Source organism: Lytechinus pictus, chromosome 1, assembly GCF_037042905.1.
Source record: "Lytechinus pictus isolate F3 Inbred chromosome 1, Lp3.0, whole genome shotgun sequence".
Classification (NCBI taxonomy): Eukaryota; Metazoa; Echinodermata; class Echinoidea; order Temnopleuroida; family Toxopneustidae; genus Lytechinus; species Lytechinus pictus.
In genome coordinates this window covers 24,754,826-24,826,914 of record NC_087245.1, presented here as the reverse complement: position 1 = coordinate 24,826,914, position 72,089 = coordinate 24,754,826, and the positions used below count along the sequence as shown (strand labels likewise).

Here is a 72,089-nt window from a genome sequence, read left to right as displayed (position 1 = left end):
TACATTCTAGATCTAGTGCATAACTTATGTTTTGAATTAATAGAAACCGTTATCAGAGCCTATCAATTTCTGACATGGAGTTTTGTGTCGATGGTGATAATTATGATTATAACCGTGATAATATTGAGGATTATTGTAAAAAAAATTATTTTGTATATCTAATGCATAATTCATGTACATGTACAGGTGTATTCGAATTTATAGAAATAAGTAGAACCAAGCTATTTCTTTAATGGAAGTTTGTACCAAGCTATTTCATTTTTATGGGATTGTGTTTTATATCCTAGGGCTATTATAATTGTGTATTCATGTATTTGATTTTATAGAAATCATTATCAGAACCAAGCTATTTAACCAACATGGAATTTAGTTTTATATTCTAGCTCTTGTGCATAATTTAAGTATTCTATATTATAGAAATTATAAGAACCAAGCTTCTTAGTAACATGTAAGTTTGTATCAAGTTATTTCAACATGGAGTGTTACTAGATCTAGTGTATTATTTTTCATGTATTCGAATTTATAGAAATTATTTTCAGAAACATTGTTTCATTAACATGGAATTTTGTTACTCTAGATCTAGCGAATAATTTAAGTATTCAAATTTAGAGAGACCATCAGAGCCAAGATATTTCATTAACATGAATTTTGTGTTTATGTTACAGGTACATGGAATGCCCCAAATATCTACACAGTAATATATAGCTAGGAGGCAAGTCTAGTTTGATGAATAGTCATCACTAAAAAAGATGGTTACCACAGTTACTGGACTTATTAAGGATTTATTATGGAGACTTGAGCAAACCTTATCAGCATGAATAAATTTCTGCACGAGTAATTACCTTGTAGAACAATAGAGTAACTACTTCTTGATCTTAATGAAACTATGAATTTTATCGAGCTGGTTTGTTGAGGTCAAGTTTAGTGTCAGGATTTCTAGGCAAAATTTATACATTAGGTCCCCAGTAGGCGCCTGATAGTTTAAGCTTGTTCTTAAACTAGCTCGTTAAGATTTATTATTTCATGTCAAGAGGATTGCTGCTTTGTCACTTGAAGGTTACGTAATTTTTAGACTCAGTATATTTTGAAAAAAAAAGTTGAGGTCGCGCGTTAAACGTACAATAAATTGTTCAGCGTTAGCCTTCCGATGTTGGGTTTTCGGCGAAAAAAAACCCTGTAAATATAATTTTAAATTATTCGTCCATCCACACGGCTATTCGCTGAATCTTTCATACGGCCATTTCTTTCTTGCCTTTAGTCATCATGCTCAATATGCACATAATCATCGACCGTCTCGCTCCTTTGAAGGTACGTCTATACTATTCACATTCTTTTGACAATTCTTTTTCCATGTTTTATACACATCAATCATTAATATAAGTATAATTGTTATTGAAATTGCGGTTTGAAGTTTTAACAATAGTTACACGCACGTAATATAATAATAATAATAGTTCTAGACAAATGTAAACGGTTGGTATTGGGACTAAAGTTATTGTGGATTTTAGATAGGAAAGGGGAAATGATAACAATCATACATGTAGACATCTGGCAAAACAAAGGCTTGACTTTCTGTTATTAGATCTAGCTGAAACAGAAGTAGAAGTAACAAAAAAAGGGTTTAAGGTGATAATTATGAAAGTGATAAGGAATACAATGCCGAAATAGCAAAAAAAGGTTTATTCGAACCGATGGTAGTTATAATGATAAAATGAATTAGAAAATAAAGTTTGTTTCATATTGTAGATCTAGCTCATAATTTGTGTGTTCAAACTTATAGAAACCGCTTTCAGAACAAATCTATTAAATTAACACGGAAGTTTGTATTTTATTTTAGATCTAGTGCTTGGTTGATGATTTAGATTCATGGAAAACATCAGAACCAAGCTTACTTGAAGTAACAAAAAAACGTATATGATGATGATTGTGTTAGCAATAATGATAGAAAGTAGAAATAAAATGAGGTTCATCGTACCGATGATTATGATATTGATAATGATTATTGTCAAATAAAACAAAGACAGTGAATATCGTTTTATAACATTGGTAAAGAACTAACATTATAAAGAAACCATTATCGAACCCGAGCTATTTCACTGACTTGGATTTTTTGTGTTTACGTTTCAGGTATGGATTGCTCCCGAATATCTAACATAGCACTAAAACTAGGAGGCAAGTCTAGTTAGTTCACATCCCGTGTTCACAATAGATGATTTCTAGACTTACAAGGTTTTATGAATATAGGTCCGCGAGAGTAAAATCTTTCGTGGGTTTTGTCGGTGTCTCAACCGGGGAAACCTAACTGCGCGAGTATTTTATAACTTGTATAACAATACAGCAGTCACTCCATGATCTTAATGAAACTATGAATTCTATTGAGCTGGTTTGTGAGGCCAAGTTTAGTGTCAGGATTTCTAGGCAAAATTTGTACAGTAGGTCCCCAATAGGCGCCTGACACTTTTAAGCTTATTCTTAAACCAGCTCGTTAAGATTTATTAATTCATGTCAAGAAGATTGCTGCATTGTCAACTAAAAGTTATATTTTTTCGAAAGTGACTAGGGTTGCTCGACTATTCTGAAAAAACAATTGAGGTCGCGCCTTTTGACACTGTTTGACGAAAACTTTTCTTCAGCGTTTCGCCTTCCGGAGTTACTTTTTCGGCGAGCAAGAAAACAAACAGAAAACCTGTTAATTTTCAAATATTCGTTCATCTATCGGTTTTTCGTTAAATCTTTCGTACGACCATTTTTTTCTCGCTTTAGTCATTGCTCAATATGCATACAACCATCGACCGTCTCGTTCGTTTGAAGGTACGTTTAATATCATTAACATTCTTTTTGCTGAATTATTTTTACATGTCTTGTAAACATCAATCATTGATATAAGTACGATTTTATCATTTGTTATTGAAATTGCTGTATGAACTTTTGCAAATACTTGCATGTACGTAATATATTAGTAGATGTAGACAAGTTTCCACGGTTGGTACTAGAAGTACTGTGGATTTTAGATAAACGTTATTATCAACGAATCAACTTATAAAGGAAAACGGGAACAGACATAAACTCCTGGCAAAACAAGGGCCTAACTGTCTGTTCTTAAACCTAGCTGAAACAGAATTAGAAGTAACAAAACATATATAAGGTGATACTGATGATACGATGCAGAAATAGCCAATAAGTTTGAGCTGATGGTGGTTAAATAATTATTAAAATAATAAAAAAAGTTTGTTTCACATTGTAGATCTAACTCGTAATTTGTGTATTCAAATTTATAGAAACGCGCTTTCAAAGCCAAGCTATTAAGATCAACATGGAAGTTTGTATTTTATTCGAGATCTATATAGTGCTTCATCTCTACTTCAAATTCATGAAAACCATTACCAGAACCAATAGGTCCATGCCAGAACCAAGCTATTTCATGCTTGAAGTAAAAAAAGGTTTACGATGATTGTGTTAGTAATAGGATAGGAAGTAGAGATAAAATGAGGTTCATCGTACCAATGATTATATTGATGAATGTCAATTGAAATACAGTGAATATAGCTTTTGTCTCACCTGCATAGCAGAGTGAGAATATAGGCGCCGCTTTTCCGACGACGGCGGCGGCGGCGTCAACACGAAATCTTAACCGAAGGTTATTTTTTTTGAAATGACAGCATAACTTAGAAAGTATATGGACCTAGTTCATGAAACTTGGCCGTATAGTTAATCAAGTATTACTTAACATCCTGTTTGAGTTTCATGTCACATGACCAAGGTCAAAGGTCATTTAGGGTCAATGAACTTAGACCACGTTGGGGATTCAACATCAAAATCTTAACCTAAGGTTAAGTTTTTGAAATGTCATAACTTTGAAAGTATATTGGTCTAGTTCATAAAACTTGGACATAAGAGTAATCAAGTATCACTGAACATCCTGTGTGCATTTCAGGTCACATGACCAAGGTCAAAGGTCAATGAACTTTGGCCATAATGGGATTATCTGTTGAATTACCATCATAACTTTGAAAGTTAATGGAACTGACTAATGAAACTTGGACATAAGAGTAATCAAGTATCACTGAACATCCTGTGCGAGTTTTAGGTCACATGTTCAAGGTCAAAGGTCTTGTAAGATCAATGAACTTTGCAATGTTGGGGGTATTTGTTGAATTACCATCATATCTCTGTAAGTGTGTTGGTCTAGTTCATAAAACGTATACATAAAAGTAACCAAGTATCACTGAACATCACTGCTGCTCTATTGAATCGCGTGATGCAGATGAGACCGCCAGAGGCATTCCACTTGTTCTCTCTATCCCTCTCTCTTTATTACCTAGATCAGTTACAGATACTGAGAAAAGCTTTGCTAACCCAAAGGTTCAGGAAAGAATTAAGTACATGGAGATGATTTTCTTTTGTGAAATTTGAACATATATTTTTGGTCTGAGAGTGAAGTGGGTTTAACTCATAAAATTATGTATTTCATATTTGTGAAGTATCTTTAACTGAGGTAAAAGACTGACTTTGAAGTCAGCAATAGCTCCTATGCAATATGACTTTGATTGGAGTAGCCATTCTCGTCCTTTCTTTCTCTCTTTTTATCTCTGTTTCTCTTTCTTTAATTACCTCGATCGGTTACAGATACTGAGAAAAGCTTTGCTAACTCAAAGGTTCAGGAAAGAAGTACATGGAATCGAAATATTGTTGTGTGAATTCTGAACGCATATTTTTAGTCTGAGAGTGAATTTGATTTTAACTCATGTGAAGTATCTTTAACTGAGGTAAAAGACTGACTTGAAGACAGCAATAGCTCCTATGCAATGTGACTTATTGGAGTGGCCAGTCTCTTCCCTTCTTTCTCCTTCCCTCTCTTTTTCTCTTTATTTTTCTTCTCTTTATTACCTACATCGGTTACAGATACTGAGAAAAGCTTGGCTAACTCAAAGGTTCATGAAATAAGTACATGGAATCGGAATATTGTTGTGTGAATTCTGAACGCATACTTTTAGTCTGAGAGTGAAGTGGGCTTTAACTCATAAAATTATGTATTTCATATTTGTGAAGTATCTTTACCTGAGGTAAAAGACTGACTTTGAAGTCAGCAATAGCTCCTATGCAATATGACTTTAATTGGAGTAGCCATTCTCGTCCTTTCTTTCTCTCTTTTTCTCTCTATTCCTCTCTCTTTTTACCTAGATCAGTTACAGATACTGAGAAAAGCTTTGCTTACTCAAAGGTTGAGGAAAGAATTAAGTACATGGAAATGATTTTGTTTTGTGAATTCTGAACATATATTTTTGGTCTGAGAGTGAAGTGGGTTTAACTCATAAAATTATGTATTTCATATTTGTGAAGTATCTTTAACTGAGGTAAAAGACTGACTTGAAGTCAGCAATAGCTCCTATGCAATGTGACTTATTGGAGTGGCCAGTCTCTTCCCTTCTTTCTCTTTCCCTCTCCTTTTCTCTCTATTTCTTTCTATCTTATTACCTCGTTCAGTTACAGATACTGAGAAAAGCTTTGCTAACTCAAAGGTTCAGGAAAGAAATAAACATGGAAATGATTTTGTTTTGTGAATTCGGAACATATTTTTGGTCTGAGAGTGAAGTGGGTTTTAACTCATAAAATTATGTATTTCATATTTGTGAAGTATCTTTAACTGAGGTAAAAGACTGACTTGAAGTCAGCAATAGCTCCTATGCAATGTGACTTATTGGAGTTGCCAGTCTCTTCCCTTCTTTCTCTTTCCCTCTCCTTTTCTCTCTATTTCTTTCTATCTTATTACCTCGTTCAGTTACAGATACTGAGAAAAGCTTTGCTAACTCAAAGGTTCAGGAAAGAAATAAACATGGAAATGATTTTGTTTTGTGAATTCGGAACATATTTTTGGTCTGAGAGTGAAGTGGGTTTTAACTCATAAAATTATGTATTTCATATTTGTGAAGTATCTTTAACTGAGGTAAAAGACTGACTTTGAAGTCAGCAATAGCTCCTATGCAATGTGACTTATTGGAGTAGCCAGTCTCTTCCCTTCTTTCACTCTTTCTCTCTATTTCTCTCTCTTTATTACCTCGATCAGTTACGGATATTACTGAGAAGGTTCAGGAAAGAAATAAGTTTGTGGAAACGGAATGTTGTTTGAATTGCAAATTATTCATATTTTTAGTCGAAGAATGAAGTGGATCTTAAATCGTAGAATTATGTTTTCATGTGAAGTATATTTAACTGAGGTAAAAGACTGACTTTGAAGTCAGCAATAGCTCCTATGCAATATGACATTAATTGGAGTAGCCATTCTCGTCCTTTCTTTCTCTATTTTTCTCTCTTTTCCTCTCTCTTTATTACCTAGATCAGTTACAGATACTGAGAAAAGCTTTGCTAACTCAAAGGTTCAGGAAAGAATTAAGTACATGGAAATTATTTTTGTTTTGTGAATTCTGAACATATATATTTTTGGTCTGAGAGTGAAGTTGATCTTAACTTATAAAATTGTGTTTTTTGTGAAGTATCTTTAACCGAGGTAAGAGACTGACTTTGAAATCAGCAATACCTCAAAGGTATAACAAGACATATAGCCAGTTTCTTCCTTTCTTTTATCTCCCTTTATTACCTTGATCGGTTACAGATATTGAAGTCTGCTTTGCTTACTTAAAGGTTCGGGAAAGAAATAGGTTTGTGGAAACGGAATGTTGTTTGAATTGCAAATTATTTATATTTTTAGTCTAAGAAAGAAGTGGATCTTAAATCGTAAAATTATGTTTTCATGTGAAGTATCTTTAACGGAGGTAAAAGACTGACTTTGAAGTCAGCAATAGCTCCTATGCAATATGACTTTAATTGGAGTAGCCATTCTCTTCCTTTCTTTCTCTCCTTTTATCTCTATTTCTCTGTCTTTATTACCTCAATCAGTTACAGATGCTGAAAAAGCTTTGATAACATAAAGGTTCAGGAAAGAAATAAGTACATGGAAACGGAATGTTTTGTGAATTGCAAATGTATATTTTTAGTCTAATAGTGAAGTTGATCTTATAAAATTGTGTTTTTTGTGAAGTATCTTTTACCGAGGTAAGAGACTGACTTTGAAATCAGCAATAGCTCCTATGCAATGTGACTTATTGGAGTGGCCAGTCTCTTCCCTTCTTTCTCTTTCCCTCTCATTTTCTCTCTATTTCCTATTACCTCGTTCAGTTACAGATACATATAGCCAGTTTCTTCCTTTCTTTTATCTCCCTTTATTACCTTGATCGGTTACAGATATTGAAGTCTGCTTTGCGAACTTAAAGGTTCAGGAAAAAAATAGGTTAAGGAAATTTGAATGTTGTAACAAGACTGTATACGCCTGTTTTCCAGCGGCGGCGACAAGTGAGGTGGAGTCATCGACATTGAAATCTTAACCAAGATTAAGTACTTGAAATATCATAACTTAGAAAGAACATGGAGTTATTTAGGCCGAATGAAACTTGAACATAAGGTTATTTGAGTATCACTGACCATCCTGCCTGAGTTTTAGGCCAATGACCAAGGCCATAGGTCATTTAGGGTCAATGAATTTAATAGTACCATGTTGGGGGAATCAAAATTGAAATCTTACCCAAGGTTAAGTATTTGAAATGTCATCATATTATATGGGTTTAGTTCATGAACTTTGACATAAAAGTAATTATCAGTGAATATCCTGCATGAGTTTCAGGTTACATGAGCAAGGTCACTTGGGACAATCATGACAATCATTTAAGGTCAATGAACTTTGGCCAAGTTGGGGGTATTTGTTGCATAACCGTCATAACTTTGAAAGTTTATGGATCTGATATATGAAACTTGGACATAAGAGTAATCAAGTATCACTGAACATCCTGTGTGAGTTTGAGGTCAATGAACTTTGGCTATGTTGGGGGTATTTGTTGAATAACCATCATAATTCTGAAAGTGTATAGATCTAGTTCATAAAACCTGGACATAAAAGTAGTAATCAAGTATAACTGAACATCTCATGTGAGTTTAAGGTCACATGACTAAAGTCAAAGGTCATTTAAGGTCATTGAACTTTGGTCATGTTGGAGGTAATTATTAGATTGCTGTCATAACTTTCAAAGTTTATAGATATAGTTTATAAAATGTGGATAAATGGGTAATCAAGTATCACTGACAAGTCTTGGTCGCATGATCAAGGTCGAATGTCATTTATTGTCAATGAACGTAGTATGGTATCATTATATCATGGACCTATTACGAATAGGTCCATGATTATATGAATGTTTTTTTTTGTAAATAATTATAGTAGTTTTCAAAGTTATCACTGCTGCTATATTGAATCGCGCGATGCAGGTGAGACTGTCACAGGCGCTCCACTTGTATATTCTAGAACTAGCATTTATATATTTGAATTCATGGAAACCATTATTACCACCAAAGTGTCATTAACGTGGATTTTTTGTGTTTCTGTTTCAGGACTGGTGTGGAATGGCCCAACAGTATCTACACATGTATAACTAAGAGGCAAATTCAGTTCGTTCACAATCTTATTACGGTAAAGTTTTACGAATATGGGCTTAGGGCGCTATTAATCATTCATGGCTTTTGTCTGCGTTTTTCCTGAGGAAACGTCATGAAAGTGAAGAAAATTACTGCACGAGTAATTTACTTGTCGAACAATACAGTGATCACTCTTCATGACCTTAATGAAACTATGAATTTTATCGAGCTGGTTTCTTGAGGCCAAGTTTAGTGTCAGGATTTCTAGGCAAAATTGATACATTAGGTCCCCAGTAGGCGCCTGACAGTTTAAGCTTATTCTCAAACTAGCTCGTTTCATGTCAAGAGGATTGCTGCATTGTCACCTTTAGATTTTTTTTTCTATCGTGACTTGTATAGTTCGAATGTTTCGAAAAAAAAACAGTTGTGGTTGCGCCATACTTTCAATCGTTTGGCATTTAGCCTTTCGACTTTCGGCTAGCAAAAAAAAAAAGTTTATATAATTAGTGCGTTTATTCGTTGAGTCGCTGATCACTGTGCTTATGCTTTCTGTGTCGGACATATTACATCGTTCGTTTGAATTAGTGCGGTAAGTTTAAAATCATTAATCATTAACAATTTCTTTATACCAATCAGTCATTTATATAAGCCTCATTATTCGTTATTAAGATAGCTGTAAATCTAAATTTCGTAATTTAGGTTTGATTTTTGACTGAGAACTAGCTCATAAATGCTCAGTGATGGAGACATACCTTAATAACCGGCTTTCGACAAATTAGGCTAAAATCGATCATCATAAAACTAGCAGCAACTTGGTTTGATACTTATTTTTTTTGAGAGACTACTACGACTACTACTGTTGATAATAATGATAGCTGGATTTATATAGAGCTTTTTGCCTGAGGATACAAATCGCTGCTATTATCTCGGCTTTAGATCTAGATAAGTAGAAATAAACTCTGCAAACAGGATGACTGTTATTAACAGCAATTTGCAAAGTTAGTTTTTAATTCTAGATCTTTTATGATAAATGAGTTATGTAATTGAAATGAAATAAAGTTAAGATGCCAATCAGTCGAGACAAAAATGTTATTAATAGTTTCTTTTTAATGCCATGCAGGTCTGGGGTGGGATCGTCATTATGTTCACGCAGTTTTGTAGAAAAGCTCCTGTTCGAACCATGTCGACCAGGAAAAGCCTCATGAAACTTTATGCCGCACAGGACAGGAATATGAATATACCTTCACGTTGTTTTTAAGAGGAGCTGCAACATTGTCGATGGAAAACCTCATGAAAAATGAATCAAGCTCTTCGCAAGTCACTTGGCCTGTAGGTCTACATCAATGCAGCGTTCTTACAGCAAAGCTCACATGGATACAACTGAACAGTTTATCAAATTATTAAAGAGGAATGGAGTAAAGGGAATACGAGTAAAATAATTATTAGGTATTTTTTGTAGGATATTATTTTCGTAAGATGTGATTGTAGGTGATCTATAATCTTTATTGTCTTCTACCTTACGGTATAAATTACATAAATGCAATGGTTTGAGTAATAATGTCAGGTCCTCTGAGGGTCGAAGTTTATTTTACAGGTTCCCTGCCACAAATTGGCCTTTTTTCTTTCAAATATGAACTTAGTCACTTTCGCAAATTACTTTTCTACTTCTAAAGTGAATACAACATGAGGCCCTTTCATCTTTATGCAGCAGCATGTCACCCTGTTATCATCCCGCAACTAGTCGCATATCTTACAACATATGACCCTTTCGTCATGCAGCAACAAGTCGCCTTTCATAAAACATGTCGCCCTCCCATCATGCAGCAACAAGCCCTTTATGTCACCCTTTCGTCATACAGCAACTTGTCATCCTTTCAACATACTACAACAAGTCGCGTTCCAAGCAAAATATCACCCTTTCATTCAACATGTCGCCCTTTCATACTACAAGTCACCTTCGTACAACATGAGACCCTTTCATCATTATGCAGCAACACGTCTCCCTTTCATCATACTGCAATAATCATGTCGCCCTTCATCTTACAACATCAAGACGCCTTTCATCATACAGCAACAAGCCACCTTTCGTAACAACATGAGGCCCTTTCATCTTTATGCAGCAGCATGTCACCCTTTCATCATACTGCAACGTGTCGCCCTTTCATCATACAACAACAAGACGCCAGAATGCAACAAGTCGCCTTCGTATTATATGAGACCCTTTCATCATTATGCCGCAACATGTCGCCCTTTCATCTTACTGCAATATGTCGCCCTTTCATCTGAAACAAAACGCCTTTTATCATACAAGTCGCCTATCATCCAAAATGTCGCCCTTTCATCATACAGGAAAAAGTCGCCTTTTATCCAAAATAGCTTCCTTTCATCATACTGCAACAAGTCACATTTCGTGCAACATGAAAACTTTTCATCATTATGCAGTAGCACGTCACCCTTTCATCTTACTGCAATATGTCGCCCTTTCATCTGAAACAAAACGCCTTTTATCATACAAGTCGCCTATCATCCAAAATGTCGCCCTTTCATCATACAGGAAAAAGTCGCCTTTTATCCAAAATAGCTTCCTTTCATCATACTGCAACATGAAGACTTTTCATCATTATGCAGCAGCACGTCACCCTTTCATCTTACTGCAATATGTCGCCCTTTCATCTGAAACAAAACGCCTTTTATCATACAAGTCGCCTATCATCCAAAATGTCGCCCTTTCATCATACAGGAAAAAGTCGCCTTTTATCCAAAATAGCTTCCTTTCATCATACTGCAACAAGTCCCCTTTCGTGCAACAAAACGCAATTCATCAAACAGCAAAAAGCCACCTTTCGTACAATATGTCACCCTTTCATCATACTACAAGTAGTTTTACACCCAAAATGTCGCCCTTTCATCATACTGCAACTAGTCGTCTTTAATCCAAAATGTTGTCCTTTCATCATACAGAAACAAGTCGCCTTTCATCCAACATGTCACCCTTTCATCACACAGCAACAAATCGCCTTTCATACAATATGCCGCCCTTTCATAATAGAGCAACATGTTGCCTCAATCATAATGCAGTAAGTCGCCTTTCATTTAACATGCCGCCCTTTCATCATACATTAACAAGTCGCCTTTCATCCAACATGTCGCCCTTTTATCATACAGCAAGATGTCGTCCTTTTATCATACAGCAACAATTCACCTTTCATCTAAATTGTCGCCCTTTCATCATACAGAAACAAGTTGCCCTTTCATTCAACATGTCGCCCTTTCGTACCACAACAAGTCGCCTTTATCTAACATGTCACCCTATCATCATACAACAACATATCGTCTTTCATCTAAAATGTCGCCTTTTCATCATACAGCTGCACCAAGTGACCTTTCATCCAAAACTTTGATGTCTCCCTTTCATCATACAAGAATAAGCCGCCTTTCATCAAAAATAACATGCTTTCATCATACTACAACAAGTCATCTTCGTACAACAGACCCTTTCATCATTATGCAGAACCCGTCGCCCTTTCATCATACTGCAATAATCATGTCGCCCTTTCATCTTACAACAAGACGCCTTTCATCATACAGCAACAAGCCACCTTTCCTACAACACGAGTCCCTTTCATCTTAATGCAGCAGCATGTCACCCTTTCATCATACTGCAACATGTCGCCCTTTCATCATACAACAACAAGACGCCAGAATGCAACAAGTCGCCTTCCTACTATATGAGACCCTTTCATCATTATGCAGCAACATGTCGCCCTTTCATCATACTGCAACGTATCGCCCCTTCATCTGAAATAAGACGCCTTTCATCATAGAGCAACAAGACGCCTTCCATCTAACAAGTCGCCCTTTCAACCATAATATCACCCTTTTATCATACTACAACAAGTCGCCCTTCATCCAAAATGTCGCCCTTTCTTCCACAATGTCTCCCTTTCATCCAAAATGTCACCCTTTCCTCCAAAATGTCGCCAATCCATCCAAAATGTCGCCAATTCATCCAAATTATCGCCCTTTCATCATACAGTGTGCTCAACATGTCGCTTTCATCGTACTGCAACATGACGTCCTTTCATCATACAGGAAAAAGTCACCTTTCATCCAAAAATAGCGCCCTTTCATCATACTGCAACAAGTCACCTTTCGTACAACATGAGACCTTTTCATCTTACAGTAACACGTCACCCTGTCATATTTCAGCAAGTCGCCCTTTCATCATACAACAAAAAGACGCATTTCATCATACAGCAACAAGCCACATTTCGTAGAATATCACACACAAGTCGTTTTTCATCCAAAATGTCGCCCTTTCATCATACTGAAAAATGCTGTCCTTTCATCATATTACAATAAGTCACCTTTCATCATACAGGATCAAGCCGCCTTATTATGCAATAAGTCGCCTTTCATACATGTCGCCCTTTCATCGTACAGCAACAAGTCTCATTTCATCCAAAATGTCGCCCTTTGATCACTCAGCAACAAGCCGCCTTTCATAAAAAATATCGCCCTTTCATACCACAACAAGTCGCCTTTCATCCAACATGTCACCCTTTCATCAGACAGCAACAAGACGCCTTATAATGCAACAAGTCGCCCTATAATGCAACAAGTCGCCCTTTCACCATACTGCAACATGTTGCCCTTTCATCTGAAACAAGACGTCTTTCATCATACAGCAACAAGACGCCTTCCATCCAACAAGTCGCTCTTTTAATCATAATGTTACCCTTTCATAATACAACAAGCCGCCTTTCATCCAACATGTCACCCTTTCATCATACAGCAACACGACGCCTTATAATGCAACAAGTCGCCCTTTCATCCACAATGCCACCCTTTCTTCCAAAATCTCACCCTTTCATCCAAAATGTCACCATTTCATCCAACAAGTCGCCCTTTCAACCAAAATGTCGCCCTTTCATCATACAGCAACAAGCCACTTTTTGTACAATATATACAGAAAAAAGTCGCCTTCCATCCAACATGTCGCCCTTTCATCGCATAGGAACAAGCCACCTTTTGTACAATATATAACCGTTTCATCATGCTACAAACAGTCGTCTTTCATCCTTTCATCATACAGAAGCAAGCCGCCTTATCATGCAACAAGTCAACTGTCATGAGACTCTTTCATCATTATGCAACGACACGTCGCCCTTTCATCATACTGCAACATGTCGCCCTTTCATCTGAAACAAGACGCATTTCATCATACAGGAATAGTCGCCTTTCATCCAAAATGTCGCCCTTTCATCATACAGGAAAAAGTCGCCTTTCGTACGACATGGACCTTTTCATCATTATACAGTAACACGTCACCCTTTCATCATATTTCAGCATGTCGCCCTTCCATCATACAACAACAAGACGCATTTCATCATACAGCAACAAGCCACGTTTCGTACAATATGTCACCTTTTCATCATACAAGTCGTTTTTCATCCAAAATGTCGCCCTTTCATCATACTGCAACTAGTAGCATTTCATCCAAAATGTTGTCCTTTCATCATACAGAAACAAGTCGCCTTTCATCCAAAGTGTCGCGCTTTCATCGCATAGGAACAAGCCACCTTTTGTACAATATATAACCGTTTCATCATGCTACAAACAGTTGTCTTTCATCCTTTCATCATACAGAAGGAAGCCGCCTTATCATGCAACAAGTCAACTGTCATGAGACTCTTTCATCATTATGCAACGACACTTCGCCCTTTCATCATACTGCAACATGTCGCCCTTTCATCTGAAACAAGACGCATTTCATCATACAGGATTAGTCGCGTTTCATCCAAAATGTCGCCCTTTCATCATACAGGATTAGTCGCGTTTCATCCAAAATGTCGCCCTTTCATCTTACAGGAAAAAGTCACCTTTCAGCCAAAATAGCGCCCTTTCATCATAGTACAACGAGTCACCTTTCATCATACAGCAACAAGCCGCCTTATTATGCAATAAGTCGCCTTTCATACAACATGTCGCCCTTTCATCGTACAGCAACAACCCGCCGTTCATCCAAAATGTCGCCCTTTCATCAGACAGCAACAAGCCGCCGTATTATAGTGAAATAAGTCGCCTTTCAGACAGCATGTCGCCCTTTCATCGTACAGCAACAAGCCGCCTTTTATCAAAAATATCGCCCTTTCATACCGCAAGAAGTCGCCTTTCATCCAACATGTCACCCTTTCACCATACAACAAGACGCCTTATAATACAACAAGTCGCCCTTTCATCATACGGCAACATGTTTCCCTTTTATCTGAAACAAGACGTCTTTCATCATACAGCAACAAGTCGCCTTTCATCCAACATGTCACCCTTTCATCATGATACAGCAACAAGACGCCTTATATAATGCAACAAGTCGCCCTTTTATCATACTGCAACATGTTGCCCTCTCATCTGAAAGAAGACGTCTTTCATCATACAGCAACAAGATGCCTTTCATCGAAGATGTCGCCCTTTTAACCCTAATGTTACCCTTTCATCATACAACAAGTCGCCTTTCATCGAAGATGTCGCCCTTTCATCCGCAATGCCACTCTTTCATCCAAAATATCACCATTTCATCCAACAAGTCGCCCTTTCAACCAACATGTCGCCCTTTCATCAAACAGCAACAAGCCACCTTTTGTACAATATGTCAGCCTTTCATCATTCTACACCAACTCGCCTTTCATCCAAAATGTCGCCCTTTCGCCATACAGAAAAAAAAGTTGCCTTCCATCCAACATGTCGCCCTTTCACCCTTTCATCATACAGAAGCAAGCCGCCTTATCATGCAACAAGTCACCTTTCATGAAACCCTTTCATCGTTATGCAACAACACGTCGCCCTTTCATCTGAAACAAGACGCCTTTCATCATACAGCAACTAGTCGCCTTTCATCCAGAATGTCGTCATTTCACCATACAGAAGCAAGTCGCCTTCTATCCAACGTGTTTCCCTTTCATCATACAGCAGCTAGTCGCCTTTCATCCAAAATTTCGCCCTCCATCGTACAGAAACAGATCGCCTTCTATCCAAGAAGTCGTCTTTCATCCAAATGTCGCCCTTTTATCATACAGAGATAAGCCACCTTCCGTATACAATATGTCACCCTTTCATCATGTAGCAATAAGTCGCCTTTCATCCAAAATGTCGCCCTTCCAACAAGTCACCTTCCATCCAACATGTCGCCCTTTCATCCAACATTTCTGCCGATTATGTTTACCCTCTGTAATGCATACAAAGGTAAGAAACAAGGTAGGTAATTTTCAAATGATCTGCCATCTTGCTCCGACATTAATCACAAGCCATAAACCTATAATTTTATAAAATACATAATTCTATTATTCACTTCAATTATCTCCTTTGTACTATGAGAAGGAAAGAAAGAAGGAATTACATAGAAAGTACAATCTTCAAAGATTCCGCAAAATGGAATGAGTTCTAAGAGATATCGAATTTTAACGAGAACGTACATTTACAGTTGTATACTTGTTATTAAATGTGTATCCCATATGTGCTGTTAAATAAAAGGAAAGTCAACTTAATCTTTGATCAGGCCAATTGGAATTTAAATGCCTAAAATTTGATATTTCTAAATTATTTATATTATGTAATCTTAACAGTATCATAACTATCATTTATATTCAGGAAAGCTCTGGTGAAAACAAAGTTACGATGGCGTCCAAGACCAAGGGAGACATTGATGCACAGGATACATTTCCTGGATCATTTCAATTTCATTTTCTCTCCGAATCCCCTCACTTCTTGTTTTCACGCTGGATAATTATGAATCATGCTCATAACATTGATAATAAATTTTGTCTGCACAGGGTAACATCAGCATTTATTGGCAGTGTTGAATGTTGAAATCTTGATTTTCCCGTTTGCTAGCGACTTTAATTAACCCTACCCACGGCCGGACTTACTGGACATCAATTAAAATGTATGCTATTAATGTCATGTCTTGTTTACCCAGGGTGCCATTTTGGTTTTATTTGTGTTCTTCCTGCAGCTCTGTTAAAGTGTGTTTAATACCCATAAATATGATTCTTATTTTTTAGGGTAGCCACTTCAGCTTTTATTGGCGGTATTCGGCAGCCCTTACTAACATATCTGCATTTATTCCTTTCTTCCATTCTCAAATCTAGAGTAGCTGTTACAAAAAACAATAGTCACATTTTTTAAATATATGCCTACAGGACATGCAATATTATTTATTGAAATACATAAGCTTTTGTTAACTATGCAATTCTAGTACATGTCTGTTTCTTCATACAAATGTATTTTTATTTCTCTTTTCAGGCTGTTTTTTTATGAGGAGGTTTTTTTTTAATCTGGGGGAGCAACTCTGGCTTCTATTGGCGCTCCTCCGGGCCCAGCTTACATGTTTATTCCTTTTCTAATCACTGATCGACTTTTCTTCCCTTTTTTTTTGCTGGTGTTCTTTCAGCGAACCTGCTAACATATTTGTTTTACTTCTCATCTTTCATTTAGAATAATAAAATCAGCGTAGATGATACAGAAAAGAAAGTCACTTTCAAATTTTCTTTTTAATATTTACCTGAATTGAAATTGTAATTACTTTGTAAGTATGTGTATTCTCGTTTCCCATAACTTATGATGTATTTTTCTCTTTTCCGACAGGATGCGCTCTAATGACTCTTCATTTTTCCCCTCCAATTTTCAAATGTTTTTATGATGTACTGTTTCATGTCAATGTACCTGACCATACTGGCAGTGATTATTTTGGTAGGAAGTTTAATTCAATTCAATTTTTTAACAAGGCAAACTAATTCAGTTGATATAGGCGGCCTCTCATTGACCCTGGTAATATAAAGACTCTGAATGTGGCCATCTCCTTAGGGTAATCTTCCAGCTTTATTGCTGCATGAGAGTAATATATGTTTTCATGTGCTTTTTAGTGCCTTTAATCTTACTTCGTATATTATTGGTGATATTCAAGCCGTGTTTATAATAGAATGAAATGTTTTCATTGCCTTAATGAGGATTCTTAAGGTAGCCAGTTCGGATTTTATTTGTAATATTCAAGCTGTATTGCTAACATAATGGAATATGTTTTCATATGCTTTTATTCCTTTTAATAATTATTCTTCTAAGGTAGCCACTTCGGATTTTTATTGGTATTCTTCAAGCCATGATGCTTACAGAATAAAATATTTTTATGTGTTATTCTTTTTACTGATTGTTATTCATCAAAGGTAGCCAATTCAGATTTTTTATATTGTCACTCTTCCAGCTGTATTCTTAACATGCTTAAAGAGATTTATCTGATTGGTAGGAATCAGTTAAAAATTGCTGTATTTCAAACAGAATGAAATACGTTTTCACATGTTTTTTGTTCATCTAAATAATGATTACTAGTATTCTTTACCTAAGGTATAGCTATAGATGGAATTTTGTTGGCATGCTTCCTGCATGCGATGCTAACAGAATAAAACATTTTCATGTGTTTTTATTACGCCTAATAATGATTCTTATTTATCTAACGGAGCCAATTGAAATTTTGTTTGGTGACCTTGCAGCCGTCTTGCTAACAGAAATGACATAAATTATGTTTTCATGTTTTTATCCACCTAAGGAGCCACATCAGAAATTATCCGTATTCTTTCAGTTGTGTTAACAGAATGAAATATGATTACATATGTTTTGATCTTATTTACCCAAGGTAGCCATTTCGGATTTATTCGTAATCTTCCCAGCTGGTACTGCTAAAAGAATTGATATTTTTCTATGTGTTTTGATTCCTCTTAATGTTGATTCTTGTGTACCTAAGGTAGCCGCTTGGAGTTTTGTTGGCATTCTTCGTGCGGGTGATGTTAACAGAATAAAATGTTATCGTTTTTTTTTTACTCTCCTTAATAATGATTCTTATTTATCTAAGGTAGCCACTTCAGATATTTATTGGCGATCTGTACTGCTAAAAGATTATTTCCTTTTATAATAATAATTTTTTACCTTAGGTAGCCACTTCAGATTTGTTTCCATCTTCCAAGTGAATTGCTAACAGAATGAAATATGTTTTCATATATTTATATTCCCCTTTAATGCTTCTTGTTTACCTAAGGTAACCACTTTGTATTTTATAATTTTCTAGTTGTATTGTCAACAAAATGAAATATGTTTTCATATGTTTTATTCCCCTTATTAATGATTCTTACTGGTAATCTTCCAGCTGTATTGATAACAGAATAAAATATGTTTTCATATATCTTTTTATCCCCCTTAATTATACTTATTATCTAAGGTAACCAATACTGATGTATTGCTAAAAGAACAGGATTATGCATTTTCATCTTCAGCCGTATTGCTAACATAATGAAATATGTTTTTGTTTTTATCCCCTTAATGATTCTTATTACCTAAGGTTACCAATGACTGATGTATTGCTAACAGAATGAAATATGTTTTTCATGTTTTATCATTAATAGTTATTATTTGTTTCTTAGGTTAGCAACTTCAAATTTTATTGGTTATCCTGAAAATTGGTAACATAATTCAATATCTTTTAATTATGTTTCATTCCCGTTAATAATGATTCTTATTTACCTAAGGTAGCCAATTCGGATTTCGTTGGCATTCTTCCAGCTGCATTGCTAACAGAATGAAAAAATGTTTTTATTCCCCGTTATCCTTTTTATGCTTTAATTCCCCTAAATGGTTCTTATGTACCTAAGGCAATCACTTTGTAGTTTATGTAATGTTCCATGCAGTACTGTTGTATTGCCAACAGAATGGAATATGAAATTATGTTTTATTCCCCTTATTAATGACTCTTACTGGTAATCTTTCAGCTGTATTGATAACAGAATAACATTTGTTTTCATATATGTTTTTATCACCCTTAATGTTTCTAATTACTAAAGGTAACCAATACTGATGTACTGCTAACATAATTGAAATATGTATTTTTATATTCCAGCCGTATTGCTAACAGAATGAAATATGTTTTCATATTTTATCATTGATAGTGATTATTTGTTTCCTGAGGTAGCCACTTCAAATTTTATTCGTTATCCCATGCTGAAAACTGGTCACAGAATTAAACATGTATTCATTATGTTTCATTCCCGTTAATGATCCTTATTTACTTAAGGTAGCCAAGTCGGATTTCGTTGGCATTCTTCACGCTGCATTGCTAACATAATGAAAAATGTTTTCATATGTTTTTATTCCCCGTTATCCTTTTTATGCTGAATGCTAAACTAAATGGTTCTTATATACCCAAGGCAACCACTTTGTAAGGTTCCATGCTGTTGTATTGCCAACAGAATTGAATATGTTATCGTATGTTTTATTCCCCTAAATAATGATTCTTGTGATCTTACTGTTAATCTTCCAGCTGTATTGATAACAGAATAAAATATGTTTTCATATGTTTTTATCCCCCTTAATGTTTCTAATTACTTAAGGTAACCAATACTGATGTACTGCTAACAGAATTGAATTATGTATTTTCATCTTTCAGCCGTACTGCTAACAGAATGAATTTGTTTTCATATGTTTTTATCCCCCTTAATGTTTCTAATTACCTAAGGTAACCAATACTGATGTACTGCTAACAGAATTGAATTATGTATTTTCATCTTCCTCCTGTATTGCTAACAAAATGAAATATGTTTTCATATTTTATCATTGAAAGTGATTATTTGTTTCCTGAGGTAGCCACTTCAAATTTTATTGGTTATCCCATGCTGAAAACTGGTCACATAATTAAACATGTATTCATTATGTTTCATTCCCGTTAATGATCCTTATAAGGTAGCCAATTCGGATTTCGTTGGCATTCTTCCAGCTGTAGTGCATTGCGAACAGAAAGAAAAATGTTTTCATATGTTTTTATTCCCCGTTATCCTTTTTATGCTTTAATTCCCGTAAATGGTTTTTATTTACCTAAGGCAATCACTTTGTATTTTATGTAAGGTTCCATGCAGATGTATTGCCAACAGAATGCTGGAATATGTTTTTATATGTTTTTTCCCCTTAGTATAATGATTCTTGTGATTTTACTGGTTATCTTCCAGCAGTATTGATATAAGAATAAAATAAGTTTTCATATATTTTTATTGTTTTATCCCCCTTAATGATTTTTATTACCTCAGGTAACCAATACTGATGTATTGCCAACAGAATTAAATAAATTGTAATTTCATATGTTTCACTCCCCTTAATAATTCTTATTTACCTAAGGAGCAACTTGCTGTATTCTTCACTAAATGAAATATGTATTCATCTTTCATTACTATGCTTAAATATCCAGGAAAATTATTTCACAATTTATTGGTATTTTTAACAGAATAAAATATCTATTCATATGTTTTTATCACCCTTATTGCTTCTTATTACCAAAGTAAAGCAATACGTATTGCTAACAGAATAAAATATGTTTTCATGTTTTATCCCCTTATAATGATTGTTTTCCTAAGGTATAGCCACTTCGGATTTTATAGGAAGTCTTCTAGCTGAAAATCTCTAACAAAATGAAATATGTTTTCATATGATTATATTACCTTTAATAATGCTTTTTATTTACCTAAGGTAGGAACTACGGATTTGTATTGGCGATCTTCCAGCTGTATTGGTAACATAATTATTTACCTTTATCTTATTTACCTCGGGCATGTCAGGTAGCCACTTCAATTTTTTCCATCTTCCCAGCTGTATTGGATTGCTAACAGAATGAAATGTTTTTATATGTCTTTATTCCCCTTATCAATAATTCTTATTTCGGGTTTTATTGGTAATCTTCCATTGTTCATATAGAATGAAGTATGTTTTTATAATTATGTGTGTTTATTTCCCCTTAATGATTCTTATTTACCTATAAGGCAACCATTTCAGATCTTAGTGTAATCTTGCTAACATATGATGAAACTTGTTCATCTTTTTTTTTCTGTCTTTATATGTCTATTTGTGTCTACTTTTGTATAGGTATGTTTGTGCCTACTTGCGTATAAATTATGTATGTTTGTGCTTACTTGTGTATATGTATGTTTGTGCCTACTTGTGTATATGTATGTTTGTGCCTACTTGTGTATGTTTGTGCCTACATGTGTATATGTATGTCTATGCCTGTTCGTGAAATTTGTTAAATATTTTCATGTTCTATTTATCATTTATCCATCTTCCATTCATTAGGGGCTTTTTACTAACCATATTTACATTACATGATTCTCTTTTATTTATTTTAGTTTATCACCTTTCTGTTCTACTAACCCGGGGTCATGCTGCTACCTTCACGCGGTGACCCTGTTGAAGTGCAAGGGCATCACAAATGCAATTGGCAGGAAACTTTGCCGAAACATTTGAACTTATCTTTTAAAATTTGCCCACACTTTTTGAAAATAGTTCTACACACAATCAAAAAGATCCAAAACGAATAATTAGCCAGCAGAACAAGATGTAAAGATGTTGCACAAAATGTAATGCCCTTGCACCACTAAAGCAGCAATTAACATGAATTGATTAATATCCATTTCTCTCATGGTGTTTCTTTTTCTTTGTTCCACAAATTTGAGGCCCTTTCAGCTGCAGTTCCAGGTCCCCCTATATCTTTTAATTTCGCTTCCTAATCTATTTTATTTGGTACAAGCTGCGGCCAGGGCTTATAGACTCTATAGATTTATTTTGTAAAAAAATAACTGATATTTCAGAAATTAGTCCCGTACTTCTCCATTCTTTTCTTCCATCTTCGTTATTTTTGTTTTTCATGGAGTTCGGATGCAATGCTGTTCCGAAACGCTCTCTTTCTCTCTCTCTTCATTTCCTCTTTTACCCTTGCGGGGGGGGGGGGGGGGGGGCTCGATATCCAGGCAAGATCCTTTCACATTCTGTTTTTCTACTTTGTGAGAAAAAAAAAGTTGTGGAAATAAGATGAGTGATTAAAAAAAAAATTATAACCCCCCCAAAAAAACTACAGTTAGCCCATGCAGGAGCGGGGATGGGCCTTTTTAACTTGTCTTGCTCCCGTTTTTCTTCCCCCTTCTCCGTTTTCCTCTCTTTCGCTCTCCTTCCTTCCATTTTATCTGCATCCCTTTCCATGTGCTTCTCTCATTTTCTCCTTTTCCCTTCCTCTTCTTTCCCCTCCCCTTTCCCTTGACTACCGTCTCGTTTATTCTCTTATTTCCTTCCTTTTTTTCGCTCTCCGTATCCCTTGTTTGCTTCCCTTTCTCTATTCCCCTTTTTGTATCTATGACTCCATCCTTTCATTTTTGCTCATCTTTTTCTTTCGGTTCCTCTACCTTCCCCCTCGCAATTTCCCTTTTGTTTCCTTTTTTCAATCTTTGCTCTCTCCCTTCTATTCTGTCTCTTTTTTCTCTCTTTTCCCTTCCTATACCTTCCTTCCTCACTTTCCCTTTTCTTTCTCTTTTCTCTTTCCCTTTCCTATCCATCTCCCGTTTCCAATAACGGAGCCATGGATTTTGAAGTTTTAGATTTTGTGACTTCACAAACGAGCAGGCTCCTCCGTCATGTCCATACGTCGGTGTGATATGAAAAAAATAATGCAACTTTCTCAAAATTTTGAAAGCGATTTTATTTTGTTCGATGAATATAAAATTAGACCCACTATTGTTACAAAAAATCATAACTGTTATTTCTTTGATTTTTAATTGAAACTTTGCTAACGTTTTGTTGTATTTTTCTCTTTTGTTTCAACCAATTCTTCATCAGGGTGAACATCTACAACAGCATTAGAGAGTAACTTAGGCCTTCGGTCCACTGGTTGCTTGCCTTTTCTTCTGAGTAAAGAAATCGCCACGTCCTCCACTGCAAAAAGGATATGATACATGATGATTCGTAAAGTCTTAACACGACCTCACGAACGAATCTTGTGTGATTTCCCATCGCAAAAAAAGTTTCATTTGACAGATGTCTATCTTGATAGTACCAGTCTAAATAAATCAGTCAGTCGGCAGGTCCCAAGAAAGTGGCTTCTTTCATCCAAGTGATATTCATGACTTGAGATGTTTTGCATATTTAATGAGCTTGATGCGGACCAAAACACCTCTTTTCATTCGGTCATTGCTGCTCTAATTGTGCATCGAATTTAATAACTTTGGTATCATTGTAAAGAAGAAGAATCATTCTTTCAGGTCATGTGTTTGAATTCATTCAAAGATTTTGTAATATAGGTTAAAATTTTGATCTAAAATATGCTACAAAATAATTATTTTCACCTGACAAAAGCTGCTATTTTTACACTTTATTTTTGTTTGAGCCCAAATGATTTTTAAATCATGATAAAGCTGAATATGTATGCTTTAAAATGATATAGGTTTCAAAATAAGAACTGGTTTAATCGGGTCAAGATCACATTTTTCATTTGCCAAGTACATAAAGCAGCTTGAAAACAAGAATGCTGCACACTGATTGGTCAAAGAGACCACCCATTGGCAAATTCCAACGGTTCCAGTGCCTGGGTTCATGGGAAGGTCACACTTCCCATGTGGTAATCTCCTCAAATACCCCGCGCCTGTTGTTCTGTGAACCTTATCCAGCCAATCAGAACTCTGGATTTCATGCAAGTACAAAATTTCAGAAATCTCGTCTTGTACCTTGGTGGGAAAAGTGTGATCTTGACCCGATTAAAAGGTGCTGCATATCAAGAGTGGCATTGTGAGAAAGTACAGATGTTCAGCTTTATGGTGATATAGATATCATTGAGGCTCAAAATAAAAAGTTTTGCACAATTTGCAAAAGAAAACAGAGGAAAACAATTCAGTTTTGAGGCACATTTTCAGGCCAGAAATTTACTTATTTAACAAAATATTGTATACAAAATAAATGACCAATATGAAAGAGTAACATTTACTCTATCTGATGGTGCAATAATATTTCATTTAACTTGAGGTTAAAACAGGTAAATTCTTAGAGAAAGAAAATCTCACGAATCACGAGATTTTGCAAGGAGGAGGATTCAGCCACGAGATGATTTGGATGAATCTGGCCTTTTTGCTCATTAGCATAGGGACCTGCGGTCTGACTGAAATAAACCATTAAATTCATGTACAGTGTAATAGTTTGTGTAGTGTTAGGATTTTTTTTTGGCCTTTCACCCTTCATAATTCATATGTATACGAACAGTTTTATGAAACCTCATCTAACGGTGCTGCATCATGGGCCGACACGGAAGTGCAGGGGGCTTGGCACCCATCAAAAAGGTGGAAGAGAAGGGAAAAAAGTAGAAAAAGTAAGGAAAATGAAGAGAACATACTCATGATAAAGGAAAATAGAAAAGAGAAAGGAAATTAGGTAATAAGAATACAGTGACCATAAATAAAAGAATATGAATAAAAAAAGTAAGGGAGAAAGAATGAAGAGAGAAAGAAAAAAAGAAAGAAAGAGGGAAAAAAGAAAGAGAGAGAGAGAGAGAGAGGGGGGGGGGAGAGAAAGAAATAAAAGCGAAACTAAAGGACCGAAAAGGAGAGCTCGAAATAGAAAAAATGTCAGGTGCATTTTTTCGCAAAATTTGCTCCTTCAGAGCCTAAAAGTTATTGCCTCCTAATATAAAGGAAAAAAAGGGGAATGGAAAGACATAAGCGGATTCAGGGGCTCCCAAATGGTTGCAAAAAGAACGAAAAAAGCCCCTCTCCATGTACAGGTAAGTAAATGGGAAGAGGGGCGGGGAACGTGTCGTATAGCACCCACTTTGCTCCTGGAAAATCTGACAAGGAGAGAGAAAGCAAAACGAACGGTTATGAAGTAAAAAAAGTGGTAAAAATAATCTCTCAGAAAATGCGACAAGCCCCCCCCCCCAAAAAAAAAAAAAAAATTAGAAATACAAAATAAAAAGAATAAAAAAATAAAAATAAACAAAAATTACCCAGACAAACGTTTACTGACCGCACAGAAACATTAGCGCTAACAGAGGCACTGTTACAACCGGTAATGTGGCAGTGATGCCTAATGTTACAACAATGGCTAAATACTGTTAAAGCTCTGTTAGGCGAACGTTTCTGTGCAGCCGGCATTGGTCGACATTATCCTGTCAGGAATTGAGACAAGTAAACAAAAAGTTTCTGGGGGATGCTCGCGAACCCTCCTCCCAAAATGAAATTGATAGTCCTAAAAAGTCATGTTTCTAATTCGCTTATGCTCTATTATTTTATTTTATTTTCCCACTTTTCACATTCACTTTCCTTTTTTTTTGTATATGCCAAGGCTTCCCTGCACCCCGCTTCATTCATCAGTGTTCATTCTCCACCGGATGATGCCGCCCACTTGCGGCCAATGTTGTACAAAATTCATGTTATTGTTAACTGCTTCAGATATTCGCCCCCCCCCCTTCGGCAAGCTTTTGCATGTTGAGTATGTATTATAAACTGCTAAAACCCACTGTGACTGTGACCACTGTCAATCATCACAATGAATAAGTATATTCCCCCTCTTCACCTTCATTTTAGCCACAGATAATGTGATTTCTTGATTTTGTTATTAAGAAAAATGCATTTCTTGATATGAAGAATGGAGTGCTTGATGTCAAGAAATTGCATTAAAATGACATAACGGCTTTTCCATAAGTTAAAATGTTCAGGTGCTTCCATGCACAAAATAAATATTTTTCACACCTATGACCAGGGGCGCCGCTACGATCGGAGCGAATAGTCAAATACTGCCCCCTTTGATTTTTCAAGTAGTGTCCCCAAGTTCCCTGTCCTTTTCTTTTATTTTTATTCCCTTCTCCACTTTGTTTCATCCTCTCTCTATTTTTATTTTCCTTCCCCTTTCTTCGCTTTTCATTCTTTTCCTCTTTACCTTCTGTTAATTTCCCTTATCCTTTATTTTTCTTCTTTTTTCTATCTCTTTTCCATTCCTCTCATCCGTTTCCCTTCTCTTTCTCTCTCTCTCTCTCTCTTTTTTTTTTTGGGGGGGGGGTCTGTTCTTGGAGGTGTCAACATTGAAATCATTACCGAGTTTAATTTTTTGAAATGAAATAATTTTTCTTCTTTGATCATTGTTATTGATTCAGATTAATAAATGTTGAAACAATGAAAGGAAATCTTGTGCTTCTAACACCCAAAATCGAACTGGAAATCGCACAGTGTGTTGCACCATATCTTGTTAAGAAAAGATGTCATTCAGACGTGTTAGCCGCCCGAACAAAATTGAATGGTGCCGCCCTTTTAAATGTACATTAGAATAATAAAATGTAGAGATGGCGCTAAACTTTTTAGGGTGATGATGGGGGTTGTGTTATAAAGAAAGTGGACAACGATGAGGTAGCTTCTTGCCGAACAACAATATTATATTTTCTTTCGTTGATAGGTTTCTCTCATTTTCTATTTTCATCAAAACCAATATGCAGGCCTACTTTATAAAGACCATTAAAACCGGCAACAACGATAACTATTTATTTATTGATAGCAGTGGCGGATCTGACAAGAGGAGGGGCTGCTAAGAGAAAAAAAGTAATGACCTACATTTTGGAGCCAACCCCAAACTACCTTCATTCTATAGTAAACCCTTTTTTTTTTGCTTGACAAATTTTCCGGTACCAAAATTACCTTCATTTGTAGTGAAGCCCCCCCTCCCCTCTTTTTTGCTTGTCAAATGTCTCGATCAAATCCCCTTCTTGGAAAAAAGCTAGATCCGCCCCTGGAGAGCATTATATACTTGAAAATCAAATACACAAAAAATCGATATCAGAAAAAATAAACTTTAATCGTTCTGAAAGCAAGTAACATCAGCTTGAAACAATAAATATATATCAAACAAAAACATCTGAAATAGAATAAAACTGTTTTAACGTACGTGCCGTTTTCAAGTCGCACGGGAAAAGTGATATTGATAAATGACAAAGTATGAAATTTGCACAATAGGGTTGTTACTCTAATAATATATGCTTTTCACACTGCACTTTTTTTCTTTAACCCTGGGAAATTGTTGAGGCTAAGGGGAGATCTTAGCCCCACCAATTTCCCGGGGTTAAGCTCAGCCAACTTTGTTTTCACACTACGTTTTAGCAAAGTGGGCTAGCACGGTAAACAGTACGGTACTATCTGGCCCTGCCCCAAAACAGGGTTAGCCAACTTATTGTGGTGCTAGCACAATTGCAGTGTGAAACGAAACTGGGCTAGGATAAGTGGGGCAATAGCATTAGCCAATCACAGAAGTCGAATTGCACGTTATTCGCACTCTGTATGGTAAAATAATCAATATTCATGAGCTGTGTGATATTCCAGGGTTAAGCCGTTAACCCCGGCTAAGCATATAGTATGGGGTTAAGAAAGACAGTGAGAGCAAAAAAAAGATAGTCCGGGGTTAAGGATAGTTGGGGTTAAGGAAATACAGTGTGAAAAGCATATAAGACATTTTCCATGTGTATTGGCGTGATAATGTGGATACTCGATATGCCTGCATTGCTACTAAATTTGATGCACTGTTTGTATGGCCATACGCAGCCCCCCCCCGAAACTTTGAAAACTAACATATTTTTATTAAAAATTTTCACTAAATTTACCAAAAGTGTGCACAAACTCTTCAATTTCGCTTACGAAAATGCAAAGGCAAACCCATGACAAGCTCAGTCGCTTCGCTCCCTCGCTCTTGAGTTTCTTAAAAAAATGTACACGTTTCTCCCCCCCCCCCTGCGTGCAACCATGACTGTTTGATAAAACGGGCCGGCACGCACCATGAATTTGTAACGGAAAATTACCGACCCCTCCAAATTTCCTCGGATCGCCCTTACGAGCAGGCCACATCTCTTGCAAATTATTTCATTATAGCATGTTATTGAGTATGATGAACTTTCTGTATGAAAAAAAAAGTTTTTAACATTTAACTTTAAAAAAAAGTCTCAATCAATATCACTTTTCAGGTAAATTTCTCTATTGCTGCACTCGACCCATGTGAGGTGAATGGGTACATAGCATTATTATTCTTTGAATACACTGATCGATTGAATTAAATGGCAGCTCGAGTTTAAGCTGAGGTAAATAGGTTTATATAGATGCGCTTCAGTTTAAAACCAGTTATGATTATACGAAAATGAATGAAAAATTACCAATGAGCAGATTTTCCTAACAGTATGTAGGGTAATTTCTATCTACATCTGGGATCATTTTTGCTCAAAAAACCTGTTTTATCCGACAGTTACCATAGGGACTGTGCTTCTTGGCCAATCAAAATCCAGAAAAGTTGTCCGACAAAAAAGTTAATAAAATGCTCACAAGAATGACAAATAATGAAAAGTTGAATGACCCTATTGATAAAAGCTTTCTTGAATTCGCTCTGTGCAATATTAAAATTGAATGATAGAACTTCAAATTGAGCGGGAAAACCTTAATCAATATGAACTTTTTCATTGGAGCAACATATATCATCAAAATTATGAACCGATCGAATATTTTACGGCTACCATTAAGAAATATATAGTTGGTTCGATATTGATCACTATGAATCTTAATCTTAACCTGAATGTAATTACCCAAAATACCTTGCGGGATCGTTTCTACTGGCTAGTAGAATTTGGGGGCGGTCCCAACTGGATGTTTTAGACAGCAAATGAGCATATGTCGACGAAGGTAGGAAGTATTTTTCCCTTAAATTACATTTCTTCATAGAAAAGTATTTTATCAATAACATGAAATATCAAGAATTTCAAATTATTCATATGATTAAATTATTTTGAGTCGTGAACAAAAGCAATTCTTGACATCAAGAACCAAGATTAAGAAAACGGCTCGCCATAGCCTATACGTTGGCGTACGCTGGCTAAAACATTAATCATGTTAATATGTGACAACCATAATACAGATTCCCTGTTAATCTTACAAGTCTAAATTTAGAGGGGGTTTTCGAGGATTTTCACAAAAACAGAATAAAACATTTGTTCTACTGTGAGGATGTATGGCATATACATCGAGTGAATCAATAATTTGGTTTAACCTGATTTTATTTGATATATACGATTATTTTGAATCCAGCCAGCTGTACAGTTTCGTCTGAAATAAATCGCATTAATCCATCGTATCCCGACAATCGCAGGCTGTATTTGGAAGGCGATGATCCACATCGTGCTACCTTCTCACCCGTTAATAGATCCAACATCTAAAAGAATAAGAAATGGAGAAATGAATGGTCAAAATTAATATAGTAAGATTATTTGGTATTTTTTATATTTCAGATACATGTATATTATTTTTATCCTGGCATTTTACTGTTTTGAATGTTTTTTTCTCCCAGAATATCGCTTTCGATTGAATTGTGGAAAATAAAAACTGAAAAATTGACATTGAAAGTGAATGACAGATTTTCAAAGCATTTGATTGAAGTGCTAATCATCAAGGTTAGGTGTTTTTTTTTCTTTATAGCATGCAGGGGATATCTGATAGGGGAAGCGAAGAGAGGAAATAGAAGAATCAAATTTGTGTTTGTATGTGTGAGGGTACGGGTGTGTGTGTGTTGTGTGTGTGTGTGTGTGGGGGGGGGGGTAAGTGTATATATGTCCTGTACATGGGAATTTACGAAAAGTGAATGTAAAAAGGAAACAACTGAAATTAAACTATTCTTCTCAACAGCAATTAAATAATTCTATTGAAAACTCCAAACAAATCTATAAATCAACAATTATTTTCAAGAAAATCAGCTCCTCACCTCTAATTTATCATGTTTACATCTTGGTTCCTTTCCTTGAAGTTTGAATACTTTAACCCTGAGTGTAATCCTCTTACCGGGATCCCCTATAAACCGATAGGTACAATTCATATTACTTGGGTACTTAGAAGGCCACTCTGGACTCGTAACGATAGTCTTTCTATCTGTTATTAGTTGATCACAGTCTGCAAAAGAAAAATAAAAAATGTATCTCAGAATTACTAAAACGAATAAATGAATAACGTATTTTTGTTTGAATAGGCTATCGAGTAATGTTGTGTCTTGTAGTTGTGAAAATGACCGAGGACTGTACTCTGTACAGGCAGAAGGCAGATCAGTGGGGAATCGAAGCGGCCAGCTCTCCATATTGACGGTGCAAAAATAAAGGAAAAAAAAAAGGGACGGATCTGCTCGCGCTCGGAGCTTTCGTTATTTTGTTAATTGAGATATACATCTTGTATAATTGAGATATACATCTTGTTCATGAATACAAATAGAGCTAATTCAAATGTCCAAGTTTCGGCTCTTAATCTCCGAAAGATTTGAGCTCGCACTTCGCTCTCGTACTATTTACTTACTGATATAAGTATCCTCTTCCCATTTTCCTACATGGCAAGTTCACTCTTCGCGATCGCATCATTTGATTATTAACAAACATAATTATATCAGGAGTTCCTGCATGCAAATATCTCAACTTGCCTGCATGTAAAACAGTTTAAAACGTTCTTTTCGGGTCATTCTATGAAAAATATAACGTAAGGAATAATGCACTTTTTAGGAGATTATTTTGCTTGTTCACACTACTGACGGAGGGAAGTAAAACCTACACATAAAAACAACAGTTTCAAGATAAAAAATACTGCCAATATACTTACCATTTTTATGTCGACTCTTTCTTGAATGATAAAGAAGTTGATATCCATGTCCTTGTTTATGTGTTTTATGTTCTATCGCTATCACATTACTCTCTGTTTTCATAGTGACTTGGTGTTGTTTACCACAAAATCTCCTTCTTTCCTCCCCTATTCTTATTTCTAATGATTCACCTAAAGAAAAATAATATATAAGAAACAAAATAAAAGACTATTCAGGCGACTTTCATATATCATTATAATAAGAAAAAGCTATCATCTGTTTTTGAGTAATGTGCTGTTGATCAATAAACACAATTTAACTAGTTTAGTGTAATAATTTTACTTAGGAATTTTAAAGGATTTAGTGTGTTTTATTGCTCATTCCACTATTTACAAAATTATATAATGAGATATAAGCTTCATGAAGTAATGGCATAACTGCAGGTATAAACACATATTTACTAAAATATAAAGAAGTCTGATCAAGAAACAACATGTTAAATGAGGTACTGAAAAGTCAAGTTTATGTAAAATTGGTAGTGTGTCTGGTTAGTTACCCTTCAAAAGTAGAAAAGACACCCCAGCAATTTTGTTCAATACAATACAGTGACACAGAGGGGAAATGATGATAACAAAACAACAACAAGAACAACAATACTACTACTAATAATAAGAAGAGTAACAAATAATATAAAGCTTAACACAATGTTTCTAAGCGCTGCATATACTATTACCCAGGTTTTTGCACGGCGACCCTGATCGGAAGCTCGGGCATTCTAGGATTTTTTCTCATATCGGGTACCCATTTACTACACCTGGGTGAAGAGTGGAACATGTAGATAAACGCCTTGCCAAAGCCTCGAGTGTTTTGATGGGCCTCGAATCCCGGACCTTGTGGTTCAAAGTACGGAGATATATCCACTGAGGCACAGCACCGCTATCAATTTGTTTTCATTTATTCGTTAACACATACAATAAAGGATGTAATTTACATAGCAGCTTATAATCGAATATCCCGATAAATATTTCGTGTGTTGAACACACTCGAATTCATTTTCCCGTCGATGATTACGGAGCCGGAGAGATAAACAATAACATTAAAAATCATATAGCATGTTTTACTAATAAATATATGCAGTTTTTTCCGATTTCATCACAGTTGCATTTTAATTAAAAAAATGGCTGTTTAAGATTGAACGATTTTTGTCAACTCTCTGCACCTATTTTTCATTGAGTCTTACCCCGCCGAGAACAGACCTATTTACTAGAGTACTTGAAGGGGAAGAAAGGGGTTACTAACCTGCATCACAGTCTATATACATCTGTTTAATGGTGAAAATAAGATCTTTATGAACAGGAGCTACAATCACAGCAGTACACGAGTCACCACCAGTAGATCTGCTTATCTGATCAATGTATCCATTCTTTCTTCTCGTCATACCATTGCATCTGATATCAACTGAAAGAGAAAGAATTATTGAGGATTAATTACCATGCAAGAAACTACATTTACATTGAGTTCCGATCTAATAGAAAATTTTCAGAAGTATTACGTTTAGATCCACGTTATTAAAGTGTTTTTAATTATGATCTGATGTATGTTTTTTTTTTAATAAACTGTTTTATAATGCTATATAGCTTTCTGAGTTATACTACATTTTTTTTTTTTTTTATTTATTTCTTTGGAAAATTTTGAAAACTCTTTGGAAAGCAATAAATCAATAACACGTTTACTATTCTTATCGATTGTTATCTAAAAGTACTTTTTCCTGAAAAAAATTCTATTTCAATGGCTTATTATTTTCCCCATCACTTTCCCTCATCACTTATAGTATAACGTTGTGGGTAAGACGGTAGTGTTATCTTTCAACACATCACTTCGGGTGGGGGATATAGGAGATATCCAATTGTTTCATGAAATTCAAAGGGAAACTTGATTAACATTTTCATAAACACATCTTTACATGTTAGCGACAAATTCAGCACAAATTATAGATTAATCATAGAATGAAGATGACACAGTATATACATACGTGATAAGGAATGAGAAAGAGCCATGCTTTGGTGAGAGTAGAGGTGTGAGGTAGGTGATAATCATTCATTCATCAAAACTCAAGGTAAATGGTATACAGGCATCATGCAGTAGAATCGCTATTCTTCAATAAACTGACTTATGGCAAGGGAAGGCAAGGCAATCAAGTCCATAAATATATAATTCCACTATTATAAATAGTTTTCTATTTGATAAATCTAGGCAAGGGTGGCTAGAACTGGTTTATACTCGTAACAATGAACATGCATTATAGTCTTTTCAGTGTATTTCCAAGAGAGGTAACGATTGCAGAACTAAGACGATCCATGCAACTACAATGACTCGCAAAAAGATATAAGATACATTTCCATGCATAGACACTGATGACGATGCTGGTTCCACTACTGATGCAGGCGGCGTTGCATGGTTGGTTTCTAGTTTGGGATGCAAAACTGATTCATCCAATACATTTTCATCCCTATATGAAGAATATATTACGTCATGGAGTTGGTTACCATGTAAATCTTCATTTAAAGGTAAGTGGGCAGTCAATAATCCCGACGACGATGATGATGATGATGATGTCGGGGACAATAGATATTGCGACGGCGATGAGGGCATGGGTGTTGTGGGCAATGATGTCGCTAAGGATGACGATGTGGTTGATATCGGAGATGAGGAAGAGGACGGGACATCTCTATTGGATATAGTTGAGGATGGTACTAAAAGACTTGGATAAAGTGACTTTGATATCAATTTCCTTGCCGCGGTTGTAGTCGGGGATGAACGAGTGTCTGTTTGAGATGTAATCTTATTTAATCCATCGGATGTTGAACTGGTGGTTGGAAAACTGCTAGAAAGAGTGGCATGCATGTTCGTAGCTCCAACAGTTGTCTCGGCCTCACTGCTAGTCGTTGATGGGTTATTCGGTGGTTCAGAATTTCTGGTTGCATCTGTAGAAAATATGCCGACGACACTAATATAAGAAAGAGACTCGGATGTAAATGAATCACTATCTATGGCATACAATTCATTGTCTACTGTTTGTGTCATGCTGTGCGATATAGAATGATGCGACGTCGCCGTCGCTGTCGTCTTATATGATGTCAGCTGCGAGGTGGATGTTGATGGGGTGATCGAGTCACTCGCGTCCATTGAAGAGCTTGCAGAATGTATTAACATGGTCACTGGATAGCAACAAAGTAAATCAAGCAGGTACGTTGGTTAAACATAGGCAGCATGCAATTAGTACACAAAACACGTCAAAATTCATTTTTTGTTAAAATTGCATGACATGCAAAATCATGTACTGACCTGAAAGGCCGGTTTTGAAAATTTTGTAATATTAGCCAATATCTTCTACTAAATCGGATTCTGTCATAATTTTCCTTTTCAAAGAGAAGCCTGATTAAATCAGTATGCATGAGCAATCACCAATGTGCTCTATTACTCACAAGATCTACGACACATGTAAGAGAAATTAGCCTTTACCAAAAGATGTTCATCTAGGTTAGATATGAACTTTTTCTTTATAATTCGGCTCATGAAGCCGTACTCTGTTTCTGCTATCAAAAGTGATTTTCATTTGATTATAAAAGATAACATTATGGTCATTCATCTCTCATTATGATCCTTAATATACATGCGTTAGTTGTTATTCACACTGTAAAATATTTATTTTCAAAGCTGCAAGCATGCATTCACACATAACATGACAATCACATGCAAGGCTCGGAACAGGATAATACCATTATCATCCAATGTAGGTCTGGGGCAGGGTGCCTCAACACACTGTTCTTCGGTTGCAGGTTGGAGGTTCGGATCGCACAATCCAGGCACTGGTTCCCCCGTTGTATTCAGAAGGCACGCCATCGCACGTTTTCTCCTTCCCACGTCACATGTCGCTGAGCACTGCCAGGGCAAAATAAGAACTTAACGCATTATATTATTGAGATTGTTCTTCTGTGTCATGGGGGATTTCATTCAAATAAATAACCGAGTAATGAAAACAGGTCATTAATTTTCAGAAACAAATGATTTCATTACTGATTCTAAAGATTTCAAATTAAACTCTTGAGCCGCTTCTGGGACGGGTGACTGTCCCTATGATCTTTCATTGAAAAAAAAACAACAGAAAGATGATAAGATATAAAAAAAAATAATGAAAACATTGTTATAATAAGCGTAAATGTTATCTAAATGCCCTACGGTTTTATTAACAACCCACCAGCCTCTTTAAAGGCCATGTGTCTTGAACTCGCCCCATTTTGTGTTACGTAACCCAAAGCTAATGATAGCGCATCTATCGGTATAAAAATGGTCAGAACTTTGAAAGTATTCACCCTATCCATAAAATAGTATACTCTTTCTGAAAGGAAATTTCACGAGAATTAAAAAAAAATGACATCAAAATTGAGGTTAAGTGAACTGCTCACATTTTACGAATGAAAATGTGCAAATTTTTAAGACTCCCATTATACTTTATTTCAGACATCTGTATTTTATTTCCCTGTTATGTTGCAGTCGGTGGTCACATGGTAAGGTTAAAGGTCCATTTTAAGGTCAACGTTAGAGTTTATATTGAAATAATTTTTTAAATAAAATAAGTGTATATAAATATCTTATCAACTTACTAGACTCCATTGTCCAACAACCCATATAGGTACTGGGCAGGGTTGATTGGAGCAGCTACGATGCTCTGAGGGCCTCTTAGATGGGTCACAAAATAAATCACTGACTTCGGCTGCTACACCTCCAATATTCTATTTGCACAGATAAAAAAATATACATACATTATAAAATGCTGGAGGAAAGTTTTGGTTATTTTAATGAAAGTTATTAAGCACAATGCATTAAATTTTGCAGACTTTGCCGTTTTCTAGTTATTGTCGAAATATTTCAATATTTAATATTAAGTTACCCATAATCAATTTTAATAAAGCAAATAATGTTGACAAGATATAACCCCAGTGGCCGTTCCGGCGGCCGCGGCGAAAATTTGGCACAAACGCTCTAATAAAATAATATTTCTTGAGTCGGCATATTTTCCTTCCAGAAGCAATTATTTCATAATTGTTAGAATAATATTATGCACGAAAAACATAAGGCTTATTCCGTCATTCCGTCTTTAACACACAATTTCAATTGAGATTTTATTTTGTTTCATATAGAAACCATCTTTTTTGTAATCTACTAAATTTCTATCTCTTCTCTCTCATCCATTCATCATCCATTTATCGCCATTTCACAATCCCAGCTGATCTTTTCTGGACTAAGAACTTTGTGAACCAGAAACCTCTATGTTATCTGTACAACTATACCACCATACAAAAATTCAAAGAAACGTGAAATATTACGTGTTTGCTGACTATTAATCATAAATACTCACCTCAACACAAAAGACTCGTCTGCTTTTGATCCCTCCTCCGCACGTCACTGAGCACCCACTGACAGTTTCATGCTGCCAACTAAACAACAAAGAATCGTATGTAAAGTCATAAATGGTAAATGTCAACAAACTACGCCCCAAGATAATAGAAATAGTGCAAAATGAAAATTTCACTATATTTATTTACAAAATTAGGAGCGATAGTAATACAAAGTTCACATGGACCATGTTTCTTTTCGTAAAACTGCAAAACCATGATCATCTGAATCAACATGATAACAAGGCTTTATAACATTAGAAGCTTTGAGACAAACTAATCTTATATGTGCGTTGATACTGCGACCGACGCGTTTGACATTGCAAGATTGCGGAGTTTCCGCGGCACCGAGACGCAAAACGGATTCAAGAAAAGCACTTTTGTCTTAAGTTTCGGAGCTGACGAAAAATTGCAAATAGTATTTGTCCAGAGACCAGGTTGAAAACTGCTGTTTTGATTTACCAATTTTCGACAAAGACTTCTTGGTTGCTGTTTGTCATGAAGATCATTACAATATACATTTTCTATGTTCTTGAATCTGTTCTACATCGCGGTGCGTGAACTCCCTCCTATCAAGAGACCGACTTACTAGTAGAAGACGGTTTCAGAAACAGGAGCGTAGTATTCCCATGTAATATCCGGTTTGACCCGACTCCCAAGGTATCTAGGATTGTGTAGTAAGATCACGGATACATCCAAGACAGCAGTGGTGGGACCGGAGAGTACCCAGATGTGCTCTCTGTTGTGGAAGGCATCAGCTAGATACTTGATGACCATACCACTGTGGCTGTATCGCTGGCTCAGAGGAGGGATGAACATCTCGCCGCGGAATACTATCTCACCGTCGGCTTCAACCGCTGGAAATCGGGAAAAGGGATGAGTTCGGTAAGGAGCACGAAGTTGAGAGAGCATGATGGGAGATGGAGACACCGGGATGGAGATCGGATTGACGGGCAGATCAGGGACCGCGGAACGATTTTGAAAGGGGGGGACTGACCATGCACAAAATCACAATCGGATGGTAATTTTTACGTTTTTGTACAGAGTTTTGGAAAGAAAGTGGGGGCTGAATTCCACCCAGCCCCCCCCCCCCCGTTTCCACGGCCCCTGCAGAATAAGGACAAAACTATCTTAGTGATCAGTGAAGTCGTTTGTATGATTTATGATCTTCTGCATTCATATTTATCTATAAACACATAACGTTTCAAAATATAACATATGATAAAAAAGGGAAAAAATCTAGGAAATAGCGAAAAAAATCAACTAAAGTAATGTTCGCAAATGCGACCAAAACATTATAATCGATATGCATTAATCATGGTTCATACTACCTTGTCTAAATGCAAAAGAAGGAATGTCATTATTTACGCAAAATGTGCTTGAAAACATGACAGCCTCAAACGAGTTTCAATGAACTTGATAAAACGAGTTCATAACGCGGAATAGAGATATATTCATAATTAAAATGTGAAGGTAATGATGAAAGAGAAGATGATCAAGGCGATGATGGTACGGATAGACATGATAATTATGAAGGTGACAGGGGCCGCGGAACGATTTTCAAAGTGGGGGGGCTGAGCCAAAAGTGGGGGGGGGGGGGCTGACCATGCTAAAAATCACAATCATATGGTCATTTTTACGTTTTTGTACACAGTTTTGGAAAAAAGTGGGGGGGCTGAAGCCCCCCCAGCCCCCCGGTTCCGCGGCCCCTGGGTGATGACGACGACGACGACGATGATGATGGCAAAGATGGTGGTAATTCTAATCTATCTGATACTACGAGAAACAAAATGAATACTCACACATATGGGTGTATCGAAGATTCTGATTCGTAATCTTGATTCCTGTCGAATTCACTGGAATTTGAAGAAATGTCTTAAAATCTGAAATAAAAAGAAGAACGAATTTGAGCCATCAAACAGCAATTTCTTATATTTTTGGACACATTAATGCTACAATAAGTTTTCGGCAGGTGCGCCATTTTTCATTTCTTTGATTGTCATAGTTTATCTTATTCTTTTCTTTTGTTACCCTTGTGTTTTGGGTATTTTGTCTTCAATTCCTATATAATTGGATTCTTAAATGATAAATGTACATTTTTCAAAGTTTTTGATTGAAACGACTAAATTAATTGAATTGAACCACTACTGGAATTTGCAAACATTAATGAACAATAAAAGAAAAATTAACAATAAAAGAGCAATAACTTTAAATGTAATTATAAAAGTCATTCAACCTTATTGATTTCAAAACTAATTTCATTTACGTCATAGTAATTTAGAGTTTCAATAATACAATTCTTAGATAGGAACACATTAATTTCCTTTTGTCATTTTTACTAATCGCGAAAAATAGTTACATCATTACATTATGATCGTGGACTACTTTGTCCCCCCAAAAACTTCATAGAAAAAATACAGAATCATTTTGTGAATTGTTATAACAGGATGTTTTCTGCAACTTCTTTTGTTAAATAGGGGGGAAAAAGGGTTTTATTACTGGTAATTTGTAAGGTTTCAGAGTCCATATACCAATTTTCTGTAATTTTGCGCAATGTAAGATTACATGTGTTCTCCAGACTGCTGCAGGAACCTTTTTTCCTTTTTTCCAGAAGAAATTTTCTAACGATTTAATAATAATGGATTTTAAAAATATGAAATCATCCCAATTTCGGTTGTCTTGTCCCACCTCTCCTATAACAATATCCTGACGCCGACCTCTTTGTTATAGTGATGGAAAATTTTTGAATGACAAATAAAAATCTTACCATTTTACCTCCATGTTCTTACCATGCACTGCTCCGACGTTTCTAATTCTTCCCATATGTCTCTTACACGTTCTTCCAGAGCCATCACATTTACTACATACATCTTTGATACGCCCAGAGCCCATCACTCCATCACAGCCAAACTCCTATAAAGTAAGAGGACGATGGAAGAGGAAAATGCTCACTTTGGCATGATGCAATCGTATTTCCGAAGGTTCGTTATTGTATATAAAAAAAACTGCTGTAAAAATTGGAAGCACCTTGTTTAAACCCATCACTCTAACAAGACGTTGTTGTTTAGACTTGTTTGAAATCTCCAAAAATATTCAACACTTTTCAAAACTTCTTAAAACTTGAACTATAGTTGTTAGAGTGACGGGCGTCAGCAAACTCCTTAAAATTCACAGAGTTTTACAGTGATTTTAACTATGGTTTATCTAATTACAAAGATTTATGGATCCTTTTATCTGAAAATTAAATAGACCTTTCGCTTAAAGTCAAAGTCAAATCGTGGAGGCGCTTTTTGACCTCCATGGTCAAACGCAACATCAGCCCCCTCCCCGTAACCGTAATTCTGTCGTTTTCACGTAAAATGATTTGATCAAACGGTATGCATTTAAGCATTAGAATTACCTTGCAAATTCCGTCGACACAGGCTTTTGTTAGTCTTTGATCTCCAATTTCATGATGCCAGCATAGTGTACCGTCTGCATACATCCCTGGCTCACGGAGGGCGTAGAAGTTTGCATTTGATATACATTGAAGCTTGCAAACATTGTTACCTGTTGGTGTTAGAGTGGTAAAGATTTAAACTTGAGGAGAAATTTGATACCATAATATCTTATTGTCTTCTATCTTATCATTATTAATACCCTAATTTCAATGTGATAGACTCATACAAAACATTGAATCTTGGTTAGTTAAAAAAATGGTCAATAGTCTTGTCAAGAATATAGAATATGATTCACGCTGGTTGTTATCTGAGCGATTAAGAAGAAGTTGGTCACGACAATATCAGGGTAATCTTAAAGCCTATATAAAGTTTTGGTAACTAATAATGATAATAATACTTATATTTATATAACGTATCCTGGCATGTCCACACACAATGTATGCACTTTCTCCATCCTGGGGAACATTCCAACAAATTGCCTTAAAAATGCCGGCCACTATTCAAATTCACTATATAGATATTATGAATCCGTATACCCTAAGACAAGATTCGGAGGATATACAGTTATTTTGGGTGGTCAATATACAATCAAAATAAAAGAAATATCTGCATATTTTGATTATCAAGAATTGAATGAGCTGACAATATCAGGATGCAATGCTTGTACCCTGCCCAAGTAGAATTGGAGTGGAATGTGTGTATGTGCACAAGGGCGACACCATTACTTTGATAGGGGCTGACCTAAATATGATGTCATTTTTTCTCAATTGAAAAGTATCTTATACATGGCCCTTTCTTCCACTTTTTATGTTTTTTCCCCTTTTCCTCCTCTTCTCCCCCTTCACTACTTGAATAATCGCGGTGGAGAGAGAGAAAGAGAGAGGAGGGGGGTCACCCCTTCCCCACTTTGGCGCCACCCTGTCTCCTTTTATATACATATATATGGGGGAGGTTTGGGGGCTCGTCTTCTGCATGTGATATTTACCTTTGAGCAACGATGATAAGAAGGCTCTCCATGTATAGTACTGATTGTTGAATTTTAAGCCGTTTGTTGCAGCACATTGCTCATTTTTATAATCATCCAATGTTACGTTGTGACACGACTGAAAATAACAATAGATATCCAATTACTTTACATCATCTCTATAAGCAAAAAGCAGCAAAAATGGTGCGGTTATTTTACGAATATTCTGATGGCCATGCAAGCTCCTATTTCATGGCTATGACCCTTGAAAGACATTATTGGCAGAGATAGGTGAGCAAGGCATATAAAAAATACCTGCAAAAAAGCTTGTGAATAATATTGCGGGGTTTTCTCTGCCGGAAAGTTGTATGTACTGTAAATCTCTTGTATAAATATTCTAAGATTTAAGTGCAGCGAGAAATTCCCCTGTTGTTATATATTTTTTTCATGTTAAAAAGGTTGACAAGGGTAGAAAAGGGATGGAAATTAGGGTTGGTCGGCACATGTTTTGTTTGGGGTGGGGGGAGGAGGGGCGGAGTCAAATTTTTAAGAACAAAAATACAATTAGGTAGTTTCATTGTATTTACGTATTATAAATTTTGTTTGATCTTACCATCATATTACAAAGCTGAACATCCCGCCCTTCACCTTGACACGCGAGACCTCCGTACACGGGGGTAGGGTTGTTGCATTTTCTCTTTCTTACTCGAATCCCTGTCCCACAAGATCTAGAACATTCACTGAAGTGACGTTCCCATTCCGACCAACCACCGTCAACAGGGCCCGGTAGTCCATCGCTGACTGCCACACACTTACCGCTTACACACCACTGCATACATGCATGGAACAGAGAAATAACATATTGTCACAGGAGACATTAAACAAAGTCATATTGCAAGGAGAAAAGGCCAAAATCAATATATTAAACATTTTTTCTTTCCTTAAACAAGTGCAATTTTCTTCAAACATTGGTTATATGGAAAACATTGTTGTTTTTATTCTTAACATGTGTGTATTTGAGTTTTTGTCAGACGTGTATCAATCAGATATGATTATTTACATCTGGGACCGACCTTAAACCTCACCATCCGAAAGACGTGACCAGGGCTCGAACCTCGAACCTCTGCATCAATTTGTAACTTCCCGACATAGCTTGGATTACAGGCGCACGCCACAACGCCCATTCTTAACATGCTTAAGATGATATCATTTTCTAATTTTCTATACAGCAAGATACTGTTTAAGATCGTGAATACATTTGAAGAATGATCATTAAGTTGATTTGTTGAATACTATCTGAGATATAAAATGTTATTATCAGTATCCGCTTATTATGAATATCTTTACCACTCTAAAATAAATTATTTGAATAGACAGTTGGAATCTACCATGACACATGTTAAATTAATGACTATCAAAGATCTTAATAAACATTTATTTTAATTGGCTGTTTAATTAAATGATACCTTATCAGGACGACAGGTTGTTCCCTCCATGATCATGATTCCAGAATAATGACAGTAACCACCTTCCTGGCATCCTAGACTTCCACATACCTGCTTGGATGATTTGAGAAAAAAAGAAACATACAGTATGGTAACAAAGAGTGGCACATTGTAGATGCAGACAGATCTTTGAAATAAAATTTAAAACAAAAAGTATTTTCTTGCACAATTGGTTGAATTCGTTTAAATTCGTTTGCATTTGATAAATAATAGTAACTTTCAAAGTCAGAGACTAATCCACTAGGCCACAACGTTCCAAAGTTTTGCATTAGAATTTTGTCAATTGGTTTATAATTTGATTTATATGTCTCTAAATTGCCATTGGCTAAGAAAGCGCTTCTCTTCTGCCTATCTTCTAATTTTCGGTTTGGAAGGTCATATTTAACATACTTTTTATAAAAAAACCCTTCTCATTCGAATCTTACAGATTGTGAGCACACGGTTGAGCTAGCTCCATAGGCCAACTGACATTGGGCTGGGAGACTGTATCGTTGACCCGGAAGGTCATCCACAACTAACAAGTCTACTTCTGGATCGTCAATACTTGGTGCATCATTGAGGCAAGATGATAGCCGATTACTGTCATGGAAAGAAAATAGAAAACTAAATATCATATTTAAATTTAGGTTAGGGACAATAATAGGGAAGGGTCTGTATTTTGTTTCAAATATCTGTCTAAAATAATATCTGGTTTTCGTTGCAGAAATTGGAATAAGATCTGACAAGAAGATTCAAATTTTGTCCTGAGCAAGGACTAGAATTGTCATCTGAATGTTAATATCGAATTTGATTTCAATTTAAAGCAAGCGAAGGCCGAGTCAGAAATTAGTGCAGGCCAATGATTTGATAAGTTACATGGTATAAGCGTGGGTGTACATTACAATCATATAGAAACTGACATCATGACTGCTAGAAAATACCAGCCGACACCTTCCAAAATGGACCCCCCATGAATCTGCAAAGTACCCTCATTTTTGCAGTTTTACTCATTAGTCTACAAAATAAAAGTAAAAATTGGCAAGTGCCTTTGGATATTGATTTGATATATCTTAATAATTTTGATACTTCATTTTTATAACTCTGATAATGTGAATGAAACTCATTCCACAGCCTCACCAATACTGGCTGTTTATTTTTATGGCATTTAGCTTATTATAGCTGGCCCCTGCAGTTCAATTATATTTAATTGTATTAACATGAATCATGTATATTATCTATATGTTAATGTCACAATTTATGATTTGATCAATCATTTTGTATGTGTTTTATATTATATTCTATGATCATGATGATTTCTGTGGTTTTATGTTTTGAATTATCAATAAATGCAGAAACACCATCGAATAACTTACGTAAGAAAGATTTTTATTTGCTGTGCACTGCAGAGCGACCACTTGAAAGACTGCACGCCGACAGGTCTGGCTGATGACATGACATGATGTCCGTTATTACACCCATAGTCAGGATCATGATGGAGATTCAAACTGTGTACACAAGCAAAAAAGAATAAAACAAAAAGAAAACGAAATATGACATGAAGTGTGCATGCTATTACACAACAAGTGGAACGCCTCTGGCAGTCTCGCCTGCATTACGCAATTTAATATAGCAGCAGTGCTAACTTTGAAAACTACTATAAAATAATCATTCACAAAAACATCATTCATATAATGACATAATACCACGTTCATTGACCATACATGACATTTGAACGGAGACTTAAGACTGTCAACTACACCCATGTCCACATTTCATTCACTCTATCCATAAACTTTCAAAGTTATGATGGCACTTCAACAATTACCCCAACATGGCCTAAGTTTATTGACCTTAACTGACCTTTGACTTGGTTTTGTGACCTGAAACTCACAGGGGATGTTCAGTGATGCTTGATTACTCTTATATCCTAAGTTTTATTAACTAGATCCATAAACTTTCACAGTTAGGATGGTAATTCAACAAATACCCCCAACACGGCCAAAGTTCATTGACCTTTAATGACCTTTGACCATGGTCATGTGACCTGAAACTCGTACAGGATGTTCAGTGATACTTGATTACTCTTATGTCCACGTTTTATGAACTAGATCCATAAACTTTCAGAGCTAGGATGGTAATTTAACATATACCCCCAACACGGCCAAAGTTCATTGACCTTAAATGACCATTGACCATGGTCATGTGACCTGAAACTCGCACAGGATATTCAGTGGTACTTGATTAACCTAATGTCCAAGTTTCATGAACTAAATCCATACATTTTCAAAGTTATGATGGTAATTCAACAAATACTCCCAACTTGGCCAAAGTTCATTGACCCTAAATGACCTTTGACCTTGGTCACGTGACCTGAAACTCGAGCAGGATGTTCACTAATACTTGATTAACCTTATGCCTAAGTTTCATGAACTAGGTCTATATACTTTCTAAGTTATGATGTCATTTCAAAAACTTAACCTTCGGTTAAGATTTTGAAAATAATTTTCCCAACATGGTCTAAGTTCATTGACCCTAAATGACCTTTGACCTTGGTCATGTGACCTGAAACTCAGGCAGGATGTTTAGTAATACTTGATGAACCTTATGTCCAAGTTTCATGAACTAGGTCCATATACTTTCTAAGTTATGATGTCATTTCAAAAACTTAACCTTCGGTTAAGATTTTGAAAATAATTTTCCCAACATGGTCTAAGTTCATTGACCCTAAATGACCTTTGACCTTGGTCATGTGACCTGAAACTCAGGCAGGATGTTCAGTAATACTTGATAAACCTTATGTCCAAGTTTCATGAACTAGGTCCATATACTTTCTAAGTTATGATGTCATTTCAAAAACTTAACCTTAGGTTAAGATTTGATGTTGACGCCGCCGCCGCCGCCGTCGGAAAAGCGGCGCCTATAGTCTCGCTCTGCTATGCAGGCGAGACAAAAATGGCAACCAGGTGATTTTTTTTTTTGGGGGGATAAAGTTTTTCTAATCGCATTATTATTTTGTTTGTACGCCTATGTGGCCCAACTAGCCATTTTAAAAAGCGCCTTAGTCTTGCTAAGATATAATAGGTAAAACAAATATTTTATATTTTATCTACATATACATACCCATCAGATTGATAATAATATTGTCAACATTCTCAACATTGATACCATATAGGGGAAAAAAAACATAGCCCGCCCCCAGAATTCCCCCCCCCAAAAAAAAAAAAAAAAAAAAAAAAATTATGGCAATCGCTATTATATCCAACCGAACAATATTCCTTAATCGTTTTGTCGAAAGGTGAGTACATAAAGTTCATCGGCTAAGATGATAACAAAGACTTACTTATGTCCTGTTTCATGAGCAATAACCGAACCTGTAGTAAGGCCATCATCTTGATTTACTGAACATTGTAATGAGCGTTGACATGTAGTCCCGATGTATGCCCTTCCAAGTAGGTTAGTATCACGGTAGGTTCCTGATAACTTGAATAAATCTTTTCTGTAGAAAATGAGATTAAGAATGAACGCTTCGTTAAATCACACTTCACTAAAATGACCAATCAAACATAATTTAAACATAATTATGATGAATTAGCTTACAAAAATATTTCATAGATTGTAATGGAAATACATCGAATAATAAATCAATTATTTTAATCTATACATTGCTAATCAAAGTATCGACCAACCAATCGACAAACTATTAATCAATAAATAAATAAATCAATCAATCATCCAATCACTTATTCAATATATCATTAACATTTGTATTAATATCTTTGTATTAATGCATCTCTCTTGTTCATGATTATTATAAGAAACCCTTGGAATCAGTTGAATTATATAAATCATACAAATCAATTGAAACCGGTCATTGAAAGTTTTAGAAATAAAATGGGGAAAATTATGAGCATCTGAATGTTGAGACTACTAATGCAGTGGACATCTACATCTTCCTACTGGCAATGCGACCAAGATGTGTGGTGTCACCAAAACGAGCAATATTTCATTGAAATCATCGCTTTTATTAATTCTATCCGTATGATAACGTGTTCTTTTTATGGCTAGGTGTGTAATTACTGGTTCACAAAATAAATCACGGACGAAGAGTACTTTGTATCATCATTACAATTACAAATTAAATATTTTGGGAGTATATTTTGAGTGTCCAAATGGAATTGCGTGACATCAAAGATCTTGTTCGCATTGTCAATATGGGAATCTCCAAAGCATTATGAGCATAACTTTCTTTATTGTTTGTTAGATTGCTCTCAGTATTTACCGATCTTATTCTTTGATTTTGTTTTCCCGTTTTCACACTTGACACAAGCTAACAAGCTAGCTTGTTTCAAAGATTTTTTCCTCCTTTAAGGAATGTTTTTTAAATATTACCTAGTAATAAGAGTAGCGATGTCCCAATGTTCTGGATGAGCATCATTGATAGGATTGAATCCAGCCTGCCACCGACAAAATTCTTCTAATAACTGAGGTCCATTAGCTTGAACATTTAGAGTGATGTTATGACCGGTGATAGATTGAACCTGTAACACAAAAAGGAATATTCCATTTGATTAAAGTGAAATATACTTGAAGTAATAAAAATAGCATGTGATATAAGAATGACAATAGTTATGTTGGTGAAAACTCTAATTGACTTGCACAGGACGGAGATAGTTCAGGAGGCTATAGTACAGTTTAGTGGAGTTCTTATTATCCATCCAACGCCTAGCTTAGCCGGGTAATATAGGAGCGCCTTGAGCACCTAACAAGGTGGATATGTGCGCAATATAAATACCCTATATTATTATTATTATTATCTTCTTTTACCAGGCTAATTAGATCTCTCCTCAATTAAAACGCTTGTTTAAAGTTCGATGTCTTAATGGAGGGATTGTCAGAGAAAGAATCTGAGAGGTCCTGGCCAGAGTTCAGAGCAAGGTGGATGTCCTTTTACCCTACCCTTAAATCGGGATTACCAAACCCTTCAAAGAGAACGTAAAATCATTGGTTGCCTGACAAAACTGCATACAGCTGTATGACAAGCAAACTCATGATATTCTTTTTCACTTATACCAATAATCAATCATATTTCCATGTTCGCTCCATCCAAAATATAACAAAAGTTGAACCACAAACGTCCTTTATTTCGCAATAAAAAAAAATGTTGTCAAGAGGAAACTCCTAAAAATATTCTGCCTTCATATCGAATTATCGAATGGGTAGATGAACAATAAATGTTTGTGTCTGATTGCGCCTGTTTGGCATGCTTGGGGACTATGTACTTCATTTCTACAATGATGTAATCTGATATGAAATCAACAATTAATCTGCACATTGGAGCTTTCAAAGAGCTCAATGCTATTATGAATGTAAAACGATTGCTTTTATCGTGATTGACGCCGCAGGCTTGCACTCCTGTGTGTTTTCTTTGAGAATAAAAGAATATGTGAAAATGTATAATTCAGCTAGCGTAGATGATTGATAACTGGCAGAACTGGGTGAAGTTTTATGCTTCCATGTGTGACTATTTAACCATTTATCTTTAAGTTTTAACTCACATAAAGACGATAAAACTTCTTCGTTAGAATGCTCTAAACCCCAATCTGATAAAATAATTTATTTGCGAAGTATTTGGCCAGTATTTGATCACTATTCTTTGTCGCGACAACATTGCAAAATAATATTGATGATTATAAAAAAAAATGTATGCCGTTGATCATTCGCAATTTACGATTTTGAAGAGATATCGTCTTTATTAGAGTTTTTAATATATTTTCCCTTGACTCTCTGCATTTCTCAGTCATGTTTTAAAGCATGATTACCGGTAATGGATTGTTTATACAAGCTGTATCATGAGAAAATAAATATATCATGTTCTCATAAAATCCTATAATTCCATCTCTCTAGATATAATTTATTTCGATCCTTTTTTGCACGCTGGAATAAATATAAAGAATGTTTCTCTGAGGAAAAAAATATATTGTATATTCCATGTTTCTATTTTGAATTAGGAGGTAAGTAAAGAATATAGAGAAGCAATTTATTTTCATATTCTCATAACAGAATTACGAAATAGATCAAGGCGCTCACAGAGCCTTGTCAGCAGATGTAAAAAGTTTTGTTTGTAAACAGGATTCTGACCTTTCATAATTATGTAAAATCCCTACAGACATGTAGCAACTTTTAAAAACAAGCGTCAATCCCAAATACGTGCTTCTTACATTGGTTGAAAATCCAGTTGTGATTAATCCCAACCCTTCGAGCAACGGGCCAATAGTTTTTTTTTGTTAATAGCAATAATCATCATTGCCTTATTCGTGAAATTATATGTACATGTATACATGATTTGTGATTTACCACAAAATTTATTTAATTTGAACTTAATAGAATAAGATTTGAGTTTAATAAAATAAGGTTTGAGTATCAATAAATGAGTATCAAGGCGTAAACTTTTAACATCTCACTGTGATTCTCTTTTAACTCAACCTGATTAAATCAATCATTGGAGGAATAACCGATAATTTAGCACATGGAATCTGTCTAGACTCATTACAAAACATCTTTCAAATCATCGGTATAAATACAACCCTCATGAGACGAGAGAGGGCGTGATGACCTATCAGTCACCTAATAGACTTTCACATGGGAGGAAGTTCAGAAAACAAGGCGATGTTGCAATTATAATTTTCATTTGGGCGTCCGTCTGAAACAAGTTTTATACAATCGATTCAAAACAAATCAAGAGCATCAAATGAAATGCCTACATCGAAGGTGTTTTTGTCGTGACTTTTTTTGATGTATTTTTCATTATTCGATCCTCAAAGGCCAATGCAAATGTTTTTTTGTTTGTTTAACTGAAATCAATAAAATATCTTTTAGCCTGGTCATTAAGACTATAAAAAAAAATTAAGAATCATATGTTGATTCTAGGATTAATAGGGTAAGGTTTGAAATACAGTTTAAGGAGCAATTGTCGCAGGAGCAAGTGTCATCATGGTTCTATACCGGATCGTAAAAGTGTGGGATTGTTGATGCATTAATAGGTAGACAGTGTTTACAAGGGTTGCTGTGAATGTTAAACTTTAATATGTTTATGAACGCAAGGTCCCATTTCTCGCGCTAAATTGTGTCTTGTTTATACCCTTTCCCAAATGAAATGATAATTAAGTTACTATTAAATGATATTTTCATACACTTACCATAGGAGTGTCAGTATCTAGGATGATAAACTTTGTGATAGCTACTCTCATGCTAACTCCTAATGATGGCTCTGCGAATCTTCTTGATACCTGCAAACAAAATTGTAGTTTTATTATTTAACACAGGGTCTGTCCTTTAGTAAAAAACATTAAAGCGCGTTTCTTCCGAGTTGTATTCATTAATAATGAAAGTTTGTAAATTAGGCTTGATATAATATAAAAACTTTGAACATATATAATACGAAAAATAGTTTCACATTCAATGTAAGACAAAATTAAGTGAAGTAATGGTTCGATTGTCAAAAAATTGTTCATTATGTTATAAACCTAAATATAGTTTGCCCGGGACCCCCCATAAGAAATTGAAAAAAAAAAAAATAAATGAATAAATAAATAAACAAATGAATGAAATAAATAAACAGATAAATGAATAAGAAATGTCCATTAGAAACAAACTAATACTTGATGGTAATGGTCCTCATAAAACATATCACATGTACTTACTATATTCATTAATGTCATGGTATAGTTGATAGCGTCATCGCCATGGAATTCGACCATACTCTTATCAATCATGACCATGAATTCTAAGTACTTCTGACCAACGTAAACGTCTTCCATTGACGACATCATTGTCGATGGTACACTTGTATGGTTGCCGATCTCCGAATTCAACGACTCCGCTGAAGTGATAGTAAGAATGAGATATACTAGTTAGCAACATTTTCTAAGTCACAAAAGCAGAAATAGACTTGGAATTGGATTAACGACAATACACCAGTCGGTGGACTGTACTTTATTAGAAGAGAAGAAGAAGGAGAAGTCGCAAGTCCAATCAAGTTTATAATGAGCCAGTGACAGTTATTATATATATTTGTTGGATTTTAGGGAAGTGTGATTTAATCAAAAAAATGTACGGTTCATGATCAAGTTTCTTTTTTTTCATCTCCTTTTTTAATAACATGCTATTGTTTCATATTGATCGCTGTAAGGAAACTGACCAGTCTTCTGCCCTCTCACGTTAAAGGGATGGTCCGGGCTGAAAATATTTATATCTTAATACATAGAGTAGAATTCACTGAGCAAAATACCGAAAATCTCATCAAAATCGGATAACAAATAATAAAGTTATTGAGGTTTAAAGTTTAGCAATATTTTGTGAAAACAGTCATCATGAATATTCATTGGGTGGGCTGATGATGTCACATCCCCACTTTCCGTTTTGTTTTGTTATTACATAAAATCGTAATGTTTTCATTATTTCATACTTGTGTGAATAATGTGTCTCCCTTATAATGAAATAAGTTGCAGCAATAAATATCTAATGCACTAAATCAGTTGTTAATCCAATTTTTCTAGTTCTTGGAGGAAAAAATTTGAATAAACCTAATTTCATATAATAAAATACAAAAGAACAAGTGGAGATGTGACATCATCAGCCCACCTAATGAATATTCATGACAACCGTTTTCACAAAATATTGCTAAACTTTAAGATTCAATAACTTTGTTATTTGTTATCCGATTTTGATGAAATTGTCGGCATTTTGCTCAGTGAATTGTACTATATCTATTAAGCTATAAAAACTTTCAGCCCGGACCATCCCTTTAACCTAAATAACACTAATGTTTAGACACACGATCAGTTTGGGATATTGACTGTTTAGAAATACTAATTTCGTGTCCATCATTAAAGCACTTAGGAGGAACATGTTTTGCTCAAACTACTTCATCATAAAAAAGGTGCTGAATTTATTCAAAATCATCCCAAATATAAATTTAGCTGCAATATGAACAGTCATTTAGGGTAAATTACACGGCCTTCCATTTGGATTATGTTACTATAAATCGGTTAACAATTGGCTTATCCTTGCAGCCGATGTAATCTCCACGTTAATCGACTTCCTGTTATCTGTTAAGAAGAGTTGTCAGTTTTCTCGATATGATGAGTATGACGTTCATGTCTTAACCATAATGAACGTCAAAACAGGTTTACTAAAAGAAGTAGATACAAATACACACTTCCTTGGTGATTTTACTTTGGGTCTTAAAATTGCTAAACATTTGTCGCCTTTCGCATTATAGTGTTCGAAAATTAAAGCTGTGGATCTGTCATTAGAAAATATGCATACTCTATCCCTAAAATTAGAAAGCATTTAGAGGGAATAATAATTGATAAAGGGAAGTTGAAACGAATATTTTCCAAGATTCGATATAAAACGACATATTTGTTATGAAAGTACAAATAATTTTATTTCAGTCGATTTTCTCTATTGCTCCAGTTCAAAACTTATTCTTAATGAATTAAATAAATTGACACCACCAGGAAGTCTGTTTGCTTACCAAACAATATCATATTTTACAATGTAAAACCAAAAAATGTGTTATCTACATTGAGATCATTAGCCTTGTATTTCGTTAAGAAGACAAAACACTTGAATCAAATCAAAGTAAAAAAATATATAATTCCTGCAGTTCGTCAAATTTCCTATTCAGAGGAGCTTTGCATGCATGTATTAACAGAGTCCTTTTGCGAGGTTAGTATATTTTCAGGATCATAAAATATAAAGTAGTCCTAAAAAGGAGTATTGTATTCTTTCATGGGTTATTGGGAGCTTTTAAAAACCTCTTTGTCACACTGATGACAACCAAACTGGTCAATCATGGATATAAAGGCTTGTTTGAATAGCCATCACTGATGTACAGATGGGGGGGGGGGGGGGGGCGAGGGTTGGCTCTTAAAGGTATTGTTTAACTTTGTGAGCAGCCGATTAAAAAAATTCTCAAACCAAGATGAGACATGTGTACAAGTGCATGTATTAGAACTAATAAACCCTGAAAACAACCATTATTGAGAATGAAAAGCTAAAACTACAAGGCAAACCCCGATTTTGTAAATAGGCGTCTTATAGACGCCTAAATAGTACACATAAGTGTATGGGATGAAATTAAGATTGTGTTTTCGGTCACTTTGTATTTCAATTTTTGAAGCACTAAATAATTATTTTCGAACGCAATTTTTTCTGGGCTTCACTTTTGTAACATATCACAGACACAGGTGACAAGTGTGACCTTCTAGTTCAGATTTTTTAAAAGTCAAACCAATGTTAACCAATCACTTTAACTGTTTCACGACCAACAAATAAAAGAAGAAGAAATAATAGGAGAGAGAAAGAGTGAGATAAATATTTTTCTGCGTATTATGTCAAAATCTTTAAAAAAAAAATTGGCATTAAAAAGGTCGAAATTTTTGCTCCATCGTTTCGTTCGCTCACATCTTTTTTTTTTATAGAAATGTTGCTCCATCCGCCATGTCTGGCCCCTCAAAATGTTTCACTCATTACGTCACTGACCTCCGTGGTATTTCATTGAATCGTATAGAATACAGCAGCTTCTCGAGGGTAGTCCCATCACCCCCAGGTCAATATTACCATGGTTACCGGTCAATGTCCGGCTAATGATGACGTGATTGGCATATTGACAGCAAACATTGATACCCTCGTTCATGAACTTGACAGAATGAGCATCCTTGACAGGATGTACCCAGCAACTGTAATCAGAACAATGCCAGAAGGAGATGACTAAAACGAAATATTATCCGATCGTAGTATTATTTACAGGACCGATGGACAATGGATCTCGAAGACAGTGATGAAGTATCGGTCGAGATCTCGAGTCTGGATGACACCAAAGACCCGATGACAACTGATGTGGTCATAGAACAAACATGAAGCCGGGCCTCCGAGTCAATCAATATACCCCGATTCTTCTCTCACATATTTAGGAAATAGTCTGCAAGTAAAGACTCATACAGTGGAGGCGGAGCGAAGTTGAAAGTGGGGGAGGGGGGCAAAGGAAAAAAGGACACTCTCTTATACATGGCCGTATACTTTTTCGCTGGGGGGGGGGCAGCACACGTTAGCTTTTTGGAAAAACTCGGAAGCGAGAGAGTGAAGCGACCGAGCTTATCACTGAGGCGCTTTTGCATTTTGTTAAGTGAAATTGATGGATTTTGTGCATACTTTTGGTGAATTTTGTGAAAATCTGCAGTACAATTAAGTGAGTTAAAAAAAAAAATTGGGGGGGGGGGGCACTGCCCCCGGTGTGTACGGCCATGATCTTAAAACAAAGAAAAAATTATTTATCAACCCCACTAACATGACTAACGAAAGGCACATAGGATTACTTTTACAAGTATTTTCATTCATTTTGTAATTGCAGAATGAAGCAGAACGGCGCTCCGTGCGCTCATTGGACACAAAAATTGATTTTTCAGGCACCTATGAAAAGGCAAATGGGCACTCGTCAACACATAACAGCTCCTTCTCAGGAGAAAAGGGCGCAGAAGAAGTTCGTGGTGGGCTTTTTTCTTATAGGTAAAAAGGGGCACGGATACGAGAAAGGGCACCTATAAGAAGGCAAAGGGGCACTTGCTAACGGCATAAAACGGATCCTTCTCAGGTGAAAGGGACAGGACATGTTCGCGAGGGGCACTGTTCTTGGGGAAAAGGGGGCACTGATTCGAGAAACGGCACTTACAAGAAGGCAAGGGAGCACTTACTCAGACATAAAACGGGTCCTTCTCATGTGAATGGGGCACAGAACACGTTCGTGAGAAGCATGTTTCTTGGGTAAAAGGGGGCACTGATACGAGAATGGCACCTATAAGATGGCAAAAGGGCACTTGCTAACGGCATAAAACTGGTCCTTTTCAGGTGAAGGGAGCACAGAACACGTTCGTGAGCACAGAACACGTTCGTGAGCATGGTGAGGGGGAAATTGTGGGTAAAATTTGTCACTGATACGAGATATGGCACTTACTTACACATAAACCGGGTACATCTTAGAAGGAAAATGGTACAGAACACGTCCGTTAGTGGGCATTTTTTTTTTTTTTGGGGGGGGTGGCACATATACGAGAAAGGGCACTTGGTAACACCTAAATAGGGTTCTCTTCCGATTAAAGGAGCACGGTACACGTTCGTGAGGGGGCATTTTTCTTGCGTAAAAATTGGGCACTTTTTCAGTGGATCAAAAAGTGGGGGGGGGGGGGGGGAGTGCACTGTGCCCCCGCCCCTCTCCCCAGGCTCGCCGCTCCTGGACTCATATTTGACACTTTAACCAATAACAGGTCTAGAGTAAAGACTAGACGCAAAGATTCTGTCTTTGTCAAATACGTAGAGCCAGCCACAGTACATAGTGAATCTAGTCTCACTGCTTCAGACCCTGCATTATTCACTATGCGAATGGCGAAAACCAAGGGTCTGTACCTGCAGACTATTTAGGAAGGGAGGTTTGAGATGTATCTGTCACCTGGGACGGGAGACACAAGGTAAGTTCGGAAATATTTAATTTAATTTCATTTATTTTCATTATTTCTCATTGACATTAGACATAAAAATAAAGCAGCAACAATAATACATAACTATTAAATTATAAACAACTGAGAAGTATACAATAACATAATATAAATACACGATCAGTCGAGTTATAAGGTAAAAGCTTAATTCAAGTCAAAGAAATATGATGGGACCTACATAAAAGCAAGCTTGTAAAACTGAAATATAGAAAAGGCAAATCAAATCAAACAATAAAAAACAAAGAAATAAGAAAAAATGCATTGAAATTAACAAACAAACACCAATGACGAAACGAAAAAAAAAACACATAAAAGATGTTTTTTGTCTAATTTGTATTCAAGTGGAAATTTATATTTAGAGGAGTTTAACTAAGGATTTATACTTTGACAGACTTGCAACAGAATTCGAAGGTCCTCGAGGATTAACTTACTTACTGAAACTGCTAAAGGGGGCCCCCTTCATGTGATTTGACTCTTAAATTATTTATTCTTTTAACTGAAAATACCCACTGAAATTGATCATCTTTATTCATTTTAAAACTTAAAAACTGAAAAATTTGATAATGCATATTTTGTAGATCCTGATACATATCATTGTTGTATTTAGTCATTGACTTAAGAGTCATATTGTGCCTTGAAATGTTTGAATAAATCTACCAGACAGGTAAAACATAAATAACGAAAACATACGACGACCACATAATGTCAAATCAAATTGGAGTCAAAACTTTCTTTTCTATTCTTTTTTTTTCACATCTCATAAAAAAACTTACGTTCTTGACATATCTGATAAATTTCGTAATGCCTGCTGAATGACATAAACTTCTGAATTGAATCAGTATGAAAAACTATTAAGGATACATAGTTTTAATATGGAAAGAACATCAGGTCAATACGTATTAGTGCATTGTACTACAAATAACAAGCCTTTCATGAATAAAAACCTATATTATTTGGTCCTGAGCAAGAGCTGTCATCGATATTTTGTCTACAATTTGATGCAGAACCAGTCAAAATGTTAGATTCTATATTCAGAAATGATCTAAAAATAGACGGGGTAGGAGGGAAGTATTTCGTCGGTAAATGAAATGAGGCTTTCCTTTAGCTGGTCAAAATGCACCCCTTTAGACTCTACTAAAATACAGAAGAGAATCACACATTGTCTAGAAGCATGATCACTTTGAATATACGCTTGTCATTCCGAAAGTTCATTATTCATAAGGTTCGTTATTCCGAAACACTCAAATTCTATATATCAAGACACGCGTTAGTCCAAGGGGGGGGGGGGGGGGTGTTAACCCTAAAAAGACTGGGCTATTTTGACGCCTATGCAGACGGAGGCTGATTCAGCCCCCCCCCCTTATGATCTCTGCCGTCGATCGTGCGATCGCAACGAAAATTGGCACGTGCGTAATCCATGGCATAAATTCTAAAAAAATGTAAGATGAAATTCTGTGAAAAATCTCATTGCTAATTAATTATGCTAATTTATGCGTAAACTCAAACGTTTACTCCAATTGAATAATGCCCCTTGAATGTTAATTTTGTATTCAAATACTCTTTATAGAATTCTTATCAAATTAACTTAAAAAATCAATATCATATTTTTGTTATTGTTTTCTAAATTTCTTATGTGTTTCTATGTTTTTGATATTTTTTTTCGATGAAATTTCTCGGAGCCTTATTCCGGCCATAAACAAGATGAAATTAATTTTAGTTTAATCAGTAGAAGGAGAAATAATGACATATTCTATGATTTTTTGCTAAATACACAATTTGCATTGGATTTGTACAAGAATTCACGTTTTTGAGCAATTTTGGGTCTGCATGCACTTACGAAATGTTACGTTACTTCGGAACCGCGTACCCGGGGCCCCAAATTTGATCTTAAAAGTTGGGCAAGACATGAAAGTAAAAAAGTCAGAGAGCGGAACGATGAAAAAAAATTCGCGCGGCCGATTTATCGCGAAAAATGTCGAGGGGGCGGGACAGAACCAGCTCCCCTCAAGTCTTAGGGTTAAAGCAAACATTTATGACATTAATCCGAGGGTTCCTTCATCAGAAAAAAAATCTTAAGGCTCAATAATCCAACTGTAAAAAAGTTTGTCAGTTCAGAAAAAAGAGCTGTCACCCAATTTGATGTCATTTGTCTCATTTCCGTGTATAGACATATTTCACGCACCGCCACGCAGAACGAATTTAAATGTATTGAAAATGTCTACAGAAAAGCAGTTCGTCCTAAGTTAAGGGGCTTTCACAATTGCTCGTACGATCATTTGGTCACAATATACGTTGCGCGGAATCGCAACGGTTGTAAGCGGTCGCAACCATGGGCGGAAATCCCAGGGAGGACAGGGGGACGTGTCCCCCCACTCAAAATAGTAGGGGGGACACAATATCAAATATCCCCCTACTATTTTTGTCTTTTATGATGGTAAGAAATACATTATTCTAAATCGAAATAAAACAAGTATTTTGGGACGAGTTGGGACGAGATGACCGTACTTTTGGGATGATAACCTTTTTTTTTTTGCTTGTCAAATTTTCCCGCCCCTTGTCCCCATAGGCGAATCCAGGGGGGCCGAGGCCCCCCCCCCCTATTGGCGGAGCAAAAAAAAAAAAGGAAAAAAGGGAAAGAAAGAAGGAAAAGGGAAAAAAGGAGGGAATAGAGAGGAGAAAAAGAAGAAAAGGACGACGAGTGCATAAAATAAGATGAGGGGAAGACTTGGAAAATAAAAAGAATCTTTCGTGCCACTATATAAAATTTTCGCTCGCGATTCGCGCTCGCATTGCCTGTTAGGAGATTTACATATCTTGTTCAATATGGAGCTCAAATATCAAGTTTGGAAGTCAATATACAAAACATATTTCACCTCAGAAATCGAACTTTCATTATTTTGTGTGATTTACAAATTGATTTTTAAACAGTGCTCTGTAAAAATGTCAGATTTATGGTCTGAATAATTTCATCAACATTTGCTGCTTGCGCTGCGTGCTCGCAAATTTTGATTTATCAGGTACCTATTATTTTCGTGTATTCCATAAAGTTTTCAAAATATCCCTTTTCAGGACTGATTGTCAAGACGTATCAGCTAGCGCTGCACGCTGGCATTTTGATTGGCGAGTTATGTATGTTTATACAACAAACTACTTAAAATCCCCTTTTCATGACTGTTTATCAAAAATTTTAGCTCGCGATTTGCGCTCGCATTAATGGTTAAAAATATATTAACTGATGCATCCTATTCATAATTACAAAAGTGAAATGTCCAGTTTTTATGCCATAATATCATCAGATTTCGCGCCCTCATTAGGCACGAATAAATATGATATTAATTTAATAATTAAATTTTCCCTTTTGTTTCATCTCGCGCTTAGCAAGAGGAATAGGAAGATAGTCATCATTTTCATGACATGTCGTAAGGATGTCCCGGTCCTATGTCAAAACTCAAAGTAATAATAATGAAAATTGTAGCTCTTTTTTTAAAGTGCGATCCATATCCACCTTATAATTTTCATACAAAGTGCTTGAAATATAAAGCTGTAATTGACTCTTTTTTCAGATCGGAATATCAAAGTTTCATGATTTTCATGATTAAAGATGTATTTAGAATGCCTAGATTCTAGGTCTAAATATGAAACACGCGCGCGCATGTTTATTCTAATACTCAACTTGTTCTCTATTTAAATCATTATCCAGTTTCAGATCACAATATCAAAATGTTTCTGCTCGCGCTTTGTGCTGCATTATTAATGTAGGAAGACCCCCTATTACTCATCCTTTTCATGATTTAAAAAACATTGATTTTGATTGATTTATTTTATTTAAACACGGTAAAAAGCCTTCGATCAGCCTATGGCTGTTTACAAAACATGAACAGAGTGGCCCATTTTTAGGTCTAAATCTCGATTTAGACCTAAAGGGGCTTTTCGGAGCTGACGAAAAATCGCAAACATGTCGTTTATCCATCCAGAGTCCAGGTCCAGGACGAAACTGCTCTTTGGATTCACAAATTTTCGACAAAGACTTCTTGGTTGCTCATTGTAATAAAGGGCTTTAATTTCTTGCACCGCAGTGCGAAAATTCTGCTATAGGACAGTCATAAACAATACCTTGAAAAAATTACGAAGATTAAAATATTATGAACCTGTTTATGGATATTTAGTGGCCTCAAGGGACTTTTCTGTTCATATTAGTGTCATATCTTTGAGGGACCTGGTAATGAGGATATATGCCTCACGGAAGGGCACCCATGCAAGTGGGAATCGAACCCGGGTCACCGGAATCCAAAACCCCCGCTCTAGTGACTGAGCTATCAGGATCACACCTCCTCTTTGCCCCTTTGCCCAGTGCCTGACAGCTCAGTCAGGTGCACCAAGAGTCAAATACATTTGTGTTACTGCAACAGTCATCTTTATCTATACAACTGAATTATTTTTTGAAACGATTTGATTTTATATCATACTTGCTAAATGTAACAGCATAATATAGCCCATAATCACACTCCTCTCGGAGTGATACTAGGAACCAATCCATTAAGAGTAAATTTAAATCCTTATAAAGTGCATTATGACTCCATCAGGAATGACCTGCGCATCCTTGTAAACATTGTCTCTCAAAAAAAGAGGTAAAACCAACTCTAAAAGATTCAAATCTCATACACTTCGATTGTAATTAGGGACCAGGGGCCCGTTTCATTAAACCCGTTATAATAACAAATTTGCAATTACAGTTACTGAAATCCTTTAATCTGATTGGCTGATAGTAAACTTGTCATAGAAATTGTCTATTTTTTATAATTGTCCAATTTATCTTTATAAAACGTGGCCCTGAATAGCTCTTTGTCATTAATATATTGATATAGAACATCATTTGTTTTACTTACGATCCTCCGATGCGCAAAATTGTTCAGACGGTTGTTCCTCTTCTCGTGGTGTTGTCTTTTGCAATCTTCTGAATCTTCGTCTGTAAATGATATGCGAACTGCCATGCCGGTTATCCGAGTCTCTTTTGATCCGGGTTGCATGGTGATCTTGAAGCGGTTTGATATAGAATTCTGAATTTCCGTGGCTTATAACACCCGTCTGATCAAATAAAAGATAGGATGGAAACGCATATATATTGTTTAGGATTCAATTTAAATCTTACCAAACTTCCGTGACCCTGATGTCACTTGACATGTACTTATTAGTTATGAATCTTAATTTTCAGTTTAATATATTTAGCGTCCACTTTCTGTAATGTATTTCTGAATTTTCTGATAATAGCCCTCCGATCAATCTTACAAATCAGTGATATGTTTATTCAGACCTTTATTATTGTTACTTTTGAAGATGAGGTGTTTTTTATACAATCACTCTCTATAAGCCCATATATTGTCAAAAATAATATAATGGTGTATCTTATATACTTCATGTTTAATATAAAGAATGATTTATCTTTTTATTTGTTGATTAAGCCTTGTGGAAGATATTGCGAATGCGAAGATATTTCATCAACCCCAGCATCATGCCCATTCCCACACAATACATATACACGAACAAACCATGGAGCTATAGCTCCATGAACAAACCAAACCAAACAATTATAATACATGAGAAATGGCGAACAATGTACTGGAGTGATGTATATTCGATATCAAAGACATATAAAACTATTTGTTTTAAATGAAGATTCGTTTTCTGCTGCTAAAACGGAATCGCTAACTGACCTCTGCCTAACCTCCTAACAGACCGCTTTAAAAGCACGGAAATTAAGACCTAATGAATCTTATCTTAAGAGGGAATTTCAAAGAACCTTTGGAGACAGCAATCTAATTATTTCCATCTGATCAGTGATAACAATTAAGATAAACAAGACATTTAATTAATGGAATTAAAGACAAATCATTAAAGGTAATATCAAAGGATATATACGCCTGTACAAGAGACAGCCTCTACCCCCATTTATTAACCTGCATCAATTATCACTAATTAATGACAAACCGATACAGTATCCGAGACACATCAATCTTTTCTCTCGATGAGGATATGATCAGGGAGGTAATATGGAACCGAACCTCATTGAAAGGATGCAATTTGAGGGTGAAGCTAAGTTTATATCTTCTCAATCTTGAAATGAGTTCAATCTCAGAATGCGCTGAATCCTTATTTAGTCGACTGGATTAAATCGACATCTATACTGGAAATACCCTCAGAGATGAAGACCATCAAACGTTGAAAAGATAAAATCAGAAATCATGGGAATAAAAATTCACAGATCTTATATATTTGCAATAATCTGTGGAGAAATATAAGCTATTAATTTATTTGGATATATATAGCGTATTTTTAATTAGAATATTATCGTGGCAACGCAATTAGCAACAAATGTTTACTTTTCACAGTAGTTCCATAAATTTTGATGCGAAATATCTTCTTTTCTAGATTTAATATGTTCTTATTCTATTTTTTATGATTGTCTCTATATTTAGATTTTCAAATGTTCTTACTAAAAAAAGAAAATAAAACGGAATAAACTGGCATGAATGGTTTTTAAAAGTCTGAAAAAAAAATCAGGGTGAGTGTTTTTGTTCAAAATCCTGTAAAATATTTATTTTGATAAAAAAACCCACGCATTCTTTTTAAAGCACATGTTGACACACATCCTCTTCAAATCGATGAATTTATTTCTGTAAAAATAGATTTAGCCTCTTCTAGAAGTCTTGAGGGCAAATTTATTTGTTTCTGACCTAGCCTCGGGTAAATTTGGCTGAAATTGAGTTCAAAGTCATATAACCAGTTCAATGCAAATGAACCGTGTTATTGAATCATCCGATTTGCAAGGGGCTGCCGGATAAACCTTATTCAAATTTTCATATATTCATCACATCACGGTATTTAGTGTATTCGACTCTGAAAGAGACTACAATATTTAAGAAAGATTCCAAAAATGTGGACAAAATTTATATTTTCGCTATTTAGAGAATCAATTATTATTTTAACTGATAATTTAGGGAGGTCTGAAGTTGAGAGGAAGAATGGTGATTCTCTATGGGTACTCAAATATGATTCACAAAGGTACAAATACTAGCAAGATAACGAAAACAAACTTTTGAAAGTGCTGCGTAATCTTATCATATTTTGCAGCAATTAGGTATTCAGATTTATACTTCACGTTGATGAAGGAAAGAAGGGGATGGAAGTTAGACTTTTCTTTTGTTAACTTACATCTATTATTATAAAAACGAATCCACAAGGAAATCGTTTATACAGGAATAAACGTCTTTGCTATATACATCCAAACATTCTTTGAAAAGTTGACAGGAATGATGAACTTGATATTCATATATGATTAAGTTTTGTTTCTGAAAAAAATAAAGAAACATTAAACTCATCTGTTTCTCTTCTTTCCATATCGCTCTCATAAAACGTGTCCCTTTTGGTACTTTTTGAGACTGGGTCATGAAGTAATTTATTTCGATGCTCATGAACTTTCGGACTTGAGAACATTACAATCTCAATTTCCGTATCTCTGTCGTTGAAGCATCTGAAAGTGGACCTAACGGCGGAAATTGTTGATCGCTTTCGACATTCTAGTTTCCATAAACCACATTTTATATTCCCCTCTGTACATGCGTTACTTCGAAGTAAGATGTTTGGTGGTAAAGGGGGTCTGATTTGATTTAATGTCCTGCAGAAGCCAAGGTTGACATTTCAGATAAAAATTGTCTTTCATAAAATGTCTTAAATGAGGAAATAAAAGTTTAAATGCATCATTTCTGGATTTCTTTTACAAACTTTAAAGGCAGGTCGACATGACATTCCTGCTGGAAAAAATACAGACTCTCACAGAGTGTGATGCACAGTGTGTTCAGTCACATAGTGGACTATGTGAAAATATTATTCACACACTGTTAGAATGCCAGAAAAATTAATAGTGTGATATCGTAACACTGTGGACACTTCGACAGTGTGACTGTTCTCAGCGTGTTCACAATCATGATCGACTATGTGAATATGTGATTAACACTGTTGAAATGCTCAAATTTAACAGAGTGAAGGTGATTTCACATAGTGTTCTACACTGTGAACACACTGTGGTACACTGCAATCTTTCATGTAAGGTACATTCATACGATGATATACATATATATGTAAGGTAAAGCAGGAGCTAAGCCTATATCAATATATAAAAAATGCAAACCTGCCATTTTGTAACACCAATGAAAAATACTTGGTTGCAATGTCATAGATCTGAAAAGCATGTTCACAATTACCTTATCATACGTTTTATAAAATGATAACGGAGAACATGGAAAACTGGGGACTTTATGTTTCATCACTTCCTTCATAAAAATGGAGCAGATGTTTCTTCTTTGTTTATCACTCTTGCTTTCGTTGCATCATTGTGATTTTAAAGGACTCACACTAGGATCAGAAATACAAATAAAATCATAACTTTATGGTGGGTCTCGCAAAATGTGATTTTCATTTTTATTTCAACATGATAGGTCTTTCATTGACATTATCATACAAATTCAGTTCTCCTTCCTCATTTTGATGTAAAAAGTTCACGCATATACGATCAAAAAGGGTTTAAAGTTTCACCTGCAATGGAATTATTGCTTGAATTGCCACGAATTTTCTTAATTAAAAATAAAAAGAAAACTTTCAAAAATAGACTGGGCAATACACTTTATCTATATACACTTTTCAAAAAAATTACAAACTAATCATAATAACTGGTTGGTATTTAAAAAAAGCTGCGTGTAACTGTTATTTTAACAGTGCCAACGAAATTACATCTCTGTATAGGATTTATGTGTAGTATGTCGTGCATGCGACTTTGGCATGTTAAGAGTTAAGTCACATTTCACTAGTTTAGAGTCATATTTGACTAGAATACATTCATTTCTGACTAGAATATATTAGAAAATATGACTAGGCAGATCAGTTTTACAACTAAAATAGTCATTTTAGTTCGCTTTAAGAGGATGAACTTAACTGTTAAAAAGAGGGCAGATCGAACGTCTCCAACGGACATCAATTTTGACAAAGTTAATTTCAAAAGGAATGATTAATTATATTTTGATGAAAGTAGGTTGACAGGGATATAGAGTATATAAAGAGGGAGTTCAGGATGTAATCTAGATGTTAAACGGAGCGGTATTTAAACAAAACCAGATGTCCAAACCACATCTGATTTGAAATCGTTAAAAATCTGGGTTTGGGAGTGGTTTTCTAACAAAGTTGAAATTAATTACATGATTCTAAGAGAAAATATCGCGCATTTTCTTGAAGATGTATAATAATCATAATAATAATGGCAATGTTATTTTTTCTATATAGCCGCATAATGTGCCCTTTAATATCTCGAGGTACTTCCAGAGGACTTGGATATGCACGGCAGCTTGTGCGGTGTATAGATATATTAATCCAACCAGTTTCTACTTTGATAGCTTGATAGTGAAAGCTGCAAATAAGTACGTCAGTATTACTGATATTTAGAAATAAAAACAAACAAAAATGTTCTATCTCGTATTGACACAATCTCCCTAAGTTTACATTTTGTATTGAATTAAAATCTATATCTACAAAGAAAAAAAAGTTGTTCTTACCAAGCCCTTGCAAGTACTGATTGATGCCGACGATTCTGCGCTGTGAGATAGTAATTTTCCATAATAATGACAGTCTCCATTTACTAATCTTTCTCTTTCTATCACACCATCCTCTCCCATCCTATCCACGGTCAATCCTCGACGTTGAAGCCAGACGTTTTTCTCAAGCTTTAAATGAAACGCATCGCCAAATGCGTTGAATTTTACCTCGTGGATTTTGGGATGGGCTGGTGACCAGTCTAAACTTCTCTTGTGTATTGCAGCATTATGGAATGTTGGCGAAATGAAATCATAATCTGTAAGAAAAATAATCGTATGAAATAATTATTTTTTAATGCCATACAGTGCTAAGAAGTATATTGGTAATGCTGTGAAAATGTGTCCCGAGCAGGGGCACAGGTCGCATGGAAAGAGGGGGTAGGGGCGGAACAATACATTGAGCTAAAATGTCCACATTCTGGGGTATGCCCAAATTAACGGCGGGGGGGGGGGGGTAAACAGCTTCCTTATTTAAAAAAAAACACAATTTTCCACTTGTTGATAAACTGTAACAATATTTGATAATAGATGGAACAAGGGTTGCTTTGTTGTATAATAAAACACAATAGTGTATATACACATTAAAAAAGCTGTTTTAAACATGCTAAATGGAATACAAGATTGTTGACCATAGGGAACCTTACAGTATTTGTTTAACAATATAAATAATCATGCTTGATTTAATGAGAATTAAATACTGAAAATTAAACCTTGTTTAAGACTTTAAACAAGCATTGTAAGTTTCATATAGTAAGCAGCGTTGTGTAAAAGGTTAAACAGTGCTTTTCCTGTGTACACGCATTGTACATGTCAACCTTTAATTATTTAACAGAAATGATTTTTAGCTTAATTCGTCGAATACTTGACATGACTGCCAAGTCTGTCTGACTAGAATGAAAGCAATATAATAATGACCATAACCTAATTTGGGTTTATACGGGAGCTAGTCATACAAACATTTTTAGAACAGTGGGACTCTCCAAAGCCACAGGTAATGACATATGAGGATATTGAAGAAATAGATTATATCCTCATTTTAATAATACTTGGCTCAAACGTGTCAGATTCTAGCAGGATGAAAGGAAAGTGAGCGTAAAACGACGGTTGCTTGCCAATGGTCACTACCCATCGCACGATCTGTCATCAACCTCAAACACAAACATTTCAAAGGTAAATTCATTAATAGATATTTCAACACTATTTCCTTTAAACCAATTTACCATTCAGCATTTAGTGTTTTTGTCGACCAAAAGAAAATATGAAAAGCGAATGAGGTTGTATACAAAAAGACTTCGGATATAAAAAAAAAAAAGAGACGAGCAAGAGAAAGCACTAATTTCAAAGAAAATATACACTGCAAAAATTCCGGTGTTGATTTAACACCAGCCGGGAATCTATATATGTCCTCACCAGAGAACTATTGAAATAACGCCAGTTTGGAATCAAACCGATGCTGTTTTAATACTAATTGGTGTTGTATAAATACATATCTGGTGTTAGACCAAAACCAAACTGGTGTTCTTTAACACTTCTCTGGTGTGGACAAATATAGATTCCCGGCTGGTGTTAAATCAACACCGGAGTTTTTCAATGTAATTGTCACTTTATTGACATGTATTCAAATTAAGAGAGATTTTGATTGGTCGGAACGATGATAGAGTTGAAATTATATTAGCACATCATGGCATCGGAGATTTATTGCCCCATTTTTTTCTCATTGTACTATGTTACAAAAATAATATGCGCTCTTTTGAAATGTGGACTTGTCCTAGAAATATAAAAATTCAAGATCTGCTCGTAGATCAAGTATGATGAAGGTCGAGATTGGCATACAGAAAATGACACATCTGTATAAATGATATACTTATATCAAGAATAAACGTACCTTCTATATGTTGATGGTTAGTATATACATTTATCTCCTCCTCTGACAAGTCAATCTGCCTCTGAAAAGATTACAATAAAGATAAAATTTGGTATATATGAAGCGAAATTACCGACTACGTTAAGGCGCTTCACGAAAGAAATAGCATTCTTTTAAATTTCTATTGAAAATAAGTTCAGGTATTAGATACTTAAGATTAAATAATGAAAGTAATCATTATGTATTCGTTTCGGGACTTGCGTGATTTTGGTATTGGTATACTTATTTTCCATATCACAATTATATCAAAGGCAATATACAACGAAAATGTATGTACCTAATAAAATCAAAAGTATAGTGAAATGGCTGGGTAAAGCCACTCAGCTTTGTTAATATAATAACACCGTTCTTCCATGGGGTCAAGAACAAATAAATGACAAAAGTTACTGTACATGACAAAAAAATAGAGAATTACAAATCCAAGTAGATACTTGACATAAACAGTAATAACAGCAACAACAATGCAAAATAATACTTCGTAAGACACCCTCACCCGCCCCGAAACCTGCCCCCCCCCACCAATCCCTGCAATGAAAACGTCACAACAAACATAATACATGAAATATATATATCTTACCAGATTTATAGATGACGCATAAAGAAAACTGGAACAGGAATTTAAAATAAGGCCTTAGATATTAGGCTGAAGTAGATTGGAAAGGTATGAAACTGATTTCTCATTTCATTAAGCGTGAGCACAAATGGTAATCCAACTATGATATTTTTTTACAAAAGGGAAATTGTAAACCGTCGGAAATTTACTATATATGTAGTTATATAATTACGTAGGAATTTGATCAGGTTTATGGAATTCAAATTGATAATAATTCATTAAATTACTTCCTTTGTGAAGCGTGTTGAGATCATTAGTATGATAATTACATAAATATCTGACCCCATATGATCTAATCCAGCCATGGCTCATTATAGGTTCGTGGATCCAGTGGGGATCTATTTTGTATGATCTGAAATCAGTCACTCGTGAATAATCCACAATCCTTTAATCTGCTAAATATTCGATTGATGAACTCAGTGGCTCATATCCCGAACTCCAGATTATCTTAAATCATGTTCTAAGTATGGGCCAATGTTATGAAACATTTCAGTGTCAACAAATATAACCCTGCGTGCTTCGTGTGAGTTTATATTTTCTTTAATAGTGAAGAAGAATATTATGATTTTAAGGTGTTTATTTTTAATTTTACAGGAAGAAAATAAAAGGCCTTTATAATAAATATAATAAATTGATTATATAGTTATATAAATTTACGTCAAATTTCATATCTAAACCAGAACTAAAATTAACTTTCATTTATATAGGAGTTAAGAATATGATAGAACTACCGATTTTTACTTCAATTCCGATAATTCAAATTACTAATTTTTCCTCATGTTTTTCCCCCAGGACAGGGACTATGACATTGATCACTAAATCGATATTTCCATCAGAGTTATATAATTTCAGTGATTTTGAGTTATGCATCATTTAAAAGTGAGTACATAGTATACATGAAATGGAACTCAACCTTGAAACAAAAGACGCTTGCACATGGTCAAATAAACTTACTTGAGGAAACGAGAAAAAATACACGTATAAAAGCGGAGAAAGTCTGAAGGAAAATATATTTTAGTGGGGGGGGGGGTGGCAGTGACAATTCAGTATTTTTGTCATGTGACCTTGGCCAAAAACACTCTGTCTTCGACGAGCCATGAATGATGCAATATCTACGATTCTCGGGTGACAATATTTGATTTGTAAAATCACATTTCACGTCTCCTGGGGACCACATTATATTTTTCTTCCAGTCTGGTGGAAACTTTCAATCTCCTTTGAAGTTTTGTCTTTTCCTACCTCTATCGCTCTCCTCTGATCTTTGTCATGTTACAGTCATACCAACAAAACCGACTCCAGACCGATCAAATCTAATACGTTAAATCCAATGACATACAATCGATCGGTTTGGAGTCGGTTTCGTGGACGTAACTGTACCACTAGAGAGTTACCTTGCCTCACTTAACGCCCTGTCAACGGTACTTAGTTCTGGCAGACACGTTCTCAAACACATCTGTTTTCTGTTTTTTCTTGATTCGATCTCCAAACCTTTTGTGAGAATTTCAATAAGTGACGGGTGAGTATCCTCAGATTATATTGGTTTTGTCATTAAATCATCCGCCAAACTTCCTGCAACTGACCAGGGAGTGTCTTCTATTTTCCCTCGTCTGCTCTCGTAGACCTTAGTGCGATGGCTAAACCCCCTTTGTCTTTAAACATGATTTTTATATTTTCCTTTTTTGACAATTACCTGGGAATCTTTACTTACAATTTTTAATCATAATGTGTTAAAATCATCACAGACAGAATAATAATAGATACATTTCTAATGCGCAAAACATATCCATATAGAATTGGTATCCCCATTTGTTCTTGAAACATCACAAGAAATACAGTACTCAAATATAATTTTGAAAACTAACCATCCCACAAAACCCTAGACACCCATAGAATCAGATAACACTGGGTAAGTCACAAACAAGACATTCAGACAAAAATGAATGTTAAGACGGTGCTTGAAATGAACCATTTTGTTTATGAAATTGAATTCAAGACAATGTCGTCCCCTCTGTACGTATCATCTCTCAGACGAGACAGTCTTCAGGAAAACATGAAAGTACATTCTATCCACTCACCTAGTGCAAAGACGGGCGAAGTAAGCAGCAGCTGGTTCACAAATCCCATAGATTACTTTTGAGCTCTTTTAAGTTTTAATAGTTCCGACCTCTTTATGGGATGACCCCCAAGCCCCCCCCCTCCCCCCATTGCACCAGTGAGGAGGACTGATACACAAGTGAACACATACACCCACTTGCGTCGATCTCCAAACATAATTTTCTGATTTTGAGAGCGAGTGAAATGAGCAAGCTTAAAAAGGATGTACAAAGTAGGCGAGCGCGAAGCGCGATGTGATTTTTTTAAATATTGACCGGCGTGTTGGCTCAGTTGGTAGAGCGGCCGTCTCACTACCGGGAGGTCGGGAGTTCAAACCCCGTTCGCGTCAGACCAAAAGACGTGAAAAGATAGCAGTTGCTGCTACCCTGTTTGGCGTTCAACAATTAAAGGGATTTAGAGCCTCGTCGATCTGGCGTTGCACAGCGGCTGCCGGGTCCACGATCAAATGGGCAAAACAAATCTTCGGAGTATAACGAACAGTAAAATATGGATTTTCATTTTTTTCCATTTTTCGTTAAAGGGCATTTCAAGTACCGTTTTGATTCATAAACACGAGTATATCACTGATGAAATAAAATGAGCGTGAAGCTCGCATTTGTCTACTGGCCTAAAAAAAAAATAAGGACCGGATCTAAAGAGGGATATTTAAACAACGTATGAATTGTTGAATAGGACTATAGTTAATTAACAAATAGTTAGGGAGCGAAGCACAAGCTATTTCTTTTAAATCTTCTGACGTGAAAAGGGACATTATACACTGTAAAAACGCTGTTTAAAATTTTAAGCACGTTGTTTAAGCCTGTCACTCTAACAACAACTGTTTAAACTTTTTAAACAAGTTGTTTAAAAAATTTAAACAATTACAAAAAAATTTAAACAACCTGTTGTTAGAGTGACAGGCTTAAACAACGTGCTATTTTTTTTACTGTGTAAGCAGCGTTTGAATTCATGAACAGGATAAGTATATCACTTAAAAAAACACATCTGTAGAATTATTGATCACCTTGGAAAACTGGCCATGAATTTTACCCAAACAATATTATATACTCGCTATTCACGACCGACACATTTTCATCTCTTCACTTAAATTCACTACGGACTACTTTCAGAGTGGTTCATTCCACTGTACATGCTGTAAGATCTTAAGAGCGATTCGTAAAATATCCATCAATCTCGTCGCCTCATAGAATTGAATATCGTTCATTTACACAGCTTTATTTTCTTTTATGATAAAATGACAATCACCACACTTCCATCTCGCCGGAGAAAGTGAAAAGACAAAATTGCCATGGTAATAAACTTAGTATTTCAATCTCTGAAACGGAGCAGAAATTAATATCGACGGCCAACATTTTATTTCCTCTGATTTAACTGACCTAGATTTAATATTGATATATGAAGTAAGCTAGTCTTGTATGGTGAAGGTTAAGTAAAAGTTAAAATGTTCTATAACTTTATCAAGAAATGATAAAATTCAATGGTACGGAAATAATCTGTGTGAAAGCAATATTTTTTTAAAGGGCACTGCTACCTTGGAATAATTCGCCTTCACGCGCATGCGCATAAGTTCACAAATATGGAAGAATCGGTGAGAAGATTGATTCGAAACTGTCACGTATGTTTTGTTTAGAGACTCCATTTTAAAATGAAACCAAAATACAATTTATTTTCCATTTATCCCGATTCGTGTTATCTATCGCATGATAATGTCATCCAATCCAAGCAAATGGAACTAAAACTTAAGTCCAAATCATCTCCTTATATCCGCCAAATATGTGACTATTCCATCCTTAATTCCACATCAGCATGAATTTCCGCTCAGATCAAACCTATTTCTTGTGTTTCATTTTGAATCTCGATACTATCTCATGGTTCCTTTCCGAGCTGTCGTGACAGCCAATGTGACCTTCTTATAACCATATCTACATTTCATACCTTATTATCAACTGAATCAAGTCTTCCAAATACGAAAGAGATGTGAAGTTCGAAATTCCCTTTTTTTCAGACAGGAGCATTGAGTTATCTTATACATGTTATATTCATTTTAATGGCTTGCACGTATTATGGTTCTCACCCGTGTTCATAATATTTTTCCCATTTCAAAGGATGAATAAAACATGCTAGTAAATGAGTTGATTCGCATGCAAAGTGACCCGTTAAAGTGATACTCAAGGCTGAAAAGAACATTTTAATCAGATTAGGCGGATAAAATGAGAAAATATGGGTGTGACATCATCGTCACACTCTTTGCATATTAATTACATGCATTACAACCGTTACAAATAAATAAATGAATTACTATAGGATTTGTATAGCGCACGCATCCCCCTTGCTATGTGCTCCAGGCGCTTATATATTACCCCGGCTAAGGTAGTATACCGATTCCGGTGCCCCAGTTTTTTGTGAGGAATTACTTCCTGCCGGTACCCATTTACCTCACCTGGGTTGAGTGCAGCACAATGTGGGTAAATTTCTTGCTGAAGGAAAACACGCCATGCCTTGGAATCGAATCCACGTCCTTGAGATTGAAAGACAGGAGTCCACTAGACCACGACGCCCCCACACAACCATGGAAAACACTAAGTTTCAACCTGCTCTATGACTATTATTTTATTGGATACTGATGAAATTTGTAATTTTCAGTCTGAGTAGACCTTTGCACGCAGGATAGCAGACTAACGTGTCATTTCATAATATGTAACGTATCAAGTTTGAACGTGATGTTGAATGGGAGAATATAAGTCAATAAATAAATAGTATCAAAGACAATAAACATGATTTTCATGAAGCTTAGATAAAAAAATAATGATATTATAAAGGTCGTGATGATTTATAACATTATTTTTGTCAGATTGGTTGTCTACAATAATGTGTATGTAGAGGAATAAACCTTTTTTGTATGATTATCTTGGTATTTCTTTCAAAATAAAGAACCGTGAGCAAGGGGAGAAAATTATATTTGATTCTTAAAAAGCCA

The 72,089-nt window shown here is 35.6% G+C and overlaps 1 protein-coding gene across 1 annotated transcript; it reads right to left on the bottom strand.

Moving 5' to 3' along the window:
• Window positions 1-27,116: 27,116 nt before the first annotated feature.
• On the bottom strand, window positions 27,117-67,302 carry LOC129264896 (A disintegrin and metalloproteinase with thrombospondin motifs 16-like). Its single transcript, XM_064103943.1, has 24 exons — window positions 67,267-67,302; window positions 66,346-66,406; window positions 64,422-64,717; window positions 59,709-59,907; window positions 49,969-50,147; window positions 49,465-49,554; window positions 46,658-46,806; window positions 45,609-45,764; window positions 43,642-43,773; window positions 42,715-42,868; window positions 42,251-42,340; window positions 41,398-41,613; window positions 40,806-40,923; window positions 39,781-39,929; window positions 39,170-39,293; window positions 38,183-38,263; window positions 36,970-37,237; window positions 36,344-36,422; window positions 35,589-35,717; window positions 34,704-34,866; window positions 32,224-32,382; window positions 30,945-31,115; window positions 30,070-30,254; window positions 27,117-29,523 (listed from the first exon to the last, which is right to left on the bottom strand). The coding sequence occupies exons 1-24, from the start codon at window positions 67,300-67,302 to the stop codon at window positions 29,368-29,370; spliced, it is 3,540 nt and encodes a 1,179-aa protein (XP_063960013.1). The 3' UTR covers window positions 27,117-29,367.
• Between the last annotated feature and the right edge of the window lie 4,787 nt (window positions 67,303-72,089).

Bases quoted from the DNA above. Each gene is read 5' to 3' on its own strand.
- LOC129264896 (XM_064103943.1), bottom strand. From the start codon at position 67,302: ATGGCTGGATTAGATCATATGGGGTCAGATATTTAT. The intron at 49,555-49,968 runs GTAAGTACATGT...TTTTGTTTGCAG, and splicing joins CCATGACATTAATGAATATA to GTATCAAGAAGATTCGCAGA. The intron at 39,930-40,805 runs GTAAATATCACA...TAACACCAACAG, and splicing joins CTTATCATCGTTGCTCAAAG to GTAACAATGTTTGCAAGCTT.